This window comes from Hibiscus syriacus, unplaced genomic scaffold (genome assembly GCF_006381635.1).
Source record: "Hibiscus syriacus cultivar Baekdansim isolate YM2019G1 unplaced genomic scaffold, ASM638163v2 tig00000916_pilon, whole genome shotgun sequence".
In the NCBI taxonomy this organism is placed as follows: domain Eukaryota; kingdom Viridiplantae; phylum Streptophyta; class Magnoliopsida; order Malvales; family Malvaceae; genus Hibiscus; species Hibiscus syriacus.
The window spans coordinates 127,417-199,505 of record NW_024061833.1 but is presented as its reverse complement, the minus strand read 5'-3'; the positions used below and the strand labels follow the sequence as shown (position 1 = coordinate 199,505).

The window sequence follows — 72,089 nt, the reverse complement described above, 5'->3', positions numbered from 1 at the left end:
ACGAGGTGCATTGTATGTGGCTGCGTCATCTTATTGATTTTGATGAAGCAGGAAGATACAGTTGGGGCGCCGCAATTTTGGCATTTCTTTTTAGAGAAATGTGTCGTGCAACGAATTATAGTAAAATTGCTATCGGTGGATGTCTCATGCTTCTCCAATCATGGGCGTGGTTCCGCATGCCTTTCTTATACCTGATCGTTTATGAGCCATATGTATTCCCGTTATTATTAAGGTAATTTCAAAACTAAATTTTGATTTAAATATTTTTTAATTAAATAATTACATAATGTTTATATTATATTAAATAGATAATCGATGAGAAGAAATAATCATAGAGATATCTCTAGTGAACTAGAGGATATCCGTTTAATTATTGATGAAAAAGTTGGGTCTGAGGTACATCTTTAAATATGAAGAATTTAATTTTAAAAAACTTGATATAATTAGAATATTATATTGATAAGAATTATATATTTATGTTTCAATTTCAGCGGATACCTTATGCGAGCGATGAAATAAAGGCTTGCATCCCACCATACTTGAGTGAGCCATTAGATGTTTGGATGTCAGTTGTGCCTCTTATATGTTATGCTATTATTGAGTGGCATCCTATTGATTGTGTGCTCCATCAGTTTTGTTGTACGCAATATATTTCTGAAGCACCTATCAATTTAGACAATATGTATAACATAGAAAGACGAGGAAAACAAGAGGTCAACTGGGTGGTGAAGCATAGAGACTGGATTGCGATTTGGGAGAACTGATATCAACGTTTGCCCCATCGACAATTTTACGCTGAAACTGGTTAGATGGTTATAGACTGGATTCCTACTTTCGGAGGAAGTATGAGGGGTGAGAATTCATAGGCGCCGATATAGACATTCACCATCATGATATCATTGTCCCTGGACTCGTGGACGGAGAGCAGCCGCTACCGGTTCAACATCAATCGCACCACCAGATCATCACAACATCCATCATCTCCACCGATTATGAGCCCACAAGGGTACATGCCCAACCTACCAGTTCAGATGCCACCTCCGCAGGGGTATATGCCTAGCCCAACAATTCATATGCCACCATCGCAGGGTTATATTCCTAGCCCACAGGGGTACATACCCAGCCCGCAAAGTTACATTCCTAGCCCGTAAGGTTTTATGACACCCCATGAAGGTGCTCAAACGACTATGCTTAATGATCCAACATATGGTTTATATGCATATTATTTGGCTGGTGGTTCTCCTCCTCCACAAAAACCTCCACCTCCATATGGATCACAGACATTGATGTCAATATTTTCACAGTTTTCTCATTTTTCTTTGAGCGATGGGATAGTTAGTAATACTCCTCTAAGGTCATTATTTTATGCATGCCCTTCATCGTCATCCATGCCAAATGAACAAAATGTCGATGATGATGATGATAGTGAAGATGAGGAGAATGAAGTTATATGAAGAAATCCTCAGCAAAATAGACAATCACCGCCTTGTGGAACTCATTCGAGAAGATGACATCGTTGATCCAATGGAAGATAATATTATTAGTTGTATCTCAAATTTTTGTGTAATTTTGTAATGTTTTTTAAATGTTTAATGTTTGTTAAATGTTTTTAAAATTCAAATTCAACTTGAAATGTTTAGATTATGTAATGTTTTTTAAATGTTTAATGTTTGTTAAATGTTTTTAAAATGTAAATTTAAATTCAAGTTAATATTCCAATTAAAATTTAAAATTGTATTCGAAATTCAAAGTCAACTTCATATTCCAATTAAAGTTCACAATGAAAGTGACATTACAATTGAAACTTAAATTACATTGCTTTGTAAAAATTATTTCAAAAATATTTCTACAATAAGACTCAATTTTGAAATAGAATGAAGAGTAAATTTCACTTTTTAAATTTAAATAATAATTAATATATTCGAAAGAATAATTAATATGTTCGAATGACTGATTAATATTTGAATGACTAAATCGAATATAATCTTAAAATTTGTAGGGCAATTACAAACCTATTTTCTGACATCTGATTAATATTTGAATGACTAAATCGAATATAATCTTAAAATTTGTAGGGCAATTACAAACCTATTTTCTGACATCAAACATAATAGGTGTTGACGTGATAGTACCCCGCCGGGGGACATCACACATAATAGGGCAATTATAACCTATTCTATGAAAAAAAAAGTGCTTCCCACAAGAAGCGCTTTCACCACATTGTTGCGTCCCATCAAACATAATAGGTGTTGATGTGAATAGTGCCCGTCGGGGGACATCACACATAGTAGGGCAATTACAAACCTATTTTCTGACAAAAAGGAAAGACGAATCCCATAAGAAGCGCTTTCACGTGAATAGTACCCCATTTATGGACATTATTAAATGCAACATATTCTAAAATTTCAAAACACACAAATGCTCTCAACCTTTCAATCTCTCATACTCTAAAATTCTCAAACTCTCAAACCTATATTCTCTAAAAATGAGTCATCTTTCTGCTGTTGTTTACTATGATGGAGAAATTTGGGAATCTAAAGAGGGGGTTATTTTTGAATCAGATCATTATATCCCCTTAACCTTGAAGAGAAACATCACTCTTGAGGAATTAATCACAAAAATCTCATTAAAAATTCATGTTACAGGTATGAGAAGACTATCTCCACTTCAGTATAGATTTCCTACTGAACTTTTTCCAGTCACATATACATCATTTCAACTTTCGAACGATGATGATGTTACTATAATGGTTTATGCTTATATGAGAAGTTCACAATCTCTTATTGAAATATATGCCACTTTTATTGAGGTTCGTGCTTCTCGGGGTCTGTCATATTCCTCTCACTATGGCTTGGCGTATCAAGCTGATCAAGTTGACAGCCCGACTCAACTGATCTGTAATGATTTCACATAATTAATGGCAAATCCAAGGCCAGCTGACATGCCATCAAGTTCAATAGAAAGGCATTCATCAACAACTTCTTATGAGCTAAACCCAAGACATTCATCTGCCACCATTTTTGACTTGAAGATGGAAATGCCATCGACACAACAGTCTGTTCACAACCCATATGGTACAATGACTTTAAGTTCAATGGGAGGACCCTCATCTCCACCAAAAAAACCTCTTCGTGAACCAGGTGCAGATGGTCTGAAATGGGATTATTCGTTGAACCTGACTCACCACAATTTAACATACACTCTGATAATGATGCAGATGAAGTTCCCATAAATACAACACCAATCGAACTTCATGCACATATGTATGAGGCTGACCATGATGCAATGTACGAGACTGAATTTCTAGATCTCCCTAATGTTTGCATCTATGGATTTCACTCATCAGTCAATGATGGTGACTTATATATTGGAATGGAGTTCTCATCGAAAGATGAAATAATGATGGCAATTAAGAATTACAATATTCGTAATTTAGTTCACTACCCAGTTGATCGATCTACTACGGAGAAATATGTTTGCTACTGTGTCCAACGTGATAACGGATATAAGTGGATGGTTCGTGTATCAAAGAAGAAGAGGAATAACAACTTATAGGAACTAATAAGATACAACGGTCCTCATACGTGTTGTGCAATAGGTATCGACCAAGACCATCCCAACTTGGACTCGAACATTATTTGCCAAGCTATCATGCCCATTGTGAAGCAAAGCTCTCATATAGCTGTTGCAGTGTTGATTTCTACTATACAATCACAATATGGGTACACTGTATCCTACAAAAAAGCTTGGATGGCAAAATAGAATGTCATTGTCAAACTTCATGGCGAATGAGATTCCTCTTACAACAAGCTACCCAGTTGGTTTCAAGTTATGCAAAGGCTTAATCCCGGGATAATTGTTAAGTTTGAAACTCAACATCATTACGTGAAAGATCAAGTGGTTCGTGATCGATACCAATTCTACCGTGTTTTTTAGACTTACCCTCAATGTATTAATGCAGTGAAGTACTGTAAACCAGTTGTCCAAATTGATGATACTTTCTTGTATGGGAAATAAAAGTAAGTTTTATTATTGGTTGTGGTCCAAGATGGTAACCACAATATTCTTCTTGTTGTGTTTGCCCTCAATGAAGGAGAAGACACCGAGTCTTGGGTTTTTTCCTCAAAAATTTACGTTTACATGTTATCACAAGGGAACGCATATTCATTATTTCAGACCGAGGAGCCGAGATCAAAGAAGCAATGAACTCTTTGGGTCCAATGTGAAAACCTCCACATATTCAACATTGTTATTGTGTCTGCCATATTGCTACAAACTATTATGGAAAATACAAGAAGAATGATGAACGTCAGATAGTCGTACGCATGTGTATGTTACTTTTTTCTATTTTTTCCAATCATTTTCATAATACTTATTTATACTTCATATTAATTATTACATATTTCTTATGGCTTATGTTACGAACTCTTAGCTCAAAGGTTTGAGTCTATGTTACAAGAATTGTTTGGCAAAAATAAGAAGGGGTGCGAGTACATTATGGACATCAACAAAGAAATGTGGACAAATGCTTATGAAGGGGGGTATCACTGTGATCATATGACAACCAACTTGGCTGAAGCAATCAATTCAACCTTAAAGGGGATACGTCATTTAACAGTCACGACGTTGGTCAAAATGACTTATTTTCGTTTGGGTCAACTATTTACAAAGCTCGGGGGACAAACTATTACTTGATGCAGAACGGCCATATTTATCACCCAAGACTAATAGCTGATTTATAGAAAAAATGGTAGCATCAAATGGGATGGTGGTTACAAATATTTCTCGCACCCGTGAATTATTTCGTGTTACCAAAATGCCACGTCCTCTTCAAGCGATTTAAGCTAACTATTTCATAGTTAATCTGCAAGAGAGGTGGTGTGATTGTGGTTTCTTTCAAGCACTCAAATATCGATGCTCTCATGTCATAGCAGCTTACTCACATTCTCATTTGAACTACAAAAGTTATGTTGATCTTGTATACCAACTTTCACAAGTATTCAAGGTATATGAATTTGAGTTTCCCCTATAGGTAACGAAAAAGACCCAGATGAGATTCAAACTTAGCTTACAATTGTACCAGATCCGTTGCTATTGAGGGACTCAAGTCGTCCAAAATCCACTCGAATTCATTGTGATATGGATATTCGGGAGAGGTCAACAGAAAAAAAAGATGTGGGCATTGCATAAACATCGACCACAATAGGAAAAAATGTCCAGCTCTTTTATCATCACTTAACCGTTAACCCTTACTTATGTAATTGCATTTTCTATTTCAATGTATATTTTTGTTTCTAATATTTCAATGTAATTGCATTTTCTACAATTTCCTAATGTATGTGTATTTTCTACATAAATTTCCCACTTACCTCTTACTTCATGTGATTAACATATTCATTTTAATCGAACCTTACCCTAAACCACTTTAACCTATAAAATCCTTCACCACTTTCACCTTAACGAACTCTATACCACTTTAACCTAAAATCACTTAAACCTAAATAAAAAATTAAAAAAATACCTTCAACCATTCTTAAATCATAACCGAAACCATTTACCTAATAAATTATCAAATTCTAATAACCCTAAACCACTATCAACTTTAACCTTAAATCTAAACCTAAACCAAAACCCTAATTCAAAACCTTGTGAAAAACACATTCCCCTAAAAGATCTTTCGAAAGACGCGTCCCTTGAAATGCTCTTTCTACTGTGGCACCACATCAGCCGGAAGGTGTTCCCCTGAAACGCGCCTTCGCTCTACATCAACTGAATGGGTGCTAGTTTAGGAAATATTGGAAAAAGGATATTACATCGGGAATATTAGAAAAATAGGATGATTTTTAGGTAGAAAAGCCTACGTATGCACTCATTTCTTTAACTCATTATTTTTCTATCTTATTTAACATTGGAAGCAATCCCATCAGTCAAATTGTTTAGGTTTAGGGATGGTACATAACGTGATTTGTAAATTCATATACGAAGATATTTGATATTTTATGAATTTAAATATTATAAATTTGGATATTTTAATTATTGTTTAGCATTACGATGCACTAGTTTCGTTAAACAACATTCAATATCCGAATTCTGATATATATATATATATATATATAATTGCCTCCTTAATAAATTTTATAATATATTATCGATGAATCGGATACTAATAATTATGAAAAATAATTTATTTATTTATTAGGGGAGAAGTGAATATTGCAAATTATTTGATAATTTTCAGTGTGAATACAGTGAAGAATGAACCGAGGGGGAAGAGGCACCCCACCTGATTTTTTTTTTTATTGAAAAAGAAAGTAACTAATGTTTAGCTTACAATACGGTGATCCAAGAACATCTCTTTCTAAGGGAGGAATCAAAACATCTTGGGGTCATCAAACACGACAATGACATTCTTGAAAGGATTAGTAAATTTTAAATTATCATATATTTTAGATTTTTTTTAATATTTTTTATTGATAATTTAATCCCTTAAAATTTTATACGTTAATTCTCCTCTAAAATTATAAAAATATGTCACATTAAATACAAAATCTTACGTTCATCTCTAAATATAATAATTGTACCATGAAATTCAATCTTATCCAAATTAGCCTCATTGGGCTATTCTCATTTATTGATTAATACTTTACTAATATTCTACTATAAGCAAATGTCACCTACAATCCTGAGTTGGACTTTATTTCACAAATAAATCATTAGAAAATTTCTTTTTGAAATTGACAATTACTTGCCAAATTTTATCATATATATATATATATATATATTGAGAATTATTTCACATAAATTAAACACAAGTGTCGAAATGGTTTTTTTTTTGGAGGGGAAAAAGGGGTTCTCGTTTCAAAAATAATTCTTTGGTGACCGGTTAATGAAAAAATGTGATTCGAGGAGTCGCCACAAATATTTGATTAGGATGTGATTGGGCACCCAAAGATGTATTTTCCATTTTAATAAAATATTAATTTTAATTAAAACGACAAACTTGCGGTATGCGTCACCAAAATTTGAGTTCGAGAGTCGGTTACATGTGGGGAAGGATTATGTAACACCCCCAACCTGTATCCGACCCGAATCCGACTCCGAGTTGTCACATTGACTTTTCAAAGAATTTCCCTTACAAATTTGGTTAAAATTTAAATTCACAACTCAAGAAAATGAATATTTTATATTAAATAAAATATATTGGTTTTACAAAGCATATCATAGCTTATACAATTCAAATATTTAGACTACATGCCAACTACATTTCATATAACAAATACATAAAAGACTTTTCTGATCTGATATCCGGAAGGAAGAAGCTGACCTGTCTTGCTTTTCTTTGCTCCTTAATCTTCTCAGAACCTACGTGTGAAACACTCACACGCTAAGTCGATGACTTAGTGAGGAATAAAAAAACTTAAATATAACATCTAAATACTAATTCCTACTATGCACACTTCATGTAATCATATTAATTATACAATATTATGCATCAACATAAATACATACATATACATAATATCTCATTATCCTTATTATTATTCTTAACCAAACCATATACACATCATCATGTCACATTGACAACTGTCGTTTCGGATGTCAAAATAATTCCTTATTCTCAATCAATAAATTAAGGAAATACGTAGCAAAGAGAAGTAAGGGTCGATTCCACAGGGACTTAGAAAATTATAAATTTCTGTCTGAATTATTTATGCCAGGCGTGAAACAGTAAAAATGGGGGGATTTTAGTAAAAAGATAATAAAAGTGATTAAATAAAAGTAATTAAAGTAAAAATAAGAATATGAAGATTGTGGATAAATACGGTAAAAGTAGCCTCAAGCTTCGCTTTGATTCAATTTCCTTTAGATCATCGAATAAGATTTTCTCTTCGGGATTCACGTCGGTTACTTTGTCTACAAGGGCTATCATTGTGACTCTATCTTGTATACCGAATACCCAAGGCAATCTTTGATTCCGGCTTCGGTAGTTGATTCGAACAACATCTATTGTCGTAGATCAAATACCGTTTAAGTTCGTGGCGACCGACTCGGATTGTTGTTTCTATAACCGTCAATTCCGATCTCAATTCCCTCTTGGCGAAGCTATCTCGCCAAGTGTGTTCCCAGGAAGTCGAATTGCTTTCTATAAGCCGAATCTTCCTCCCACACGTTTAATCGCAACAACTTCTTGACCAAAGTCAATCTTCGATTTTGAAAACTGTTTTGATTTTGAAAAATAAGCGCAGAGATTGAGAGAGAGATTCCGAAGATATTAAGGGACCGTTTCAATTCTCCCGTTGGAATTGAATCATCGCGACAGCTCTCGGCTTATGAAAAGTTTAGCTAAGCATGACAAAAGTCATACTTAGCATAAAAATAAAACTTGAAAATAAAGAAAAATAAAAAGAACTTGAAAAAGGAAAAGAGAAAACTTTTATAAAAACTAGAGAGAAAAGAAGAATGTATTCTGAATGATGAGTTTAGGCTTACCCCAAGTGGGTATTTATAGCCTCTCAAAGCCTAAAGGATAAACAAAGAAAATAATAAAATAATACAAAAGATAATTGTTTTTAAATTTAAATTCAAACTTAAACTAGTCTCCTAATGCAACTCTGCTCGTCAATCTTCCAGAAGGCGTGCGGAAGAAGTCTTCTAGAAACCGCCGCTGACTGGACCTTCTAGAAACTGCCACGTCATACCGCGTCGTGCCCAGAGTCGTGCCCATGTCTCCAGCCGTGACCAAATAATAAAAAAATGCAGAATTCGCCCGTTTTGTCACAAATTCTGGAAAACAATGACCTGTACGAAAACAAGCACAACACGACCAAATCAACATCAATAAATCCACAAAACCGAAGAAATAACGAGCAAATATTAACTATTCTGAACACTCATCAAATTCCCCCTCACTTATCTCATGCTTGTTCTCAAGTATGATTAACCAAATCAGTCAAAAACTTCATTAAACGTTCTTTCTCAAGTTTCACATTTAGGGAAGCAAGGTAGAGACCACAATAACTATTCAAGTCAAGAAATCAATCAATTGAACATCACCAATTAGAACAAGTCAAGTGCAATTGTAATATCCATTCATTCATTAATTTCAATGCTCATAACTCAATACCTTACCGGGATTCACTCAAATCACTCCATGTGTTTGGGGTAAAGAAACGCTCAATGTCAGAATTTACACAGTATTACCATAAGTCGTTAAGTAAATCAAATCTCCACTACTAATAAGAACAAGATGCATAAATCAAAGGGTCTTTTATTGGTTGTAACGGGGCTTAGGTAAAGGTGGGGAAAAGGCTAAACATAAGGCTAAATGTTCAAGGCAAGGAACTAACAAATAATAATCTCAACTCCATCAAAACATTAAGCACAACAAGATAAAAAAAACAAAATATCAAACAACAAATTTCTTATCGAAATGCATTTTTCACAATTTTGTTGTTTTGTCTTGCATTTTTTTTCTTTTTTTGTGTTCTTTTTTTCTTTCGAACAGTCTCTCTTTTTTCGAACAGCTGCTTTTTGTTTTTTTTTTCATTCAACATTTTTTCGATGGAGAATACAATGGTAAAAATTATTCACTTGCCCTGAAAAAGGTAGAAAAGAGAGATAAAATAAAAAGGCTCGGGTTTATGAATATGGTGAAAACAAAGAAGCGGGAATAGGCTAAAAAAAGTTTAACTAAGGGAAAATATGCATGGGTAGGCTATTTAGTGGGGAAACATAATGGTTAATCCTAAGGTGCCCAAATCATTTTTAAGCATCATGTTCATGTGTAATCTCGACAGTATTTAACATGCAGGTTCTAGAATGCCAATGTCAAATTCGACACACTCAATCAAACAAAATGAGAGCGAAAATGATATGCTCGTAAAGGCTCAAATCTCACCAAATTGTTTTCATGCGTTGAGCTAATCACATTTCAACCAAAAAAAATCATGGAATATCACAAAAATACCAACTTATCACAATCCATGCTATCCATTATCAAGAATATCATAACCTAAATAATCATGTATTCCCAAGCAAGCATAGCATTCCAAAAAATTTCAACAAGACAAAGATAATTAATGAAATTTCCGACCAATTCAACCAACACATACTAGATTCAAAGCATAAAGATAAGCAAAATGAAATTCAATCCTACACTCTACTCCCCCTCACTTAAAGCTTTTTGCCTCAAAACAAAAAAAAAAATTAAAGTGCAAGAGAATGAACAGAGTACTCCCCGGATTTACTGTCGACCGGTCTCCTTAGAAGTGTGCTAACGTGCACCGTTACATGCTCCTAGGGGTAGAATTTGGCATTGTTCGGACGATAATCTCTCAATTCTTTGTTGTTTAAGTTTGAAATTCCTGCAAAATTAAATAAAATATGCTTAATCAGAAAAAAAAATAAAAGAAAAAATAAAAATAAAAATATAACGGAATTGAAAACAATGGGTTGCCTCCCATGAAGCGCTTTATTTAACGTCATTAGCTTGACGACCTGGTTCAGACTACAGGTTTCGTGACAAACACTTCCGCTTCATTCGCTTTCTCCAACTAATAAATTCCTTATGAGAAATTTGAAAATTCTCACAAAGATTTCTTCGGATATTTCCCAATTTTAAAAACTTGTCCAGAAGAATGGCCGTCAAAACATCTTTTTTACCAAAAAAATGATTTCTTCAAACGGCTCCTTTATGATTTCGACTTAATTTTTGGTGCCTGCAAAAAAGAAGGTAAATATTTAGTTTTTAAAGGAGTTGAGATCAAATTTGAATCAACAACTGAAATATTTTTCAAATCCCTTATGTCGTCTTTTTTATCATCTGATTCCTTGCATAAATCGTCAACAAAGTTAGATTCATCATCAACAAGTTCAAAAATGCCAACAAAATTAATACTATGAACGTTATCCGGATATCTCATTGCTTTATAGACATCAAATTTTAAGATCTCACCGTCGAACTCCATAGTAAGAATACCGCTTCGAACATCAATCTTTGCATTTTCCGTGCTCAGAAAAGGACGACCGAGGAGGATTTCAGAACCAATGTTGCTACGATCATTTTCCATATCAATCACATAAAAATCATTAGGGAAAATTAAGTTTTCTACCTCCACTAGAACATTTTCTATGAGTCATTCGGGATAAATTATTGATTTATCGGCTAGCTGAAGTGTAACTCTCGTCTCCTTCAAAGGCTTGGTGGAAATTAAATTATAGACGGAGAGAGGCATTACATTGATAGAGGCACCTAGATCGCACATAGCTCGCTTGATTTTAACCTCACCAATTTTACAAGGTATTGAAAACATACCTTGGTCTTTATACTTCGGTGGAAGCGGTCGTTGGAAAACTGCTGAGACATTCGCGCCTAAATCCACTTTCTCGACCCCGGTAAGCTTCCTTTTAGTCGTACAGAGATCCTTCAGAAACCGACAATACCTTGCAACTTTCCGGATAACTTCGAGGAGAGGTATGTTAACTTCTACCTTCCGAAGTACGTCTAATATTTCCTTTTCCTCAACTTTTTTATCCTTTTTAACTAACCTTGATGGAAAAGGCGGTGGCACATCGTAGAGAGATGGCGTCGGATCGTCCACTTGTTCTTCTTCATTCTTATTCTGGGATCATGCGTCATTGGTCTTCTTTTCTTTTTGGACTGCTTGGTCCGATGGGATAGGTGGCGCTACTACTGTACCACTCCGAAGGGTGATGGCGCTAACGTTTTCTATTGGATTCGGTTCAGTTTGTGATGGTAGCCTCCTTTGTGACTCTAATCTCCCCACGATTTGAGCCAGTTGGCTCAATTGCTTGTTCATCTCTTGGAAGTGGGTTTCAGTTCGAGTCTGGAATTTCTCCTGGGATAGTGTTAACCTCTCGACAATCAATTCTAATGATGACTTCTGTGGTTGTTGCGGTGGTGGAGGTCTCACTTGATAGCCTTGATTCGGTCTCGGGTTCTGCGCATAACTGAAGTTCGGATGGTCCCTCCATCCTGGGTTGTATGTATTACCATAAGGATTATAAGCTCTTTGGGGAGGTCCCGGGAAGTTTCCAACTACGTTGACTTGAGCTGTTGCATCGTCTTGAATCAATGGACAACCGTCATTTGGATGATCATGAAATGCACATATTCCACATACTCGGTTTTGTCCTGTCTTTCCTGCAACAAGAGAGTTTACGACTTCAGTTAACTTATCTATTTTACTTTCCAAGGAAGATGAACTTATCTCATGAACCCTTCGAGAAGGTTCATTATTTGCGCGGAACTGTTGGGAATTTGCAGCCATCGTCGATATTAAGTCTCTAGCCTTGGTAGGAGTCATATTCACCAAGGCTCCACCGCTAGCAGCATCGATCATCTTCATTTCCAGGGGAGATAATCCTTCATAGAAGTATTGAATGAGTGTTTGTTCGGTTAGCCCATATTGTGGGCAACTAGAACACAACTTCTTAAACCGCTCCCAGTAGTCGTAGAGCGACTCTCCATCAAGTTGCTTGATTCCAAGTATTCTCCTTCGTAGTTCACTTACTTTTGCCGCAGGGAAAAACCTGTCAAGAAAAAGACGAGTCATATTAGCCCATGTAGTAACAGAATTAGGAGAAAGATAAAATAACCACTCCTTAGCCGAGTCGACTAAGGAAAGAGGGAAAGCTCTAAGTTTTATTTGGTCCTCGGTTACTCCCTGTGGTGTCATGCTAGAGCAGACCATGTGAAATTCTTTGAGATATTTGTGTGGATCCTCGTTTGGCAATCCGCGAAATGTAGGGAGGAGATGAATAAGGCCAGTTTTCAACTGGTATGGAGTTTCGCCTTGGGGAAAATTAATGCACATAGGTCCTTGTTCAGTGGGTGCCGCGGCTAACTCCCGAATAGTAGGTTCGGCCATCGGATTTGTATTACCTGAATTTGATCTTTCTTCTGGATCTAATTGTTGTCTCCTTCTTTCCCGAAGTGTCTGTGCATGGAGTCTCCTAGCTTCAGCTTCGATCTCCGGGTTGTACTCCACTAATGTGCTCGGATTAGTCCTGGTCATAAATAAAAAACAAACAAAAAATTAGTAACTTTGGCGAAGTCCTCGACAACGACGCCAATTTGACAACTGTCGTTTTGGATGTCAAAATAATTCCTTATTCTCAATCAATAAATTAAGGAAATGCGTAGCAAGGAGAAGTAAGGGTCGATTCCATAGGGACTTAGAAAATTATAAATTTCTGTCTAAATTATTTATGCCAGGCGTGAAACAGTACAAATGGGGGGATTTTAGTAAAAGATAATAAAGTGATTAAATGAAAGTAGTTAAAGTAAAAATAAGAAGATGAAGATTGTGAATAAATACGGTAAAAGTAGCCTCAAGCTTCGCTTTGATTCAATTTCCTTTAGATCATCGAATAAGATTTTCTCTTCGGGATTCACGTCGGTTACTTTGTCTACAAGGGCTATCCTTGTGACTCTATCTTGTATACCGAATACCCAAGGCAATCTTTGATTCCGGCTTCGGTAGTTGATTCTAACAACATCTATTGTCGTAGATCAAATACCGTTTAAGTTCATGGCGACCGACTCGGATTGTTGTTTCTATAACCGTCAATTCCGATCTCAATTCCCTCTTGGCGAAGCTATCTCGCCAAGTGTGTTCCCAGGAAGTCAAATTGCTTTCTATAAGCCGAATCTTCCTCCCACACGTTTAATCGCAACAACTTCTTGACCAAAGTCAATCTTCGATTTTGAAAACTGTTTTGATTTTGAAAAATAAGCGCATAGATTGAGAGAGAGATTCCGAAGATGTTAAGGGACCGTTTTAATTCTCCCGTTGGAATTGAATCATCGCGACAGCTCTCGGCTTATGAAAAGTTTAGCTAAGCATGACAAAAGTCATACTTAGCATAAAAATAAAACTTGAAAATAAAGAAAAATAAAAAGAACTTGAAAAAGGAAAAGAGAAAACTTTTATAAAAACTAGAGATAAAAGAAGAATATATTCTGAATGATGAGTTTAGGCTTACCCCAAGTGGGTATTTATAGCCTCTCAAAGCCTAAAGGATAAACAAAGAAAATAATAAAATAATACAAAAGATAATTGTTTTTAAATTTAAATTTAAACTTAAACTAGTCTCCTAATGCAACTCTTCTCGTCAATCTTCCAGAAGGCGTGCGGAAGAAGTCTTCTAGAAACCGCCGCTGACTGGACCTTCTAGAAACTGCCACGTCATACCGCGTCGTGCCCATGTCTCCAGCCGTGACCAAATAATAAAAAAATGCAGAATTCGCCCGTTTTGTCACAAATTATGGAAAACAATGACCTGTACGAAAATAAGTACAACACGACCAAATCAACAGCAATAAATCCACAAAACCGAAGAAATAACGAGCAAATATTAACTATTCTGAACACTCATCACACATATATCACTCTACAAAGAAATAAACATATAATCATACCAAGTTTATTTATTTTATATTTTTATTAGCCCATGTACACATGTGATAACTAAAGATATGTGAGTACATTGAGGTTGTGCACATATGTTGTCACCACAGCTCGTATAAAGATCCACTGAGTGACATGTGAAATTTATCCCGAAGGACCTATGAATATGTCCCGAATGACCTATGTATATGTCCCGAAGGACCTATGAAACCTTCGACTCTTGGCATGCCAAATATACTTATAGCTCTCATATCACATAACATGGGCATTATTATTATTATCCTTCATATATGCATGTACTCATATCATTTCCCTTGTAATCACATATGTCTTCTTTTCTGTTCCATATCACATGTACGTGTAACCATCAATCTCATATCATATAACATTCTGGTATATTCTCATATCTCGTTGCCACATATTACATATCTCTTGTACTATATTCACATAATTCAATATCATTGGACTTATTTTACTTTCTTACGTTATAACATAGACATGTATTCATGTATACTCTTTCATATAATCTGTATAGCAATGTCATATACTCATCTCATACAATAATTGAACATAATTATATCTTAGATTCATTTCCATGCCTAAATCATATAACACCTAAGTATTCCTCATAAAGTTATACTACATGTTCATATAATCTCGTATTATCCTATAAGTAAATACTACTTATCTTGTATCACTTTTCCATTTACTCACATAATTATTTATACTAGTTCACATAGTTTATTACACTATCCTAAATTTATATAGATCATATAACCTATACCATAACATATAATTTATATTACTTATCTCATATTATTTATATACTAAGTTAATCTATTTATTTAGTTCAATTCCACGCGACTCTTATAATCTTCTCATCGAGCTTTATAGTTCTTTACTCTACGACTTCTATATCATAGTTTCCGTTAAATATATAAATCTTCCCTATATCGCTTATCTTATAGGTTTGTATCATTATTTATGTTAATGTCCCCTAATTTATAAACTATTCTCATAGAGTCTCGTAATTCATTATCATATAGTTTATAGTTTGTTCTCTTATGTCTTTTCATCGTCATATATTTACATGGCCCATTAATAATACACAGCTTAGATTACATTTTCATGTATTACATATATCTTGTCACATGACTTATCTCTTATAATCATATCATTATATACAAGAACATATCAAGATATATAATCATGCATACATATAAATCATGTCATTCACATACTTATAATCATAAATTCATGCATTGTAATATAGGAAATAGACTTATCACAAGTCTTATTTCCATTCATCATCATAAACTAACTAATATGCACTCATCTGACCTCACTAGTCAATAGCATTATCTTATCTTTTCTCGATGACTAATACTTGTCGACTTGTCCAGACTTTGCTCTCGATCGATATCTACATAATCATACATATTATATACACATCAACATTCCAATTATCATAATTTGATCCTTAAATTCTTAGTCCAAAAGAAAGGTTTAATTCCCTTTTCTACTTGGAGTAGTATCGGTACCCCTTGTAGGGTATCGATACTTCCCTAGTTTTGGTATCGATACCAAGCCTGGGTATCAATACCCATTTTGCATTCAGAATCTTTATTTCAAAACTGGTACCGATAATGATCTTATTGTATCGATACCCTTGGTATCGATACTACCTTCCCAGGTATCGATACCCCATGAACAATTTATAAATTTCTGCCTTATGGTATCAATACTCATTCATATGGTATCGATACCCTCACACAAATTTTGACCCTTTTCTATTGGAAGTATCGGTATTGGATGAATAGTACTGATACCCCATGCCCAGAATTCATCTTTTTAGCTTGAAAATTCACCCAAACTTACTTATATCTTATACTAGAACTTCCTTTAAGTCCTTTAAGCTCAACTACAGTTATTCTAACCAACTTAGATCACTTTATTTCATTCTAACATCCAATATCCCACATACACACTTGAATTTAATAATCAAGCCAATAAATTAACATGTTCTAAATTCGTTTCTAACACTTTGAATTTCTTATTTCAACTTATGACAAGTCAAATTAAACTTCAAAATCCATTTACTCCTTCTTTTTCAATAGTTCACTTAAAAACTTCTTTTACATAATCTCTCATAACTTGTTCATCTTTGAGTTTTAAGCCACTTAAAACTTTTCTTAAGTTTTTCTTATCACTCTAAGAATCAGAAGAAACCTTAAAATTAAAGAAACAATCAAATTGAATCCAACTCACCTTACCATAGAAGCCACGGGAGTAAGAAGATAAATAAGCTTTCAGAGTTTTCTTTTTTCCCCTCTTAACTCCACGTGTTTATGTCTTTATATAAAAGAAAATAAAAATCTTCCTTATGAAATGGCCATTATACTTTCTCATCTTTCCAACTTTGCTAATTAATCTAACATCAAAATTCTCTAATTAAGTCCCTAAACTTTTAACTTGTTTCGAAATTGAGCACAAAGTTTTCAAAATTTACATTTTAGTCACTAGCTCTGCTTTGGGATATTACTGATTAGCACCCCTACAACGCCAAAGAATGGTATCTAGTCGATTAATTAATTGTCTTTGCAATAAAATTTACAAGTTCAAGTTTAATTTGATTTAAAATCCCCCAAAATATTGTTCTTTGAATTTTCAGATGAAACATGATAATATTTAATTATTTCCTATCGAGAAGAATCGATCTCTCATACCTCGAAGCAATCGATTCTTACTCCAATCGAAATAAAGAAATATTCAAATTCCATTCTAAATTTCACCATTAATTCAAAATAACAACACCCAAAATAATAATTTTAAGGGTGAAAACGATAATATCTAATTATTTCCAATCGAGAATAAATTACCTTTTATGCATTAAAACAATCATTTATTACTCCAATTGAAATAAATAGATATTACTATTTCGTCTTAAAATTACATAACAATTCGAATGAAAACGATAATATCTAATGATTTCCAATCGAGAATAAATGACCTTTCATACCTTAAAGCAATCATTTATCACTCAAACTGAAATGAAAAGATAATACTATTCTCAATATCGATTTGAATGTTATTATTTTGAAAATCTATCAGAAAACACATGAAAAAATAAAACAAATAAAAAAGCATGACAAACAAGGAATTAATTATTTACTTTATCGATATTTAATGAGAATAAGGATGCTCAATTATTTAAATATCTCGAGACGATACCTTAGATTCGATCTAACAGTCTTTTCTCGATGAATTTATTTAAAAGAACATTGTCTCTTTCTTAATTCCCAAATTTAAAAAATGAAATCAATTTAATTCGTGTCACTAAATGGGATAGACTTTCGTTTTAAAATTATCGAAAGTAACTTTCTTATACGTTAAGACAGCCACTTTACGACAATATTAAAATGATCGAATATTACCCTTAGTCAATTTATTTTGATTCGAGTCAACTGATGCTTATGAGGGTATCATGCGAGATTGATTAGGACTAAAATGAAATAATATGCAAACAATATGCAAAAATAAAAATAATAAAAATAAAAGTAAGGCTAAAACATAAATAATCAAACTATCATGCCAAAAGTAGAACACAATAAAGTATACAAAGGACTAAAACAAACATTTACAATATTAAGTACTAAAATAAAAATAAATAAAACATGGGGCTAAATTAAAATAGATTAAAATTGTATGGGCAAATTAAAATAAATAAAAAACATATGTTCAGGTTCGAAAATACAAACATGTAAAAAATACAGGGGTTATATAGAAAATATTCCTAAAAATAAATACCAGGCATAAAAAGGGTTAATTATAGAAAGCAGTCCATACAGGTGACTAACATGCAAAAACGTGCTAAAAGTAGGGGGACTAAATTGCGATTAGACCAAAAATTGTAAAGCACGAATAAAAATGGGAAAATAACAAAAACGGTCCTTGTCAGTGACCCTTCTGTAAAAACACGGTAAAACTCAGGGGGACCTATGTGCAATTTCCCCCGAAATTTACCCTATATATACAACTTTAATATTTTATTTTTTCATTTCAACTCGGTTTTAAAAAAATTATTTTTTTCTCTCTCAAAGGCTTCGGCCGACCCACTGTCGGTCTCCCTAAACTACCACAGGTCACCGTCCGACTGTCGCACTGGTCGCCGCACACGGTGGTCGAAATCCCCAAACTCTCTCAAAACCACCTAAACGCTCGGATCTAGACCCCTAAGCCTAGATCTAGGGTTAAAACTCCTTAAAAATGACCCTAACCGAACCTAAAGCAACCCCAACCGTTTCGCGTCCAACCTCCTCACGAGATCCAGCCGCCGCGAAGATAAAACCGACCACCTCCAGTTCGAACTCCCCCCAGGTAAACTATTCTACCTTACTCATTGGTTCTTTTTAACACATGCAAAATAGTATTATTTTTCCTTTTGTTTTGAACTTCAAAAAATTAAAAAAAAATACCTTGAAACGTGTTTATTATTTTTCTCTCTACTGAAAAACTGACCCTTTTACATTTCTCGTTCGGGTTTTTATAACCTGAATTTACATTTTTTTCTTGTCTTTTGCTACGAAATGATTACAAAGAAAATATTACGTGTAGATTTCGGTTTATGGTTGCTTGCTGACTTGTTATGGGCTTTTTAACATTTGTAGGACTTTCGATTGGCGGTAGTGGTTGGGGAGTGGTCTAAACGACGGTGGTTGATGAGGGTTCTAAAAACCCTAAATGATCACTAATTTGGATCGTTAATTCGGGTCCAGATCCTACAGATATGAAGAAGCGGCGCTAGAGCTGAGAGAAAAAACCCTAGCGGGCCTTGTGGGCTTGTTTGGGCTGAACCCGAAATGGGTTGCTGTTGGGCTCCTGGTCTGATGGGTTGAGACTTGTTGTATCTGGATCAGGCAGTTTGCTTGTAATTGAGCCCGATTTTGGGCTGTTGTAAAGTCTGAAAAATAAAATAAAATAAAATTTAATTAATTAATTAATTAATAATAATAATAATAATAATAATATCGAATGGGACGAAAAATGAGTGTTGACAACAAGCTTTATATTTTTATAAGATTCACTTGTCATATTTGATATCTGTATGTTGAAATCAGGAAAAAAAGGGACAACCTTGAATTTAAATTTTTATGGGGTTAAAGTATAATTTTATCATTGTATTGACTTTAAACTTAATTTTTTTGAAGGAATAAATTAAATAAATTTAATTTTAGAGGGCAAAATACAATTTTACTATTAGCCCTTGGTTTCATATGTGTGAAAGCAAATTATTTTTTTAAAGGATTTTGTATGGTATTAATTGAAACACATACAAAATGGGACAAGACATGGACCTTGTTAAAAAAATTTCTCTACACCTAAATGGAGGAAAAACGAGTGCACCATAAATTGTCGAAAGAAAAGCTCTCTAAACAAAGGCCTAATAAAACAACCAACAACGGTAAAAACAATCAAACAACCCAAGGCTGGCTACCGATCACACAACTAAAAACATGCTGCAAAGAAAAGGAAGACACTCTGGTCATGGCAAGAACAACAATAAAGAGACCCCATCATGCCATTACCACCATGGGTAACTATCTCATTAGAAAACTAGACGCAAAGAACCAACAATGGCAACAACTCAACTAAAATAACAGCCACCAGAATGCAAACTCAGAAACGATCAACAAAATCCACAACTAAACATCATATCAATAAAAGCTCATAATCACTTCAATACCAGAAAATCCTAAACACCAACCAAACCAGTCTCCACCCCGCAACACTTAGTTCCCTCTCCAAAACGACAACATAAGCATGGGTGTACACTGATTGTCAAGATTGTTCATGAAACTCTAACCATAATATCTTTAGAACAACGAACAAAATCAGCAATATGAGAAAAGGATAGTGGCCATTTACATCTACCCAAAAATCAATCCTTAAGAGAGCAAAATCAAGATTTTGGTTCAAACACCACTTTTTTTCGTTAAAAATGGTTTTATTACGACAAAGCCAAATAGTCCAAGTAAAACCAAAAAACGCCATATTCCACATTGGTTTAACCGATCGACGAAAAACGAGACTGCTTCACACAAGCAAAAATGATTTCATATTACTTGGCATAACAAGATTGATACTCCACGTCGAACTCCATTTTTGCCAAACTAAAAGCAAATTATTTTAATTAAGAAGTTATAAAGTTGAGGAAATAAACATGATTTAATTTTTATTTTTTCACTAAACGATGACCCTTTATTATTAAATGAAAGTATGCTTTCGTTCGTTGAGTTAAGAGCATAATTAAACAACTAGTTGTATTTAATAACCATGGTTATCCATAATCCACTTCATGCATTATGAGTTTATATAGTAAAATAAAGCAGCCATAAAAGCAGCTATAATTTGAGCCACAAATCAATCTTTTATTTTTATTATTATTAGTTTTCTAAGGATTGTCCATAGACACTCTTTAAATGTGTCATATTTAGTGATATACTCGTCCGATATAAGTTTAGAGATGTACATAAAATTTTATGTTAGGAATAAATTTATAAAATTTTAAGAATATATAAAATTATAAAATTTTAGAAGAACATGAATTTTTAATTAAAAAATCTAAAAATAATCTAAAATATATATGAATTTAAAAATTTTAAGCCGATAGAGATGGTCAGTCTCCTCAATCCAACCCTATATAAATTACCAATCACTGCATTTGGTACAATGATTACCATTAAAATAACATATAAGTTAATCTTTGTATGATAACGTTATTAAAAACAAAGAATTCCAACTCGCATTGTCTCCGGTCACCGTTCATAAAATGCTACTTGCATCATCTTTAAAACTCAATTTTAGTAGGAATATCAAATATGTTGTTCTTTTTTGAGGTCACCATTCATCGTAGGAATCATATATGCTGTTCTTTTTTGTTTAATTCATTATGACGAATAAGTGCTATTTGCATCATTTTTAAAACTTATTTTTTAAATAGTTTGAGTAATCACAAGATAATATATGCTTATATTCTTTTTTAGTCATTAACAGTACACACAATGCAAATGCAGCTGCTTGAAATCAAAACCTTTAAAGAAAACAACACTCCCTCTAATAACTGAGATCGCTATACGAGTTCATCTTCAAAACTCAATTTATTCCTCGACAAAATCTTCTACATATAAATTTTGTCGAGTCAATTTAAATTGAATTTGAACCTTGATTGTTAGAGTTCGAGTTCGAGTTCAACCCGTTTTTTGGACTTAATATCTTTACCCTAATTCTTTCAAGTATCAAATAAATGTGTAGGCTTAAACTGATGACTTGATCCTTAAACAGATCTACCCACAAGTTATAACTATATAAAAAATTATCATAAGTTTTATTTAAACGGAAAAAATAATTTTAATGATCAATTTTTACAACTTTTATTATTTTGTCTTTATTTTTTTAGTTAAATTTAATTATATATATATATGTTAAATTATTCTTTTTTAATTGATGTGTTTCACAGAATAATCCTAAAACAATTTTTTAAGAAGTTTTTAAAGTTTATTGGCTAATTCTTTAATTGGATGTGATCTTTTACCAGTGAGCAAAGGAAAATTAAGTAAAAGCAAAACAAACATGGGTTTCTAATGTGTACCATTATCCTAAAAAATATATGATTAATACAATATTTTTTATGCTAAGCTCTATCCTTTTGTCTTGGATCTTTCCAGCAAGATTCTCGAGCAATTTTTTTTTGTTATTTTTTTTGGTTTTTCTATTTTTGAAGTTATTTAATAGCTTTTTTTAATACAAGAAGATGGTGTCCTTCAATGTCATCCGAGGTGGATTATTGAGTTTTAATTAATTTTAATATCACAACCTTCGACCTATAACTAATAATAAATTATTAACACTTTATTTCTTCATTCAACTTGCCATTAAGTGACAAGGCATACTTATCTTCATGAAGTCATCATTTTCTTAAAATTGATTAAAATTTTGTTTTATGATAATATTAGTGTATTGAATTCAGTAGTATCGATGGAAGAATATTGGTTTGAAAAATTCTTTAAAAATAAGTTGAGAGCAACAACGTTGAGAGTTGGTACCACCTACTTAGCTGTAAAGATGAGTGTGTATATATATTATGTTGAAGTTTATAAGTACAATTAAAAAAATTAAAAATATAATTATAATTAATATAATTCGATGAATTAAAATTAGACTTGAATTCACACATAAAATTTACATATAATTATATTTGAACTCAAAACTTAAATTTTTTTTTAATTTTTTTGTTATTCAAGAATAAAATTATAATCATACGTGTACTTAAGTGTTGGCATACATATGCAACATATGCTTAAGTGATAATGTGGTATTAACGTGATATATGTCACGTTGATTTAAAAAAGCATGACAATGACACGTTAATATTTAAATACATGTGATAATATCGTGTTAACCAGAGACACGTTATAAGTGGGAGGAGTAATAATCTCAACTGTGATGATTTTTTTATTTAATTATTTTTTAAGATTATTTATTTCAGAACTAAGTAACTTATTTCCCTCACGTTTCAATCTTAACTTCGTCTATAATGTCAACACTTAAGCACATGTAAATATATCATATCAACGACAAGCGTGCCATAGATAAATATATGATTTTTCAAGTCCTTAAAAGTGTGCCTAGATAAAATTATACAAATAATTTAAATAATACAAATCACAAGTTAATTGAAACTTTGATTAGTATGGGTTGATTACAATGTAATATTTGTTCGAAATACTTTCAATTATTAAATAATAAATACTAATATATTTTTGCAGACGTTGTACTTAAATCTGAGACCTCTGAAAATAATAATTATCCCTTAACTATTGAGGTCGTTTAATCCGTACATAAATTAATTGAAATGTAAACTATACTATATTTGAGAGTACAAAATTTATGAAATTATATAAATGTATTTAATATGCATTAATAGGAATTAATTTGTTTTTCAGGTATTCTGTGAACAAAGTGAAGATGGCCAAGTGTACGTGTTAGAATATTTTCTCTGTCCCCTCATCTTTGTAATGATATTTATGGAGATTTTCCTTTTCATATAACTTCAGACCACATAAAAAACGTGGTGCCTGGTATGGAATGAAAAATATGATCCTAGTAAGATTTGATGTTTAACCCTAAGCATTCCTTAATTGGGTGAGTTTTTACCATTCATATTCGATAAATTCATATAAAAAATTATAAAGATTTATTATAAGGACCATCTTCTTAATCTAGTTTACTCAATTCACAATATTAATATTCAAACTATGAATATTTAAGAAATTTTGTAAATATACAAATTTCATTGCTAAACTTTTTATCATTCCTATTTTGGCCAATAAAATTTAAAAATATTCAATTTACTCATTAAACTTTCGATTTGCTCATGTTTTTGATCACTTGGGTGTTAAATCATAAATGAAAGGGTGATATAGCGGTCACATGTGTTGTTGTAGACTGTTTTTTTATTAACATAAAATCCATGTATCATACATTTTTTTTTAAGTTTATCTTCTTCCTCCAAAGATGAAAGTTTTAATTTCATCCCTATGTCATGCTGACACTACAATTATCGTTCTTCTGCAGCTTCTCCGACCACTCAACATATCAACGAACTCGCCTCATTGTCTCCTACCACTCTATTAATTTAGATTTTACCTAAATCACTTTAAAACTCAACCCTAAACTCAAAACTTGTAAAATCTCAAACCACTCTGGTTCATAATATTCACCATCCAATCAACGTGGAATCAAGATATACATTTAGCTTCCTCCTTCTCCACCTCCCCACTGTTGGAGTTTGGAATAAGATTCTTCATCATCGAGAAATTAAATGGAATTTGAAACTATCACACACACACAAAAATGGTTATGGGACCATTTCATAAATTTTAAAAGAAAAAAAATACAATCACAATGTGGTTAAGCATTTGACAGTGGAGTGACCAAAATAAGATTAAATCGAAAGTTCAATAAGTAAATTGATATTTTTAAAATTTTAGTGACTAAAATAAAAATAAAAAGAAAATTGAGTAGTGAAATATTTAATTTAGACTTAAGAGATTTAACATCCCATCCAATTAAATTAACTTATAAAAAAACTTATAATTGATTAATTAAATAATTTTCTCCCAACCTTTCAGTGATGTACTGGACAAGTAGGTTATGGATAATAAGCATATAACGTTTCTTAAAAAAAAAAAAACTCAGTTCAATTAATAATATAATTTTAACTTTTAACAATATTTTTCAGCAGACAAAACTGAATAGCCCTTCGTAAAAAAAAAAAAAAGAAAAAAGAATCGTTAGTAAACATAATACTCTCCTAACCGGAGCCATTCGCTATTCGAATATCCAAGTGAAATAATGCTTTATCCCATCCAAGAAGACGTGGCATGTGGTCTGGTCCTACTAAAGGAGGAAAAGGCTAGATATTCCCAGAAGGGCCTAAACTTTTAGGGGAGGATCTAACCTTTAAGAAATAGTTGAATAAGGGTCTATAACGTTTTTGTATCTGTTCAAATAAGGGCATAAGCTTCCAAAAGACTTGCATAAGTGCCCAACATTTTCAAATCTGTTCAAATAAATGTCTAATATTTTGAGAATAGTTTCAAATTAGAGCTCTCATTTGATCATACTAAAAGACATTAAATCCTAATTTGAATAAACTCTAAAATATTAAATCATATTTGATATTTTTAGAAAATATTATGGCCTTATTTAAATATATTAGAAAACGTCGTGTTTTTACTTGAACATTTTAAAAGGTTAAATCCTTATTTAAAACCTATATTTAGGCGAACGAAAACAACTGCAATTAGTCCCCGCCATTAGGATTAAGATAACCCAAATATCAAATTTCCAGCTCTAATCATGATTTAAAAAGCGATCAGTTTCAACAATCAAAAGAAAAACTTTAAGCTAATATTGGAATTTTTTTTTCAAAGCATATCCATACTGCTTCCCCTGTCTTCAATTTCGTATCATTATTCGTTTGGTCTGACTAAGCAACCATTAATCACTCGACACGTAAGCCTTGATCCCACCATTTCCACGGCCGCGGCGATTCGTTCGTCCACGTGGGTCGGTAGGACCCAACACACTTTTGTTATAACTTTTGTTTTTGTTTGAAGGTAGCTTTTGCTATAAATTTGGTCCCCGTTTCGGGGAACCCAAAATAATTCTTCAAAATACTAAAGCAACGAATACTTTCCGGTGGCGGGAGAAATGGAAAAGGTCCCCATGGCACGCCAGAATTCCGATGAAATCGACGAGTTCCTCGACGGAGCGGCGAGTTTTGCCGATTTGATGTTTGGGTTCATGGACGGAAGCAATGATTCCGACGAACAAAATTCGTTGGACTTTGTCGGCGGTGACGATGAGGACGAAGCCCAGATTGAACAGAGGAGGATTTTCTGGGAAACCCAAGAACAGCTTCTTCAGGTAAACGTTTTCCAATAATTGAAATTAAACACACAAAAAAAAACATAGACTTGGAGAATTTAAAGATCAGGTGATTAACAATTTTTTTGTCGTAAATGTTGATTTAGGCAACGTTATTCCGAACTACTTCTCTAGAATCAAGAATTCGCCGAGCTACGAAAGAAGCATTGAGGGAACTAGACACGGTAGGAGTGCAATGCAGTTGTCGGAGACCGGTGGCCGGATATTGCCGGAAATGTATGCAAAGGGAACTCTCGGTTCGTCTCCAAAGCTTAGGTTTCAATTGTTACATATGCAAGTCCAAGTGGAAGAGCTCCCCTGAAATTCCACCCGGGGAGCACACGTATCTAGAAGTGCTGGACCAATCGAATCCCAGAAAAGGTGATGTAAGAGTTGTGATCGAGTTGAATTTTCGAGCTGAATTCGAAATGGCGAGGGCCAACGACGATTACAACAAGTTAATCGCTATGTTATCGGAACTGTTCGTCGGCAAAACAGAGAGGCTGAAAGCAGTGATCAAGATATTATGTGTGGCCGCCAAGAAATGCATGAAAGAGAAGATGATGCACTTGGCTCCATGGAGGAAGCACAAGTACATGCAAGCCAAGTGGCTTGGAACATACGAAAGAACAACGCCGGCACCGTTGCTGGTCGGGATACTCGACCGGCCACAAAAGCCGAAGGCTTCGATGTTAACCTTTGATCTGCGGAAGAATTTGCCTGCCATGCATTACACTGCTGTTGAAGTTGTGCGGTGAATGAAAACGAGAAACATAATAATTATGTTGAAGCAAATTAAAGAATAAAATTTGAATTTAAGTTTTGATCATCTCTTAAGTTGTGAGTAATTACACTATTATATTCTACTATTAAGGCTTTTCTAAATGAGATGTTAATTATGATTAGAGGATGGAGAGAAGAATATGGTTTGTTTTTAGCATTAGTTGTCTGTTGTATAATATTAATGGCATAATGTCAAATAATACCCCTATCATTGGGTTAAATAGATATTTTGGCTATTTTTTAAGAACATTTTGACTACTAATATTTTATTTTAGAGTAAAAGATCTCTAACGTTTGATCAAATAGTCAAATTGACTTCTATTTTTTTTTGGAGTATTTTAGCTCCCATTGTTTCATTTTAGGATAAAAAGGTTTGTGTTGACAGTTTGTTAACTAACGATTTATATCCACAGAAAAGTCTTTTTATTCCAAAATTAAACACTGGGAAAAATGCTCTAAAAAAAGAGTAGAGGCTAAAGTGAATATTCTTAATTAAGTAAAGAGATATTACAATTTAAAGGTAAATATCGAGATCTAAACTCACCCAAGATGAGGTAATATGAATATCTTTAACCACTTCATCAATTAGTGGTTTTGGCTAAAGTGTCTATTTTAATATTTTAATATGATTATGTTGTTTTTTAGGGTGGAATTTGATATTATAAGTTATGAAATCGAATTAGGTTAAAATGATAATATATAGGATGATTCTTCTACGCTCGACGAGCAACGATGAGTACCACTAACGACAAATACTATTAATATAATTTATAAAAATTTAAATTTTAAAGGACTCAATGTATAATTATAAATTAGTTAAAAATTTAAAGATAAATTATTTAAAATAAAGGGTAAACTATACCACCAATGACCACCTAACTATTACTCCTTTTCGTTTTGACCAATATTTTTGAAATTTTGTCAATCAGGTCACTCAACTATTTAAATGCATTCAATTAAGCCACTTGCGTTAATATTTAACGGAGAAGATGATGCGACAGTTAAAATATTTAGTATAATTACACATTTGATTATTGTTACTTATATATTCTATCAATTTGGTTATAATTTTAATAAATTAAAATAAACTTTACCCTCAAATCAAACGGTATCATGTATAATGTTTTTTCCATATCTGCATTGTGGATTTTGACTATTTTAGAATATTTTTCATAAATTTTGATAAAATAGTTAATCAGGTGATGAATTTTTTATTCAGTTTTCCGTCTCGACAATGTAATAATATACTTAACAGATTTTTTTTTTTTACAAAGGACGGATGAAGGAAAGTGATTATGTTCAGAGCATGGTGGTAATACTGTAATAGATAAGAATTTTTCATAAACTTGTTTGTGTGTCTCTATTCTTGATTGTGCATCTTTGCTGGGTGTGTTTGGTTATTGATTATTTTGAGATTCTTATAGGACTGGTTGATTTTTTTTCCTACACTGATTAACGGATCTATGTTAGTAATAAGATTATCTATTGCTGTGCAAAACAAAAGCCTGGTCGAAAGAAAAAAATAACACCATTCAAATGAAAAAATATTAAATGAAATTGTTAGTTTATCATGGCAAGATTAGATTAACGTACTCATAAAACAAGCATTCTGCAGATCTGTGTGCCATCTTGTCTGTTTATCGTGACTCTTCATCAATCCACAAATTATTACTTTTGTTTATTATTCTTATCATCATAACTTAAATATCCATGCCGACCACATTGTGAAGGAGTCGCGACATATGACTTTAATACCATTATCCTAAACGCATGTGGGTGGAAAAGAAGATAATTGGAGGTTACCTGCAAGTCCATATCACTAGTCCGAACACATTTTATTTTCCAGTCAGGGCTATGTTAGACTGTTAAGTAGTTGATGTTAGTTGGCAATTAGTTAAGAATTTGTTAGATTTGTTAGGGTGTTAATATTAGGTTATAAATACCCAATCATTGTAATGTGTTGAATATCATTGTATGCCATTTTCTACAGTTAGTGAAAAAAACTTAATACTCTCTGTTTGTTTTCCATTGTCTATTTCCTTTCTCCTTTCCATTTCATATTGCAGTTTAGCAATGCCGGTCTTTGTGCCGGAGCATCAACATTCCATCATGGTATCACTCGCTAAAAGATCCTGGCGTCGTTTTCTCTTCCGCCGTTGCGCCGACGATTGAATTCCTTTACTCTCACGCCGTTGCTACTGCAGAGTTTGTAGATTTTTCGGATCTCCAGTTTTGTTGTCGTTGTTCTGTTGCTTCTGCTACGGTGCATGTGGTTTATTTTTGTCGTCATCAACTCATCATAGTTACTGGGAATCTTCTCAATTCATCTTCTATTTCTATTCTTGGTATGAAAGAAATTGATTCGTAGGTTGTAGTCATTCCTGGAACCTTAGTGTGCTTTAACATTGGATTCAGTTTTTCATTTACTTTGGTGATTCGTTTCCTACGTTTGGAGTTGTATCAGTAGTTGCTGGTGTTGATAGAGTGTTCTGAGTTCCGATTTCGTTAGGTTTACTGGTGTTGATAATCTGTTCGACCAAATGTTTCAATGATGTTGTTGGTATCTGATTTGTTTCAGTAGAACGGATACACGCTCCGCCCCTCCTTGTTTTTCATATATTTTCAAGCAATTTTTTTGTTTCCATTCCTTTTAGAGTTTCCTTCTGGATATTGAATCTTTAAGAAGAAGAAAAATGAGAGAATGCATCTCAGTTCACATCGGCCAGGCCGGTATTCAAGTCGGAAATGCTTGCTGGGAACTTTACTGCCTCGAGGATGGAATTCGGCCTGATGGCCAAATGCCAAGCGATAAGACTGTTGGTGGAGGAGATGACGTTTTCAACACCTTTTTCAGCAAAACTGGTGCTGGGAAGTATGTCCCTCGCGCTATATTTGTGGATCTGGAACCGACTGTTATTGATGAAGTGAGGACTGGAACCTACCACCAACTCTTCAACCATGAGCAACTCATCAGTGGCAAAGAAGATGCTGCCAACAATTTCGCTCGTGGTCATTATACAATTGGCAAAGAAATTGTTGATGCCTGCTTGGATCGCATCCGAAAGCTTGCTGATAATTGCACTGGCCTCCAAGGCTTCTTGGTTTTCAATGCTATTGGTGGTGGTACTGGCTCTGGACTTGGATCTCTTCTCTTGGAGCGTCTCTCTGTTGACTATGGAAAGAAGTAGAAGCTTGGGTTCACCGTCTATCCTTCACCTCAGGTTATCTTATTTCTTACAGCCTCATTGAGGTTTGATGGAGCCCTGAATCAGCAGCAGTACATAGCGTATGCTTCTAATTGCAGTCAATAGGATTGATCACAATGGACTACATGGAGCAGGGTCACTCTTGGAAGCTAATGGTATGGTAAATTGTTTGAGTTTTTTGAATAGTTTGTTTACAGTTAGAGTTTGCCGGGAGTTCAATTTCTTCCTGCCTTTGGAAACAAATTTTGTTGTACTAGTTTCTTGTGGATGTGTTGCACGCTGTTGCATTGCTGGTTATTTTGGATTGTGCATCGTCATGATTTGTTGCTTCTATCTCAAAGTGTCATGGGACTTGAAAACTTCACAACCAAGTGTCCATGAAAAAATAAATGTCAAGGAACCTTGTATAAGAGGATGAAGAAGAAAGAAATGAAGGTGAATAAGAAGAACGAAAGGAAGCATCTGCACTTTCGATTCAAGTCGAACGGAAGGAAGCATCGGCACTTTCGATTCAAGTCGAACGGAAGGAGGCATCACACTTTCGATTCAAGTGTTCATCTTTACGTCAAGAAGGTCGAAGAAGTTGGGGGAATGTTAGACTATTAAGTAGTTGATGTTAGTTAGCAATTTATTAAGAATTTGTTAGATTTGTTAGGGTGTTAATATTAGGTTATAAATACCCAATCATTGTAATGTGTTGAATATCATTGTAAGCCATTTTCTACAGTTAGTGAAAAAAACTTAATACTCTGTTTGTTTTTCCATTGTCTATTTCCTTTCTCCTTTCCATTTCATATTGCAGTTTAGCAATGTTGGCCTTTGTGCCAGAGCATCAACATTCCATCAGGCTATGGGTATATAAAGAAGAGCTATCTGCGTTGTGTTTAATCTGTACCACATCAGATCTAGACAACTGTCCTTGAGAACTACTTGAACTTGAAGATGGTGAGAGCTCCCTTTTATGATAAAAAAGGATTAAAGAAAGGGGAATGGAGTCCTGAAGAAGATTTGAGGGTTAAGTTTATTTTAATTTATTAAAATTAAGACTAAATTGATAGAATATATAAATAACAGTGATTAAATGTGTAATTATACCAAATATTTTAATTGACACATCATCTTCTCCGTTAAATATTAACGACAAGTGACTTAATTGAATGCATTTAAATAGTTGAGTGAATTGATTGACAAAATTTCAAAAATATTGATCAAAATGAGACGAAATAATAGTTAGGTGGTCACTAGTATAGTTTACCTTTTGTTTTAAATATAAATTTTTTACTAATTTATAATTATACATTAATTCTTTTAAAATTTAAATTTTTATAAATTAAATTAATGATGCTCGTCATTAGTGATGCTTATAGCTTTTCGTCGAGCGTTAGTAAAATTTTCCTAATATTAAAGTTAGATTCATAGTAGTCATAAACATGTCTCGCCCTGATTGCCATCATTTATTATATATCACGGTGCATTAAATATTCATTCATTTACAAGTTTACTTTTAATGATATAAATATAAACAATATATAAATGATTAAATGTGTCAAAATCTACCTAAAAATATATAATAAGGAGGTGCATATGCTGGGGCATTGACTTTCTTTCAAATGGCATAGTAACACTTTTGGACCCTTTGAGTTGTCAATAATTCAAATTAACCCTTAATAAATTTTTGAACTCTTAACCCTAAACTCTTATGCTTTTATTTTTTTGACCCCAAAATAGGATTCTCAAGTATATTAACCGTTTCTTGTTCACCTTTTCAACATGTTGCACTGTATTTATAAAATAGAGTTTGAATCTTGTATTTATAATTATTTACGATATTATCAGGATTTGCCAACTAATTTTTTTTTTATATAACATTAAAGTGCAAAGTCATGCTAATGATAGCAAGCCTCCTTTATGGGGTAAAAAGCATATGGAAAGTCTCTTCGTTATTATTATTATCAGTATAGTTCATATCAGCTCACATATGTTGTTAAACTATGCCACAATTTTCAGTTCAAGTCTTTTTTTTATCTTTTAAACACGACTTGGTGTCTGTTTCATCGAATTTGTTTTCGTATTCCACAAATCTAGCTTAAAAGATTTAAACCAGCGATTCTTTCGCCCATTTAACAATTACCGTTACCGACGACCATGCTTGGAAGACGTAGACCGTGCTTAGATTTCTTGGTGTTGTCTGGTCCAGTGGCAGGGACGAGAAAGTTGAACGAGAAAGAACACTTGGTATTTGAGAGAAAACACTCTTTAATTATTCTCAACCAAAAACCAAGAAAGTAGAACCAACAAAACACATGGTCTTGGAACTAAACAAATTTAACACTCAAAGCTAAAGTAATTTTTTTCGTCACCAACTTTTTCATATTCAATCCCTAATTTACTGGAACTATCAATGGCAGTATGCCCTTCCAAAATTATTCGAATTTGGGAACCTAAATCTTTCATTAAGGCAGCACCGGTATATCACCTTCCACCGCTATATGATGATAATATTAACCTCCACCGCCAGATCCATATTTCTTGCCAAGGAAGATGACTTGCAGCTTGTCATAGCCAGCAAGCACACCAGCACCTGCGACTGCACGGAGAATATTTGCACCAGCACCCTTGAACAGTGATTTTGTACCTTCATTCTTGATGATTTGGGAGAACGCATCCAACGAGCTCTTGTATTTGACTGCTTCTCCCGAGGTCATCATCATTCTTCTACGGACCGTATCAATTGGATAAGACGCCAGTCCCGCACCTATCGTGATACCCCAACCCAGTAAGAAACTTGCCAAGAAACTATCCTGTAAATATCAAAAGCACACAGAATCAAGTATGTTTCAGCTGTTAAACTCCAGGTTGTGTTACTGTTTAAGCAAATGGTTGTGAGGGTCAGGAAACAGATACATACCTGCAATCCACCAACCAAAACAACGGGCTTCAGAGAATCGTACATACCAAAGTAGAGCCCACGATAGACAATAATACCAACACATGAGATATTGAATCCCCGGTAAAGACCAGCAATACCATCAGATTGGATGGTCTTCTTGTAGACGTCAACTAAACCATTAAACTGCCTCTGACCACCCTTTTTAGCAGCCTTATTATCATTAGCCAAACGTGTACGAGCATAATCCAGGGAGTAAACAAAAAGAAGGGATGAAGCACCAGCAGCACCACCAGATGCCAAGTTCCCGGCAAACCATTTCCAGTAGCCATCTTTGTCCTTCTTGAAGTTGAACATCCTCTTGAAATAATCCTTGAAGGCAAAGTTCAGAGCCTGACACATATAACTGGGTTAATGCTTTAAGCCAAAAAACATAAAATGAGGAAAAGAGAACAAAACGAAAGATAACTTTGTCCTTTGACCAAACTGAAGTAGTAAATACTACACCAAACATATAATCGGATAGCCAAGGGATATTAACAGACAAATTTGGTTAGTAAACAAATCAAAAATGCAAATCCATTTTAAAAAAGGATGGCTGAAAAGTAATAGAATGCACTTAAAAATAAAGGATGTGAAAAGCAACCTGGGTGGGGAAGTATCTAAGAACATTAGCAGTGTTGCCTCTCCAGAGAGCAAGGACACCTTCATCTTTCATAGTCCTGGCAAAGCAGTCAGCAATTCCCTTATATGGTTCAGACAACCGCCCGGATTTGATCATTTCATCCTGGTTTTGGATTAGAAGTTTAACCCGTTCGATTGGAGCAGCTGCTGTCTTGGAAACAGCTGCAGAAACTCCTCCCATGAGGAAATCCACCATAAAACCGGAAAAACCTTTCTCGGCCGGAGCTTGTACAAATATGGGAGAAACAGGGGACAAATATGCCAACCCGGTGGATTGACGTGATTGCTGTAAAGCAACATGAATTCCTCCATTGACATACGCACCGGTCACGTTATAATTACTGGCAGGCAAGTTAGGAGAAAGCCTGGAAATTAAATAGGACTGGCCATGCACTTTTTGAAACACTGATGGACGCTTAGATCCATCTGCCATGCTTACAACTCAAGATAGTGACCTGTAATTAAACAGAATTAGGGGGTAGAAAAGAAAAAAAAAACATTGACAACAATTTTGAGACTAATGGGATGAAAAGAAGGGGAAACCCAGAATTACATCAACAGTTCAACTCTGGATCATGCTAATTTTGAAAGTAGAATTTAAGATTTTCCACATATTCAAAATCATCCCCACACATTTCCATTTACCAAATATGAACTTGGTAGAATACGTAACAGATCTGCATTGAACAAGTATTAAACTAACAATCTAATCATCTTTTCTTCAAACTAAAGCACAGGCATACATAATTATCAATACACGGTAAAATTCAGTTCTTTTGGCAGCTACTGATGAAACGATGAAAAGAACAACAAAACAGAACTAAATTGAACTCGATTGCAAACCAAATTAACAAATTAAAACAGCAAACTAATTTTGAGTGACCTCTTCACTCAATTCCTAAGCAACCAAACAACAGAGAAGAAAGATCCAAGTGAGAAAGTAACCTGAGAGGTCGACGAGGAAGCTATTTGACCACTTCTTCCTTAATGCAAGGAGAAATGAAAGAGGCGAGCCGATTTATATGTCGGAATATAGGATTAGGGTTTTGCTTCTTCAATGTAATGACGGATTTAACCTCGCGTCGAGCTTTGAATTGTGCTTGTGCCACCATTGGCACTGAGGCATTGAACAGTGGTCTGTACTGCACAAAAATGAGACTATGAGTATACTATTCACTCATATCTCATTCAAAAAATAAGAAGAAAGTCGAAAAATTTAAATGTCGAAAACAAAATTTAGTAGTTACTAAACATTTAAATAGTACACATTAAATTTCAAAAAACTTCATGAATTTCTCATTTTATAAATTGTCTTGCATGTTGGAAACATGTATGCCGAATGTTTTAAGCAATCAAATTAAAATTGATGTTCCGTGTGTTGTAATAATGGTTTATGTACTTAAATGCACAAAAATGAAAATATGAGATTATACAGGGAATTAATATGGGCTTAAACTATTTTTTTTTAAATTGTGTCTTTTTTAAAATCTCTAAATTACTTAGAGTCATAATAAGCTTTTTAAACTATTATATGTTTACATAAACTATTTTTTTTTGTCAAAATAAGTATTTAAACTATGTTATTTTTGTTTTAATTACCTAAAATATGTTTGGATCAAAATATGTACCTAATTTTGTATGACATATCAACGTCTCATTGGTCAAAATAATTTTTTTATAACTGAAAAACTTGACAGAACTTAGAGTGATTTAGGCCAATTTGAAAATGCTTCTTGCAACAGAAAAGTGATTTTCACTCATAAGCATTGATAAACACTAAAAAATTGATTTAAAATTATGATTAAAAAATTGATTTTAATCTAACATCAAAATCTCAAATTTCTAGCTTTTGTTATGGAAAAAACATTTTTGCGTGAAAATATATTTTTATCGTCAAATACTATATTTTCAATTTACAACATAATGTTTAAAATGGACATTTTATATTTTTAAAATTATTTTTTAGAGACAATCTCAAACAGTTGAATTCTAAACTTATTTCTCGAAAACAATTATAAAATTATTTTTTAAAGCACTTTTCAAAATTTATATCAAATTGACCCATATATAATAGTTTAAGGACTTAAAGAAAATAATAGCATAATTTAAGTTTTTTTTTTTTACTTTAAGCCTTACATATGTATGTTTGGAGTAAGTTTAAGTTATTTTTATGCCCATTTATGAGTGTTTTTTTTAAAAGAAATGAGTATTGATACTCATTCATACGATATCGATATTATATTTACTCAAATATAAATAAAAATGTTTTAGGAAGAGTATCAGTCAGTACTCATCCATACAGGGACAATTCTTGACATCTTAAAACTTAAAGGTATTTTCGTAATTTTACCCTATCAGAGTATTATCATAATTTCCCATCCAAGTACCTTTTCAATATCAATACTATATTTATATTAGTGTAAATAAAAGGATTTAGAGTATCAATATTTATTCATGTCATTAATATTGCATTTACTCTGGTATGAAATGAGTTAATTTGAAAATTTCAATATATCATTTTGGCATTGATATTCACTATGAATATTATTACTCCCGGTAGAATATCAGTATGTTACAGGGAGTAAAGATAATCTATATTACTAGAAATTCAAAAACAACTTCAATTACACATGAATTCTTATGTAATGATTCTACAAGCTCTACGAATTGAAATGATTAAAATATACATAAAACTCATAAATCTGAATATGAAAATCCTAATTAGTTTTCAATTATGTGGTAAGCTATTGTTAATCATCCTTTACTAACGCGTGATTATTCTATTAATCTTAGTAAAAATGATAATAATGAATGACCCAATAATAATATCTAGACATCTCATGATGAGCTGATGTCTTTACACGTTATACTCACTGGGCCTTCACAATTGTATAATTTAACTAACTTGACCTTAACAAGAGAAAACGATCGACTTCTTAAAATAAAATGTAAGAGTAATAATTCTTCAACTCCAATTGCACCTCTTCAAAATATATTTTGATCACTGAACTTTAAATTTTTTTAATTTCTTCACTAAACTTAATACATTAGTTTTTTTTGTTACCCTGCCGTTAAATAGTTAACAATGTTAAAACGACGTCGTTTTGTATATATATAAAACCCATTTATAATGCCTTATGTGAGAAAACAATTGAGTGACCAAAAAAACCCAACATAACAAGTTTAGTGAGGAAACTAAAAATCTAAAGTACAATGAGTGAAATAGGAGAGAGAGTAAAGTTTAGTTACCAAATTTGTAATTTACCCATATATTTATTATGTATTTGATGAATTAACTTAATTAATTACAAATATATCAATTTATTTCTTCATATAATGTTTTACTAACATGTTCATAATTTATAGCTACATCTTTTAATAATATTGCATTTAAAGTTTAAATTTAAATTCTATAATCAAGAATTTATTGTGTTTATCATTATACATAATTCTATAATAAACCTGCAAATTCATAAACGTTACAACTTACCCAATAATAAGATAACTCGAAATAAGACTCAATTAGCTTCAGATTTAATACATATAATATTGATTAAATACTACTTAACCCTAAGTTTGAATAATTTCCATAATTATTAAAATAAAAAGTGAAAAATAAAACCAAAATGACGAAAATGGCCATTTGAGAAGTGAGAAAGATGGAGACACAGGAAGCCGCCCACCGAACCAACATGTGCTCATTTAACAGATGATGAATCTGATCCCTTCTTAATTAATTAATTCATCCATTTATTAAAATATAAACATTATTATAGAGAACAAAAATAGAAAAAGTAGAGTAAAAAGAAAATGGGTAAAGTACATTAGAGGTCTCTAAAATATGCTTAAATAATTTTTTATCACTATATTTTAAAGAATTACAAAAAATCATTAAAACTATCAAATTATTATAAAATAATCATCATATTATTTGCTCGATCACAAAATTTGATGAATTTAATGATTATTTTACAATAATTTTAAAAAATAATGACTATTTTTAATAATTTAATAAAACTTAATGATAAATTTATAATAATTTAATAAATTTAATAGTTATCTTATAACATTACTATAATGTTTTATAATAATTTAATAGATTTAATAATTAATTTATAAATTTTGAGTGATTAAAAATAGTATTTGAGCATAGTTTAAGGACCTTTAGCGTAGTTTATTCAAAGAAGGAAAAGAAATAAACCTCTCCCCATTCAGGAAAAAAGGAAAAAGAAGTGAGCAATCTCTGGGCCATCGTCCTCCCTCTTCGGCTGGGTGTCTCTGTCTCTGTTATAACAGAAAAATAATAAAGGAGTCTCACAATCGACGAACCAAAACGCATCAATGCCAGCCCAGAAGCGGTCATTGCCGGAGAACCTCGACGATGAAGAGTCCAGCCTCCATCACCAAAGCCACACCAAGCAATCTCGGAACGAAGATGGCCAACACGAAGCTGAAGGCGACACGACCCAAGTGGAAGAACAACAGACCGATCCGGAGCAAGAGCAACAAAACCAGAAACAAGACCCCGATGACCAGAACAACCAAGCTCAACAACTCCAAGCCGACGACGAAGATGAAGAAGACGACGATGGTGAAGAAGAAGACGAAGATGGTGACGTTCTTTTCTCTTTTTAACACTCGTGTCTCTCGTATGTAGCTCGATTCATAGGTGTAAACACATGTTTGAAGTTGATTTCGATTCTTGGGCTCTTTTTTTTTTCTGTTGTTCTCAGATTCTGATGGGAGTCAATCTTCTACTTCTCAAGAGAAACCCGAGTATTGCTTTCCCTCTCCTTATCTGTCAATCATTTATGTTATTTTCGTTAGTGATTCTGAAAAATCAATTTTAGCTTCATAATTTAGCTTCCGCTCTGCTTTTATGAGTCGTGTTTGCTGCGATTTTACTTCTTTAAGACGAGCATTCTTCTTTCTTCTGGATGTTTAGCTGCTGGAGAGAAAGGAAATTGAGTTTTATTTGTTGGGTTTTGTGCTATTCGTTATAAGACATTGCGTTTTGTGATATGTTAAACTCATCGGTTAATCGATATGCATTTTGCATGTCAACGATCTGTGTCCTGTGTATGCTCGTAACCACTTAAGGCTGGAAAATTGTGAAATTTGTTCATATTGTGTTCTTTATCTGTCCCGAGTCCTTGTTTGTTAAGGACAACACCTTGCATACTCGTTACCAACTTGTAAAATACTAGCTTGAAAACACGTCCTACTGTATTCTTTCACTGTTCAAAATGTGCATGATTTATATTATATAAATGCATTTTAGTTTGATTCTGGGTTCTTTTTCATCCCCACCTTACGTTTTTATGAATCCCATTATGCATCTGGGTTCAACTCTAGACATTCTAATAAAACTTTAACGAGTCAGTACCACTAGGCTAGCTTTGTTAAGCTTTCAATCAAAGAGTCTATGTATTGAGACTAGGGAGGTGCCTCTGCCTAGGCTTTTGAACTTTTCTTTCTTCAAAGAGTTTGATCTTTGGAAAATACAATTTGGAGCTGACGGGTCTGTGAACAAGAATGAAAGTAAGAGCCGAGACAGTCTGATGAGGTTTAAAAAGTGCAGCTTTTCATTGACTATTCTAGTATTGGGAGGAAATAATGGTTGGGAAATGGGAACTAACAATCACGGCGTCTATTATTGTGGAAGACAATGTAGTCTCATTAATAAACCATAAAATTTGGGTCGTTCTTTTAATATAGGACGTGAGGATTCTCATGTTGAGTTGGCTTGGGCTTCGTTCTATTTCTCTTACTCCGCGCACGCACACACGCACGTATATATTATTAGATTTGCTAAAAATAACAACTTAATTCTTTTTTCCTCATAGTCGTTCTTGGTATATGATAGCAAAGTATTAGTTGACACCTTCTGTTGTGATTTCCTTGCCTGTCATGGCATATTTAGCCATATGATTGCTTGAAAAGATTTAGATTACCCTTTAAAGTTAGTAGTCTCTTCAAAATCATCTCATCCTAAGTCAAATATTTACATTGATGACGGCAACAGATCTATCTTTCTACAATATGCTTGCTGGGATCATCATGCATATGGTTTATAATGTAGCTTTAATCTATAAAGGACATTTTTATGTTCAAATTCCAGATTTGTCTTTGTAGAGCTTCCAGAAATTCGTAAAGATGTTCAATGTCCAATTTGTTTAGGTAATATTTCAATTTGCTACTATTTTATACTTTGCTCCAACAATTTCTGTTGAACGTCTGTGATTAGGAGTTTAGACGTGTGAATCAGTGGTTGTAATATATTTTTAAGCACAACTCCTGTTTGTTTACATACTCTGAGGAGGTCAAAACCATCACCTTTTTTTTCAAGTTTGAGTCCCATTTGCGTATATCTTTATTATTAGCATATATTGTTGATTATTTTCTTTGGAAACATAAATCATTACAAGAAGAAAATCAAGTGTCATGTTTTTACTGTTTAGTGCACATATTGTGCTGTTAATTGATAAAGTATGACTTATTTTTTTACCTGGCATTTAAGTAGAATATAATGGTTTCTTCCTTAAATGTTTTAAGATTATGTAGGAAATTCCCAATTGCAGTTTTAGCCTTATTGTCCGAAGGTGATATCTTCTTTAGTTGGTTTTTGTTTAAATCAAATATTGTCTCCCTCTTTCTAGTTTGTGATGAAGTTATGATGAGGTTTGTCTGATAGAAAACGAATTGTCAGCACAAAAGAGCTGTTAATATGTATGTTTTATAATTGAGTATAAAGTTTAATTTTAAATAGCCGACTTTCTAAGCATGATTCATTTAGTTTGATTTGGTAGATGATACCATTCCCGTTTCTTAGAATATCTTTCCTGGATACTCCATTTGGTGCAACGTTCATTTTAGTTTGTCCTGACAATTGCTTGAGTTGGAAAGTTATTTTCACCTGGTGCTTAATGGTGTTAGAAGATTTAGTATAAATTCATAAGTTCAATAAAAACTTATGAGTGCACTAGGACCCATAAATATTATAGAAAACCAAGGGGAGTTTGTATATCTGGATGCCCCTTGAAAGATCTAAAGTTGAGAAGAGAGGAAAAGGATAATCAAAGATTGGTTGATCTTGCAATAGCTGAATATTCAGACCATTCTCATTTGATTAGTAGAAAGGGGTTTTGATGTTATGTAAATCTGAATTTTACTACTGTTTTTAATGAATTGGGAGGAAGGTATCTTTTAAAAAAGGCAGATAAGTTAAGATCATTTGAGCATGTGTTTGTAGAACACTTATCAATTAGGGGGCTCTGCACGACATGTAAATTCTAGCTGGGATGGACATATTTAGATGTAATATGTCCATAACACAGAATTTAGTTAAAATTATAAAAATGTATTATCATTTTCTCCGAAGGAAAAACCATGAAAGAGTAATAGTATAGTATTTGTATTCACACATTCAATGGAATATGCTGCTTTTACTTTTTCATGGGGACACGTACTGTGTAAAAAGCATTTGCTATGTTTGATTGCATCAGGGTAATGCCATGCTTGTTAGTCTTTTAATCTTTCTTGCATTGCTGGTCTGCGGTCAGCATTAATGCTGCTGGTTTATTGCTTGAGTTCTTTTTTATAGTGCATTGCATTTTGTCAGATATTGTTCGCATTTAATATTTTTTGTGTACAGGAATCATAAAGAAAACAAGAACTGTAATGGAATGCCTACACCGTTTTTGCAGAGAATGCATTGACAAATCAATGCGACTGGGGTATGTTATAAGTGGATTTACTACAAACTTGCCTCTGGGTTAATTTTGTAAATGTCTGGAAATTCTTAATTCTGATTGTAGGAACAATGAGTGTCCTGCTTGTCGTACGCATTGTGCTAGTCGACGTTCTTTAAGAGATGATCCAAAATATGATGCCTTAATTGCAGCTCTATATCCAGATATTGATAAGTATGAAAAAGAGGTATAAGTTCTTTCCTTTCTCATTTTTTTTTTAATTCATGGTGGTATTATAAAATTTCTTACATCATAATCTGCCTAATCAAAGCTGGTTTTCTGCATTTGGCCTCAGGAATTGGCTTTTCATGAAGAGGAACGGACTCACATTAAGCAGGTCATATATATATATAACTATTTTTTGTTACTGCATGCGTTTATTTCTCTGCTCTACTTGCTCATTGTTAAGGTCAACATCTTATTTTCTAGATTGGCAGATATTTGTGAATTGTGGTGATTTATGTTCATTTGCCTAGCTAAAAACATGCAGCCTGACACTTTTCATGGTTACATGTATCAGCTGCATTCATTCAATTGTATTAGGTGCATATTGAAGTGCCATTTCTGTAATTTGTCTTTGGGATAATATCATGAATGGCTCCCGTGACTACCTATATTGTGGTATATATATTTACTGTTTCATGTGTCAGTCTAGTTTTGGAACTTGATACCGTTAAACGTTGTGGCTGTAATAAAGTAATATGATGACATTTTATATTTTTTGTATGCATGTTTATAGATATTTAAATTAATGCCCTCTGTGTATTTTAATATGATATGGCATGGTGAATTGGTGACTTGGTAATAGAACATGCGACTTGAATATGGAGAGTGTCAGAGAGAGAGAGAGAGAGTTCTCGAAATGCAATGGAGGAGATTCTTGGTCTGCGTTTGTTGATAATCTAAGCAGGAGAGTGCGTCGTAGTGATTTATGGGTTCGTTTTAGTCATTATGGAAAAGTCAGTAGGGTGTTCATTCCATTTATCAACAATAGACCGAAATATAAGGTCAGTACGTTTGCTTTTGTTCGCTTCGCAAGCAAGGAGGATATGTGTTATGCGGTGGAAAAGATGAACAACGTCTTGATTAATGGAAGGAGGATTTCTGTGACAGTAGCGAAATATGAGAAACTTTCTGGGGCGAGGAGGCAGAAAGAAGGGAGAGTTGAGGGCTCAAATAGTGATGACTTAGGAGGGGTTAAGGTTGGAAGATTGCCTTACTCTTCTGATGGGGCAAGGAAGACCAAGTTGTTGAATAGGTTCTGTGATGGAAGGACCTATAAAGATACAGTGATTGGGGTGAGCAAAATTTCTGTGGATGTTCAAAAGGGTAGACAGAGAAATAAGGAGGAGCTGGGAAATTCTTTGGATGTCTTTATTCCGGTGGAGGAAAAGGCCTGGTTGAATTCATCTCTTACTGGTATTGTTAAATCCGTTATGTCCTCACTACCTACGTATTTTTTGTCTATGTTCAAGATTCCAGCTTCTATCCTCAAGACTCTCAATTCTATTATGTCTAATTTTTTATGGGGAGGGGGCAATGGTATTAAGAAGATACACTGGGTTAAATGGGATGATGTCTGCAAATCAAAGACTGAGGGAGGCTTGGGAGTTCGGAATCTGATTTCTATGAACAGAGCATTGCTAGGGAAATGGTCTTGGAGGTTTGCAAATGAGAGAAATTCTGTTTGGAGGAATTTTATTTGTAGCAAATACAACATTGACTCTTCTAGATTATTGTTTGACAGCAAGATTCCTTCTCAATCCTCCTGGTTGTGGAGATCAGTGGTTAATAACCATTTCAAACAAGACTCATTTGGTTGTAAGTTCCGTAGTTTGTGCAAGTTTTATGTCGGAAATGGTAAGCATGTTCGATTTTGGCAAGATAGCTGGGCTGCTGATTTTCCGTTTCAGATTCTATTTCCTAGACTGTTTTCACTGTCAACTAATAAATTCGGTAAACTTTGTGAGTCTGGGGAATTTCTTTCTTCGGGCTGGATTTGGGATGTTAAAGTTCGAAGAAATTTAAACGATTGGGAGCTTGAACAATGGTGCAATTTGGTGAGCATCATTTCTTCCTTCTCTCTATCTATTGATTCTAGCGATGGATTGATCTGGAAAGGCAGTGGGGATGGGGTTTATACAGTCGGTTCTTGTGTTAAGAGTTGTGCTTCAATTTCAGAAGAGTCTCATTTCTGGAACAAGATTGTTTGGAGAGGATTGGTTCCCCCTAGAGTTGAAACATTAGTTTGGCAAATTGTGCTTCAAAAAATTGCAGTTAAATCCGAATTGGTTAAAAGAGGAGTTCAAGGTATTGAGGATGGCTTATGCCCTCTTTGTAAAATGGTTGAAGAATCTTCTTCGCATCTATTCTTCTCCTGTTCGGTTGCGTGGTCTTTGTGGAATAAATTTCTAAATTTTTGGAGATTTAGTTCTGTGTTTTCTGCAGAAGCAAAAAATTTTCTTCTTGCTTGGGATGAGTTGAAATCTAATTCGGTAATTTGGACTTTCATTCCTGGGGCTGTTATTTGGACAATCTGGAAATTCAGGAATTACATAGTTTTTGAAGGGGGAAGCTCGATCAGACTGAATTATTCTTCTTAACAAGAGTTAGGCTGGCCTCTTGGTATTTAGCAAAGAATAAGGATGTTTCTATTCCTAAGGACTCCTTAATTTCTGATCCTTCTATAGGGGATTCTTACTCGTCCTACAATTTCTTGAAGTCTTCCATAATCCCTTGGTTACCTCCCCCTACGGGTTTCATCAAGTTGAATGTGGATGCTGCAATTAGTTGTGATTGGGAAAAATCAGGTCTGGGTGGTCTTATGAGGGATCATTCTGGTGCAATCCTTGGTTCTTTTCAGGAACCGGATGGTTCTGGACCTCCAACATTGAAGGAACTTAAAGCTATCCAAAGGGGTATCTCTTTCTTTACCTCTGTCCTAGGGAGGGTTAAAGATAGGTTGATCATAGAGAGTGATAGCAGAGTTGCAGTAGACTGGATCAATAAGGTTGTCTCATGTCCAGATGTTTATGGTTTCATTGTTAGAGATATTGTTGAGTGTCTTAAAACTGTCGGGGGGGTTGTTAGATGGATTGCAAGGACAGCTAATATGGATGCCGATGCTCTAGCAAAGGCTGGTATAGGTTGATTATTATGTTGTTGACTTCTATAGTTCGGTTTTAAGGCTCAAGAATTGTTGTAAGGGTTCTACTTGGATTTTTCTTTCCAAGGTTGTAATTCTTATTTTCTTCAATGAAATTATAAGGTACTCTTTTCCTCCTTCCGATGATTAAGAAGCTTCTTTACAAGCTCCATTAATCAAGAAGGAGGCTTTTAAAGAGACCTTCAAATCTTATAAAAAAAAAAAAAGTGGAGTTTTTTCAGAAAGCTCTAAGGAATGATGGCATCAATTCAAAGGTGGTAAAGTGGGGTTTTGCAAAGAATGCCTGTTTGGTTGTTTTCCAAACGATGGAGGAGAGAAGGGTGGCGATGGAAGAAAAATGGGAAGCTTTGTCCTTTTGGTTTGAAAGTTTGGAACCTGTTTTGGATGAGGGAGGCATTCCCTTACCTTATTGTATGATTTCAATGGTAGGAGTTCCATTAAATTGCTGGTCGGTTCCATTCTTTACTAGTTTGGCATCCAAATGGGGCAAGTTGGTAAAGATTCAAGATGAAATTGTCCATAGAGTGGACTGCAGAGTGGCGCAGATGCTTCTCAGGGTGACCAGACCGTTTGATATTCCTGAACAATTTTTCGTTAATACGTATGAGAGGAAATTCTTGATTAAAATTAAGGTCGAATGTGTTGAAGAATTTTTTCCTGTGTTATCAGAAAAGGTTGAAGATGATGTTTCAGAGGTTCCATGGGAGGGGAGTTCCTCGGACTGGAGTAGAGGGGATGCTCAGGTGCAACAGGAAAAGCACATGGGTTCTTTGGAGGTGTCAGATTCCCATAATAGGGTTGAGGAATGGGTTCAAGGTTCACAACAAGACAAAAATACAGAAACCGAGGGAGGTTTGAATTTATTCTTAAATTCAAATATTTCTGCTTCGGTTGAAAAAAATTCTGATATCGAGGGAGGTTTGAATTTTTGCTTAAAGTCAAATAAATCTGCTTCGGTTGAGTTGTGTAAGCGTGCCAAAGCTGCAGGAGCTGCTTCCAAACAGCAGGACAATTTAAAAAGTTCTTTTGAAGAGAGAGAAGATGGGAAGCACATGGGGGTTGTTTCAGTTGGTAATGATTTAGTGGTCTGGGATAGTGGGCTTTAAAATGGTAGGGCAACTTATGAGTTGGCCGGAGTGGATCAACAGAGTGGTAGTATAGACGGTGGGGGCCATATTCCCACAGAAGATAATATTGAGGAGCAGTCTCGGGCTTCTGTTCAGTGTGGGCTGGGTTTGGGTACTCAGAAAAAATTAATGGAAAGAGAGGGGCTGGAAGCAAAGTAAGAAGAGGCTCATGTAAACGTGTTTATGCGAGGTCTAGGAGGGGGGGAGTAAAGAGTTGCGTAGATATCAGATCAGATTATAATCATTCAAGGGAGTCTGTTGGAGTAGAGGAGGCTCTTGAGTGCTGGAATGTTAGTAAAATGTTGGGGGTCGAATTTAGAGGGGGTAAACAAATTTTTATGGATAGATCAGTTTCACTAGTAAAAGAGAAGGAAAGAAATGGGTGTAATTAAGGGGTGTTGGGATGGTAGGTTATCCAATAAGATATAGATGTCAAATTGGAAAATTTTGTCTTGGAATATTAGAGGTCTAGGGAAGAGGGTTAAAGCTAGAGCGGTTAGGAGGTGTGTGGAAGAGAATAAGCCTGCAATTTTATTTATCCAAGAATCAAAATTGGAGGTAGTAAGTCCTTCATTATTGAGAAAAATGGGAGGAAATTTTCTGACTGGTTCGGCAGTATCTTCAGCTGAAGGTTCAGCTGGAGGATTAATTACCATGTGGAATGAACAAGACTGTGTTGTTAAGGAAGAGGTTATTCACAGCAGATTCTTGGCAGTTAGAGGAATTATTGAAGGGCTTCCTGGGTCTTGTTGGTTTATAAATGTGTATGGGCCGAGTTTGGAGTCTGAGAAAGAGATGTTCTTTGGGGAGTTGCGTTCTTTTCTGGATAACGTAGACTGCCCAGTGTGTCTTGGAGGGGATTTTAACGCTATTCTGTTAAGGGAGGAGAAGGTTGGTGGTGAAGTTAATTTGGCTTCAATGAATGTCTTTAGACACTTTGTGAGCAGTGCTAATTTGGTTGATCTTCCTTTGTCCGGAGGAAGATTTACATGGTGCAATAACAGAGATATTCCAACCTATGTGAGATTGGATCGATTTCTTTTGGATCAAGGATTTTTGTCTTCCTTTCCTTTGTTAACACAATCCCTTCATCCAAGGTCTATTTCAGATCATAATTTGATTTTGCTGGAAAATAGGGGTCGGAATTGGGGTCCTAAACCTTTCAAGTTGTTCAACTATGTCATGGAAGAAGAAGGTTTTGGTCAAATGATGGAGGTTGAATTACTAAAGTTGTGTAATTTAGACAGGAAATTTCCAATTTCCAGTGTGCTTAAAGGGGTGGAGAAAGCTGTGAAGAATTGGACTAGCAAGGGGTATTTACAAATTCCAGGAAGAATTAGTACTTTGGAAAAAGAAATTCAGAGATTAGAGATTGATTTGCAGCAAGGTTTTTCTGTGGTGTCTTTGAAGCAACTAGTAGAGGCTAAAAAAGAATTGTGGGACCTTTATAAAATTGAAGAGTCCATCTGGTTTCAAAAATCGAGAGTGAAGTGGAGTTTGGAAGGGTACAAGAATACAAGGTTTTTTCACCAATGTGCTGGAGGTAGAGGCAGGAGGAATTGCATAAAGTCTTTAAAAGTGGGGTATGAAGTCATCTCAGATCCTAGAAATATAAAAGCAGCAGTGGTGGACTACTATAAGGAATTGTTCATGCAGAAAAATACACTAGAGGTCGAAGAGTTGGATTTGGAATTTCTAAAACTTTCAAGTGAGCAAAGTATGGCTCTTGAAAAACCATTTTCTGAAGAGGAAATATGGGATGTAATTGCCAATTGGGACAGCAACAAAGCGCCTGGTCCTGACGGGCTAAATTTAGGGTTTTTCAAGAAATTCTGGCCTAATTTGAAACAATTAATGCTGCTGTTTTTTAAGGATTTTTTCGAGGGAAAGGAATGGGATGAGGAGATTAATCATTCTTTCATTTCTCTTATTCCAAAAAAGGTGAATCCGGAGGGATTAGAGGATTTTAGACCTATTAGTCTTGTGGGGGGATTTTACAAGATTCTATCAAAGGTTTTAGCAAAAAGGTTGAGCCAATGCATAAATGATGTTATAAGTCCGTCACAATTTGCCTTTATCCCGGGGAGGCAAATTATGGATTGCTTTTTTATTGCAAATGAAGGCATTGACTTTTGGAGGAAGAAAGGATTGTAGGGAGTTGTCTTTAAGGTGGATTTTAAGAGAGCTTATGATTCGGTGGATTGGGAGATTTTGATTAAACTAATGAGCAAAATGGGGTTTGGATCTAGATGGTGCTCTTGGGTTTATAAATGTGTGTCAACGGCCTCCATTTCGGTTCTAGTAAACGGGAATCCAACGGAGAAAATTAAACCCTTGAGAGGTTTAAGGCAGGGCTGTTCATTATCTCCGTTGTTGTTTAATTTGGGAGGGGAGTTGTTACACTTGCTGTTGACAAAAGCAGTGGATAGGGGGCTGTTTTTGGGTTTTGAGCTTGGTTCTCATGATCAATCATTTAAGTTAACTCATTTACAATTCGCGGATGATCTGATTATTTTCAGCAAGGCAACAATTCGTGATTTGTTGAATGTTAGAAGGGTTTTGCTGATTTTTGAATTATTGGTGGGGTTGAAATTAAACTTAACAAAGAGCAGAATTTTTGGAGTTAATGTGGAGGAGGAGGTTTTAGAAGCTTGGGCAAACGAAATTGGATGTTCTAAGGGTTCTTTTCTATCGGAGTACCTTGCGTTGCCGCTGGGTGCCAAGAGGAACTCGTCTGCTCTATGGGAGCCTGTTGTGCAGAAATTTTACAAGGCTTTAGCCGGCTGGAAGGCTAAATCATTATCGTTGCCTGGAAGGGTTGTTTTAGTGAAATCTGTTCTGTGCTCTCTCCCCATATACTTTTTATCTATTTTTCGGATTCCAATATGCGTTTTCAACAAGCTAAATTCGATTATGGCAGCTTTTTTATGGGGAAACTCGGCAGGCAATAATAACATTCACTGGTTGAATTGGAAGTTGGTATGTAAACCAAAGAAATTGGGAGGCTTAGGGATTCCGAATTTGATGCTTTTGAACAGGGCTTTATTGGGGAAATGGGTTTGGAAATTCGCATCGGAGAAGAAATCATGGTGGAAGGAAGTTTTGTGTAGTGTGAATAAGTTGGATTCGAACTCTATGATGATTGGGAACAATTGTTCAGCTAGAGCTTCTTGGATATGAAGAGGTGTGGTTAATAATTTCTTTTCTTCTGATGATTTTGGGGATTGTTTAAGGAATAATATGTGTTTAAGAGCTGGAAATGGGGAATTTGTGGAGTTTTGGAATGACATATGGCTGGGTGGGGTTTCTTTGAAGGAGATGTTTCCAAGACTTTTTGCTTTATCGAATAATAAAAGAGGCAAGGTGGCTGAATTCAGGATGCACGGTAATTCCGGTTGGGTTTGGGATATTCAAATGAGAAGGAATTTGGTGGATTGGGAGGTGGAGTTGTGGTTGCAACTTATTTCCTTGTTGAACAGCTCAAATTTTTCTTTAATGGAGGAAGATTGTTGGATTTGGCTTGGCAATGGAGAGGGCTGCTTTTCAGCTAAATCATGCATCTCAAAATTTTATGATCAGCAGGGCAATAAAGGAGAAGAGAGTAGTTGGGATAGGCATGTATGGGCAGGGATTGCTCCTCCACGTGTAGAAGCTTTTGTTTGGCAAGTTGCTCACCAAAGAGTAACTGTTAAGAAGGAGCTGTTGAAGAGGTGTCACTGGGATTGATCATCCTTTATGTCCATTGTGTGGGAAGTGCGAGTAGTCAATTCCTCATCTGTTTTTGCATTGTGAGGTGGTATGGTTTCTGTGGTCTAGATTTTTAAGGGATTGGAACGTTTCTTATGTGGTTCCTAAGAAGATGATTGATTTTTTAATCTCCTGGGATGATTTAGTTCCAAGACCAAATATTTGGAAATTCATCCCAAGGGCGGTGCTGTGGTCGGTTTGGAAATGTAGAAACGAGATTGTTTTCCAGAAAAAAAGGTTGATTCTGCTATGCTGTTTTTTTTCTAAGTACAGAACTGCTTCTTGGTTTCGGGTGAGATTTAATGATGTGTTAGTTCCTTTTGATTCCCTAGTGGGGGCACTAAATCTGGCAGATTCGTATGGTAGTCAGAAAAAAGTTTGTTCTCCTCCTTCTAGGTGGGTACCTCCTCCAGAAGGTTTCCTCAAACCCAATGTTGATGGGGCAATGGCTATGGGATGGGAAAAAGGTGGTATAGGAGGTTTGATTAGGAATGACAGGGGTTTGGTTCTTGGTTCATTCTCTGAAAAAATTGAAGGTGGTCCTCCTATTCTTGCAGAGCTGATGGCGATCAAAAGAGGTTTGACTATCATCGAAGAAGCATGATATCTTCCTAGTCAGAGGATTATTTTGGAAACGGATTCAACCACAGCTCTGAAGTGGATTAAAAATCCTGTTCTATGTACCCCTTTATTTCAGACATTGGTTAGAGGTGTAGCAAATACTGTGCAAGGACAGGGCATCATTTCAAGACATATTACGAGAGCTGCAAATTGGGAAGCGGATGAATTAGCAAAGGCTGGTATTGGATAATTGAGTGGAATTATGTTGAGGTTCTTATGTCAGAGTGTAGAGTCAGATTTTACGTTCTGGTTTTATGGCTGCAGTATGCTTTATGTTTTTAAATCTTATGTCAAGCAGTCTAAAACTAGGAGTTGGTTGTACGTTATGATTCAAAGTAATGAATTCAGAGGTGCTCTAGTCCTCCTTCCTATGTCCTTCATGTTTCTGATATAAACATGTAGGACATGAAGGGGGTCTCTAATGAGGCCTTTCTTTTATCAAAAAAAAAAATCTCTGATTTACAATGTTAAGTTCAAGTAAAACTTTGAGACAGTAAAGGCAGTACAATGGTAATGAACTTTTTAAAGTAAAACTATCACAGTGAAAGAAAATGTATGTCACAGTGCCATTTATAACATTATTCCTTTTGTCTTGTTGACTTTGGTGCAATGAATAACCAAAATGGAAGAACTGTATTTCTCATGTCATAGATGTGAGGTAAAAAAAACTTGTCCTAAACGTTGACCTGGCTAGAAGGGACATATTGCTCGGTACCCTTTTGTTCCCTATCCAGTTCTCTGTCCTAAGAATATCGTTAGGCTATGTTGTAAGTACAAGACATTGACACATTTTTTTGTTCTTACCAATGGTGGTTTCTATATTTTGTACAGATTCAAGCATCAATTGCTCAAATTTTTCAGAGACAATCAGAAGCACTTGTTAAGCGGCATAGTCTTGGTAAAGAGAGCAGAACAAGTGGCTTTATGAATAGATCACAACGCCATCATCGGAGTAGTCATCCTCGTAGACGAAGGAACTCTCGAGGAGTTGAGCATCAAGGATCTGAAGACAATGAAGATGAAAATGATGATAATGGAGGCAAAGATTCATCTTTCGCAGACGACCACTGTACTGAAGTGAGGCAGAGAAGGCGCAAAAGATGGACTGGAATCCGGATGGCCCTGCCTTCATCAGTGGTAAATTCAGATGGTGGATATGTTGAAAATGATACAGAAGTGTCTAGAGACAGAAGAGGACTTTCTCTTGGGCTTGTCTGGAACCTGGATATGCTTGTTTGGGGGAGAGGAGGTGTTCGGAGTCACATTCGACATGGAAATATGGCCAGTGGCAGTAGTAAGAGTTCACATGCTCGCTTAAACAGATTGGTAGAATATCTTAGGAGCTTGGAGGAAAATGATGATGAGGTACAATAGGATGATACTAGTATTATATGGTTTCTAATCCGGTCTATCACTGATATTAAGCTCCATTATTAACATAACTTTCTAGTGGTTCTTATCTAATTTACAGGTTCCACTTGAATAATACCTTAGGATTCCTCTCCCACCTCACAGCCCCCTTTTTCTTTTGTTTTTTCCCTTTTATTCCCCATTTTGTATTCAGGTCCTCATTTTTGTGTAAGTAAAGCCTATTCTTTGCATGCAGTTGGATGTTCATCTCAAGCTTATTTCGGTGGATGAACACAGTACATCAAGTTTGCAGCAACCGTACCTTTGTTGTCGGCCCAGTCTGTCAGTTAAGCAGCTATACGAAGTGAGATCTCTTTCCCACCAGCTTAAACATAGAATGTCTCTTTCTAAAGCTGAAGTTGGATTCTAGGAAAAAGACGAATTTGATGAGCCTTGACATTTGGTTGAACGGGTATAATACATAGGGGCTTTAACTGATACTATAATGTTTTGGGGTTGACCTCAAATTCTGATGCATGAACTCATTGATTTTCGATTTTCTTTATATCCTATGCAGGATGAATTCTTCATGTGGTTCTGCTCTTTCTAGCATTCCCCCCCTATAAAATCGACGTTTACATCTTTTGTGGTCAAAGGGGGTGTGGTTGGGTTTGTCCCCACCAAGGGTTGAAGCCTTTCTTTGGCAGTTAGCCCATCAGAAATTGGTAGTAAAAGTGGAGTTGGTTAACAGAGGAATGTCCTTGGGAGAAGATATCCTTTGCCCATTTCGTAAGAAGAATGAGGAATCAGTGCAGCATTTGTTTATCACGTGTAATGTAGTTTGGGAATTATGAAATAAGGTAATAAGTTTTTGGGATTTATATGTAGTTTTACCTAAGGACCCTCCTTTACTTATCTCGTGGGAGAATTTGAGGGTGTATTCATTGATTTGGAAGTTTATTCCGGGAGTCATTTTTTGGTCTATTTGGAAAGCAAGGAATCAAATTGTGTTTGAAGGATTATCTCTTGATAGGATTTCTCTGTTTTTCATTGTAAGCTTTAGGCTATCTAAGTGGTTTAAAGCCAAGTATCCTAAAATTCTTATACAGGAGGATTTGCTCATTGGGGATCCTTCACTTGTAGATGGAATTTTGGTTTCTGAATTAAAGGATTGCTCTGTGATTTGCTGGTTACCCCCCTGTTGATTTTTTGAAGATGAACGTCGATGGAGCTGTAAGGTTAAGTGACTCGGTTGGTGGTATTGGAGGTATCCTTAGGGATTGGAATAGTTGCACTCTGTTGACTTTTTCAGAGAATATCGGTCAAGGTTCCCCACCGGTTGCCGAGTTAAAGACTATTAAAAGAGGCATTGAAATCTTTTTGGTATCACGATGGTTTTATGTCACTAGGCTGATTGTTGAGGGTGATTGTAAGTCAGCAGTTGAGTGGGTTCACTTTCCGGCATTGGCACCTGTTTTCTTATTACCTCTAGTTAAAGAAATTCTATCACTCTTCTCTGAAACAAAGTACATTAAACTAAAAAGAAAATCAAGCCTTTGAATTATTTCGTACATTAAAGTAAAAGTTTGAAAACAACACTTCTATTAACACTTCAGAAACAATCAAAGAATCTCATGAATACCATCAAAAGTCAATTGTTCAGATTCATAAACTAAAAAAAAAAATTGGTTCAATCTTAGACATTCCATGCTATGATATCTGTCTCGGACACTATGTGAGTGAGTACCAGAAAGCTACATAAGCTTGTTACTATTGGGTTTAAAGGATCATTTATTTCGATAGTGCATGGTATAAACCTATGATTTTACTGAAATTTCAAACAACCGTGTTAGTTTTACTTTTATCGAGAAATGAATTTTACCGGTAAAAGGAAAAATGGGAAAGAATGTGATATAAATTCATGCATTCTTAAATTTCGTAACAGACTGTAAAAATACAATTGTTCTAAAACATTAAAACCGTTAAATTCGAGCTTGTCTACTTTGAGGAAATTGGATGACAATTTTCTTTAAGAAAAGTTGTAACATTCCAATTTCCGAGACCCAAAAAATTATCTAAAATTGATAACTAAAAAATTCATTGAGAATTTGAAATTCACTTATTTTAATAGTTTATTTACAATTTTTATTAAAAAAATGATTTAATAACTATTAATGAGAAACTAAAATGAATTAAATGAAAATCATAAAGATTTTAAAGGAACATTTCAAAATGTAAATAATGCATTTAGGTCATATATATTTCTATACCTTAATTGTCCTTGCAGTTCCTGGAATAGCTGGAAGACAACCTGGACTGCGAAAAAGAGTTCCTGACCCCCAATGACCTTGTCGAAGGGTTTGGTGAATCCTAAAGAAGACGTTCATAAACCGGACTTGTGCTCTTTCGTGGAGTAATTGACAAGGCAGAAACTTCTTTCTCAATCAATCTCGGTTGCGGCTCAATATTGCCTAAACTTAGAATCGGCCCTCCCGTTCATTCGGCTTGCTGAAGTGTGTTGATTTTACTCGGTCTGTATGTGTACCGGAAGTATTTCAGGGCTATAACCGGACCCATTCCGGCTGCAATGATGAGCTGTTTACAAAGAGAAACAACTCAGGGAGGAAGTAACTGAACAGGAGGAGAAAGAAAAAGGAAATACAAGGCAGAAAGTGGAACTTACAAGCATAGTTATCCAATAAGATGGTTGTCGACATAATCGTGAATGTCCCTGAAGCAGGAAATGTGCTGAAAATCCAATTGATTACATAGAAAGCAACAAAATTCCCCCATATGGCAAGAAGTTGCAATATTGTGAAGGAACTGCAAGCACCAATAAGTCAGGGTATTTGAATCTATTAAAAGTTGTAGGGGAAGGTTTGGTAAAACCATTTTAAATTTTTTGATTAGGAGTTAAAAAAATATAACTCCAATAATTCAAAAATTTTAATAATTAGTAGATTAGTTTTCGAGTCGAGTCCCTCAATTCTATATGAAAAAAATATGAAGCAATATATATGTATATTGTATATAGTTATAGAAAATCATTTAAATTGGAATCAAACAGTACCATAAAATTATAAATATTTACAATTAAATTTAAACATAGATTCGGATTCGACTTGAAAAAATTCAAACAAAGTTTAAGTTATAAAATAGGAATCGTCAACTCCAAAATTTTTGACTCGACTCAAAAAAATTTCAAATAAAGTCTAAGTTATAAAATAAGACTCGTTAACTCGACTAACTCAAAATTATTTAACTTGATTCAGCTCGATTGAATACTCACCCATACTTAACAGCACTAATGGAGGCAACACTATTTTGCACTGTTTCTTAAGCAAGGATAAAATTATATTGCATGCGGTTTCTCTAATCCTCCATAAGTGGCCAAAAAGACCTTGTGGGAAGATAAATAAGGGAAAGAAAACAGAAATGTAACATATTTACTGCATTCTAATTTAAATGGAAGCATACTTTGTCTCCAATGCCACAACGAAAGCCTGCAGCCATATACATCTCGAGAGTGCTACCACAGAAAGTTCTTCCATTTCACTTTTCTCGTAGGCATACGCATGTATGGTGATCACAAACACAACAATTGCCTGCAAATACCCACAAAATTCATTGACCATTACATGTTTTCATGTTTGCTTCCATTACCTCACGTGCAATATCGATAAGGAACATCACTCACGTGGAACAGAGATCGACCAAACCATCCAGAAAATGTACTTGGATTCAGAAGCCTGTGACAGAAACAATCCCATAACAGTGGGATGACCATTAACCAGCAGTCTACGTAGTTGTATGCTAAAAGGATACAACTAATTGTCCAGTTCCATATCCTAAGCTGGTTACAGTGGGGCGGGGGGAAAGGTGGAGAAATAGTAAACCTTCCCGTCTGGCAGTAAAATAAAATTTGTGGATGCTGCATAACTGTTACTTCACTTAGATCTTTGTCAAGGACACTGACCAGAACAGGAACACTAGTGCAGAAAACATTAGAAGCCATCAAGCTGACAGAATTGAAAAGACTAGTTCCAGAAATTCCTGAAATAAAAGAGAAACTGTTGTGTTCTGGTGTCAGCAGGAAAGAAATGATAAGCAAGTCTAAGTGGGAATAAAGTAAAAAGCAACAAAGAAAGGAACGTCGTACTAGGAACTCACATAATTTGGATGAAACATATAACTAGTGGTTTATAGAAGGAATACTGGGACAGAAATGCTGTGCGATTGTAGGAATAACGACCGTGAACAAGTATCAATCTTTTGAGAAACCTGAACTCTGCAACCAAGAAAGGTATTTAGGAAAAGAAAACCGATAAAAGGTAATCACTTTACAAGGAAAATAAAGAAAAGAAAAGAACACCTAAAATGCCACTCCTAAGCACTTTTTTATACAAAGTAGGACACTTCAAAACCGCTAAATAGTATATTATCACCAAGAAGTAGTTCTATAAGATCCATGATCTATCTTATCTTAAAAAATGTTATATTTTGCCTACGGGTCATAACAACAAATCTTCCTTTATATTCATTATATAATCACAACTAATTGCCTGAATAGAATACAGGTTGAGAATTTTCAAGATTAGTCTAGATTCATTACAACTTCCATCATAATTTACTAATAGGCAAAAAGAAGATAAGTACTACGCAATTAATCCTGAAGCTTTTTAAATATTTAAAGGTTACTTACTTCCAATACTATAATCAGATGCCCTTGCAGTCTGCAGCCCTTCTCTTCCACTAATGCCAACACCGATATCAGCTTGTTGTATCATTCTCACATCATTTCCACCATCCCCAATAGCCAATGTTCTATAATCACATGATTTCAAGAGTTCGACAAGCTGCCAAAAGTATCATTTCATTTACATGCATCAGTCATCATTTCCATAAAAAAAAGGCAATAACTAATAAATATAATCTTTATAAACACCGTTAATGAGCCACAACTAAAATATCCGGCAATTTAAGTAAGGATAAGATTAACTCAAGAAAAAAGCGAAATAGAGCCTAATACTGTAAAAATTTCAATGAGATTAAGACTATAAGAGAATACAGAACTACAGACTTGATTATGTACTTCTAACATCACAAGGGAGTTCAGAGCATAAACATTAGAAGCTGGTCTAGCTAAAATATATTAGGGCAATGATAATTCTCACTTCATAATGAGAGGTGAAGCACTAAAAAAACAAAACTACCAAAATGATGTATTAAGACGAATTTCATTGTCCTCCTTTTCTTCCTCTTTTTTCCAAAATTTACATTTATGTTAGTATTTGGAACTCCCAAGTATGTATCACGCCAAGCCATGCCAGTGTTTACTCAATATTTCTTCTAAGAAGCAAGAATATCAAAAGGTATAATTTCCCGTTGCTTCTTCATAGTAGTACCAGCAAATCCATTCTGCATAGAAAGAGATCCAACAGTTCTTTCCTATTCTCCTCTCCATTTTGAGCAGAAAGGTATTTATTATCCATACATAAAATGTTGGAAAAAGGCACATCCAGCTATAGTGAAAATATCATTGTAAAGATTTGACGAGCATAATATTTATTCTGCCCTCATTAATAGTCCTGTATGTTCTTATCAGTAGATGCAGCAAAACACAAGCAATCTGTGATGTATACCTTTTCATCTTCACTAATTAGCTTGTACATCAGTTATAAAGCCATGAATGGTACTGGATGAAAGAAATGTGAAGGTAAAGATCAAATTGCTGACTATTATGGGTCAGAGATGCATCCTCTTCAAATTTGAATTATATAACGTATTCTGGTTTGATAATTTTAGGAATTTTATTTATATATTTCTACTAGGATCCTGTAAAAAGTGGAAACACTTAATGTATCAATCAATTTATAATTTTAGACATTAACTTCTTATTTCAGAATATCCTAGCACAATTGTGGAGGTTAACATGACCCATAAGGAAAAATTGATAGAAATAGAAATTTAAAAAGTGAGCACGATGAATATGACTATGAGTGAGAACAGACAGTTTTGTAGTTGTAACTTAATTTCTATATAAAAACCCAAAATATGTTTAAAATTAATAACAAAATCAAAACCTGTGCTTTTTGGGATGGTGTAACACGACAGCATATAGCAGTCCTTGACAAAATAGCTAATTCTGTAAAGGCTTTCCTATAATGCTTAAGTGCAATTTCAAGAGCCCATCCATCAACAACAAATGCCACATCCTTCAATGAATTGGAAAAGTGAAAAAGGTAAACCTTTTGAGTTAAACATAGACAGATAAAAACTTACCAAATCGTTCATCCAAAGAGTATAATAAAATACATTTCAAAAAAAGAAAAAGAGTATAATAAAATAATTAAACCCTAAAGAAGCAATAGAAAGGAATAAAGGTTCCTTACAGGGTTGTTTAGGGTACCAATCGTTACAACTTACTATTATTGTAATGTAGCATGAATTTCAGTTAAATACTAAACCAAGAATGTGAGAAAATAAAATATCATTATCATCAGACTAGTAACTATACATAAGTCAACAATCCCCAGTTTACTTTTTTCATAGAAAATATATATTTAGTTTTTGGTTTATGCATATGTGAGTGAATAAATGAATTTTGTGAGCCTCGAACATATTGTCTGATTCTAGTGACAATAACTTTTGTAGCCCTTCAACAATTTAGTGTGTATAGCAGAAGCGCTGAGCTTTGTCTTATGATGATCTGATTAAGTTAACAAGGACCTTATGTTTTCTAAACGCAGTGGTTTTTTTTGGAGTATCTGTATGTCAGGTGGCTCTCTATTTTTTTTCCCAGAATCACAATTCAGTTTATAACCAGAAAATTTCCCCTTAATCAAGTCAACAATTTACTCTTAAAAAAATTAAAATAGTACAATTAACTGCATTTTTGAGATTGCTAACACACAAGAATAGCAGCCAGAAAGAAAAATAACATGAGAACAGAGAGCCTTTCACATAAATTTACAAAGATGGAGCAACTATTTTTACCTTTGGTTCTGAAGATGTTATCCTCATTGTAAGCAAAACTCTCCCTAAACTTCTACAAACTTCGTTTTGAGCTTTTCCATCAATTAGAAGAAGCTGACCATTTGGCTCTGATAGAAAATTCGGAAGGTAGCACAAAGAGGAAACATTATAAATGTGTAATGAACACTGATGAGAATTCAAACTTTGACATATTCTATTCATTGATTAAAGCAATTGAATTTCTTGTGGCACCGATATAATCAACACTGAAGGCGAAAGACCAATTCCACCAGACAAATCACCTAAAAATGCATAATGACCCCTTATAACAAACCAAAACCTAAATTATTGCCCCCACCAATTCCATTAGCTTTTTCATTAATATGGCTTGAAACACCAAAAATTATAATCAAGGATAACAAAATTTTTAAGCATTTTTAGTAACATAAAAGGAAAAGCCATGCAGTATATATAGTCTGCAACAATTTCAGATGTTAAAATTTTGAAGATAAGGATAAACTCAATTTTTTTATGCTTTTTTAAGTTTTCCCCAAACGCAATTTCTATTTTTAATCTTAATTAGAACAAGTATTTGTAGATATGTGGAGAAATTCAAGGATGAAAACTTGAATAAATGTAGTTGTCCAATCCATCCAAGCAACAAATCATACAAGTAGCATAGTTTCAAACATTTAGGAAACAAGAAAAGTAGTCCTTCTCATTGACCTAGATATTTGAAACAAAAACATAAACAGCAAGACGTTTTATTGATGCAAAGAATTGAAATTTATGTAAATGTGTTTAACCTACCCGGGGAAATAAAATTGCATGAAAGTGCAATCTGTATGGCAGTATTCTGCTTGTCTCCAGTCAGCATCCAAAAATTAATTCCTGCTTTCCTGATTTTCTCAATTGTTTCAGGTACACCATCCTAAAATAATTAAAAATAAAACAAAAGGACAAATGTTAACATCCAAAATATATTCCATGGAATTAACGTATATTTGACTTAAATATAGATGAAAAAAGTTTTGTACACAAAAATTGGATTTAATAGCTCAACTTCACCTGTAGACGATTCTCTATCGCGGTAACTCCAAGAACCTCAAAATCATGTTCCAATCTTTGGCAAACCTCAGCAATCCTCCACTGCAGAATGTTGTGACCAGAGAAACTGAGTCATCCATCATAAAAACTCGACCAAAAGTGTGCAAAAAGGTAAACATAAAGAAACAAACGGAAAACAAAAAAAGATCATTGGATAGTACTTCACCTCTCTATCAACTAATGTGCTATTAGCCTCTTTGAACATCAAAGACCACTCTTGATACTCATTTGCTGTCAGTTCACAACAAGCTTAGCATAAAGTATGAAGCCCCAATTGAGCATTGAAGATACTAATTTTTTACCCATTTTATTTATTTATTTATTATTATTATTATTATAATAATAATTATTATTATTATTATATTATTATTATTATTAAAAAATAATTACAGGCCCAATGAAAACTGGACCGGTCCAGTTACAAACAACTAGTTGGCCCAAACTAGATGGAAACCCTAAAATATTTAGGGTTTCAGTTAGGGTTTTCTAACCCTAGCCCCGTGCGCCAGCCGCCTCAATCTCAGCCGTTGGATCTGAGAGATCCAACGGCCCACACTCATCCAGCACAAACCCTAGGGTGATGATACCCTAGGGCTACGCGGCCGCCGCAGCTACTCCCACCATCTCCACCGCTGCCACGTCTCGTCGAAAGCTTCCAGAAGAGCCACTCCAGCCGCACACATGTCGCCCCAACGGTGAGTCACCACTGGAAGTCCGGTGACTCACCAGACTCCACTCTTTTACACGGTCCGATAGCCACACCGGTGATGGCTATAAAGCCATTGACAATCTGCAAAGAAAAAAAAAAGAAGGCAACCACGACAACCAACAGAGAGAGAAAAAGAAAAAAAAAACAAGGAAAAAACGAGCAAACCAACAACCACAAACACCAAAATAAGCAAGGAGAAGACGGAGAGATACTTACTGAGGAAGCTGCAACATCACGGGAGCCTTCACACATCATCGGAAACCTTCGAAAACCGAAGGTATTTTCGTAGATTTGCTCCGATCGGGAATGTTTTAAGGGAAACGGTCATCGGAACCATCAATAGGATGATCCGATCTATATTTAGGTGTAAAAATTTTTTCCGGCCACCGGATGCGGTGACCGGCGGCGGGGTTAACGCCGGCAAATGGCTGCCGGCCGTTGCTTCTATCTGTTTTAGAGAGAAGCGAGAGAGTTTTTAAAACTCTCTCAAAGAAGAGAGAGAGAGTGAAGAGGAGAAATGAGAGCTGGCCCTTCGGGCCAGTCGATTATGGGACTTAAATAGCCCTCCCCAAACGACACCGTTTTGGGGAGGGGTCTGTATGTAATTAACTAAAAGTTAAACCCTTTCCGTAGCCATCCTAATTTGTAATCCTTACATTTTAGTCACTAAATCAATTTATAATCCTTTTAATTCGGTTCTTTAACTTTAATTTTATTTATTTTAGTCCTTTATATTAAAATAATATATTTAGGATAAATATCATATTTAGTCCTTTAATTTTAATAATTGATATTTTAAACCCCGAACAATATATTTCAATTTATTTTAATTTGATATATGAATTTTATATAATTTTATTTTAGTCACCAAATTAATAAATAAGGAGAATAACATGTTTAATCCCTGTAATTTTAAATAATTAATTACGATTTAGGTATTTAATTTTATTAGATTATAATTTAGTTACTAATTTTAAATATTTTCATTTATTATAAAATTTTACTGCTTTTAAATATATAGTTCTAATTTTATTTTTATTATTGTTTATTTATGTTTTATTTTACTTGTTTATATTAAAATATTTTTTATTATTATATAGTCATATAAATATATATAATAAATAATAATTTATATTAAATATTAATTTGATTTTACATAAATTATGTTTTTATCATATTTTAATATTTATTTATTTTTCAATATCAAAGAAAAGGGCAGTCTTAATACAACTGGATGTCCTATTCTGGTATTTTAAAATTAAATATTATGATAAAAAATTATAATTTAATTTTATTATTATAATATTTATTAATATCGAAGAAAAGAGTTGTCTTAAGGCACCTAGAAGTCATTTTCTGATATTTCTAAATAAGTAAATATCTTATTTATGTTTGATATATTTTCTTAAAAATATTTGAATTAAATAGGATTATAAATTAAATATATTTTGAAATTTTAATAATAGAGACAATTTATAATTAAAAAGTACCAATTTTGGGCGTTGTAGGGGTGCTAATCCTTCCCTAAACGTAACCGACCACGAATCCCTTTTATTATTAAAAAGAATGAATTTTTGGTTAAAACGCAGATCAATTTATCTTTTAATCGATGTTTTCTTAAAATCTCTTTTAAAAGATGATTTTTAGGTATTCGACCTACCTGACCCAAAAGGCCGATGGCGACTCCCAAAATATTTTAAAAAAAAATAAAAATCATTAATTTATTAACATCACTTTTCCCGCCAAGTAAAAATTCGTGCCCGGGCGAAAACCGGTTACGCCAGCTTGGCGACTCCACTGGGAACCTGGTCAAACTTTTAAAATCAATTATAAATTGTCTCTATTAATTATAAATTAAAATTCATATATTTAATTTATAATTCTTTCTTTTCAAATTTTTATATACTTATTATTTTTATAATATTTATATTTATATTTCATTTTACTTACAAGTATTTTATTTCATTATTTATTTTTTCTGTCAGAGGTTTGAACATTTCTCCTCAAACACAACACTTGCATTGCATAACATAAAGCTCTATAATTGAGTTTGTCCCTTTTAAGTGAGAGTGAAAGCGACGTCTTCGTGAGAATTTATTCTCTGTGTCAGACCTAGCAAGTAACTTTCGGGGTTCATATGCTCTATGTCTTCGTGTGAATTTATTCTCTGTGTCAGGCATAGAGAAGTGTATCCCCTCGAATTGAACTCGATCCACTTTAGTCTTTGATGGACTAGGATTGAGGGTTAACAGCCCAAGGGGGCACTAACAAGGACAATTCAGGTACCTTTATTCATAGATCTGAAACCCTGCATATAATAAACCCTAGAAACTCTTTCGATTTGAAGCCATGCCAAAATTTTGTCCAAAATAGGTGTACACACAGGAGAAATGAATTCTAACTTTCCGTTTAATTTATTAATTTTTTTACTGATTAAATTGCATGTGAATTTTAAATTATTTAAAGTATGAAGAAAGCATGTTTAAATAAAGATATTTAGGTAGACATTATTATTAAATTATTTTTTATGTAAACTAATTCATTTCTTTTTGTGTGTTTTTTATTTCTTTTGTTTGCATAGCATCATACAGGATAAAAGGCATTGATCCTCGTGTTAATTGTCTTATTGGAAAACCTTCATCCATGGATAAAAAGTGTTCAAATCAAATAGTTCTAAACTCAGAAGTAAGACAGTGGGATGAGGACTTATAAAGACAAGGAGGAGACAGTCTGCAAGATGACTATGTATCTGACTTGGCCAGTTATGCTCCAGTTTCGCTAAAAAGAAATGATATGCAAGATTTGCGAAGCATTTGGGAAAGTTGGGACTCAAACAAAAAGTTGCAGTTTTATCAGACTTACGGAGATATCCCATATTTACTCTATGTTGAAGTTGATGAGGACTTACTTCGAGCCCTAATTCAATTCTGGAATCCAGGGTACAATTGCTTCACTATCAATAAAGAGGACTTGGTCCCTACTATTTAAGAGTACACAACTTTGCTACATATAGAAGGGGCTTTGGAGAATCGAATTTATTCAAAGTCAATTAAAACTCAACCCTTTCGAGTTAAATTAGCAAAGATTGCTGGAGTACGAGAAGAATGGGTGGCATCCCGTACAAAACAAAAGGGCGAAAGCGAAGGCATTGCTTGGACCAACATTAAAGAACTTATTCAGAGTCATCCAGACACTAAAGTACGATTTGATCTCTTTGCTCTGGGTATGTATGGTATGGTCATCTTCCCAAAAGTATTGGGATATATTGAAGCTGCAGTAGTAGATTTGTTTGAGCAGCTACCAAAAAAGATTAATCCTGCATCTGCAATTCTAGCAGAGACTTTCAGATCATTAAACGCTTGTAGAAAGCTAGGAGGTGGAAGATTCTCAGGGTGTACCCAATTGTTATATGTCTGGATCTGTAGCCATTTCTGGAGGACAGAAAAGGTTTCATACCGACGCTTTAATACGGACTACTCACCATTGAAAGAATTTCTGGAGCAAGAATGGCCGAAAGAAATTAAGAAAGATATGTGGATTAATGCCTTTCGAAATCTGCAAAGCAATGATATTGTTTGGCGAGCCCCGTGGCAAATCCAAAGGGAATTCTTTTACAAATGTGGTGATTACAACTGGATAATGCTGCTCGGATTGTGGGGAGGAATTGGATATGCACCACTTCTGGTCATAAGACAGTATGAAGGTCGTCAATTTGTACCTGTCACTGCTGGATTACATTCATCTGAGTTCGCATTCCACAGCAAAAATTATAAAAGAAATATCATGGAAGCCTTTACAGCTTGGAAAACAACTTTTTGTATCCGAGCTAAAGCAGCAAAAGAAATGCTAACTCCTGATTATGAGGAATGGAGATCTGTCAGGAAAAATGAAAATATTCCTCTACCAGACCAAAATGAGGATATCTCTATGGAAGATCGCATTAAGGTGGTTCCATCATAGATTGAAATCCTGAGAGTTGAGTTTGAAGCAGAAAGAGAAGATTGGTCAAGAGAATTAGAGCAAATGAGACGAGATAAAGCTATGTTGAGTGTTGACATTGACTTTCATTCATCACAATGTGCAATGTTGAGAGAAAACAAAGAAAATGTTGATGGTGAATTCAGAGCATTAAAGAAAAATTACCAGGAGTTATATAAATCCCGGAAAGCATCAGGACCAAGCCGATCAACAGTACAGATGATCAGAGAATTAAACATCGAGAAAAGTCGAGTTGAAGATCTGAAAGGAAAGAATAGCCGTCTACTCAAAAGCCTTGAGAAAGGAAAGCAAAAAATGGAAGATATTGAGGTTGACAGAAGAGAATGAATTATAAAACACAAAGCTGAACACCGCGAGATCATGAATGAAATACAAAGAGAAAGGGATCGAGCCAAAGATTTAGAAGAGATGAAGAATGACATCTTTGATAAATTTGAGGATGAGAAAAATATCATGTTCAAGGGATTTGAATCTGAAATGAACCATCTAATTGCCGAACTTAAAGTCAGGGGCCAAAGGATTGAAGAGTTCAATGTTGAAAAAGAAAAATGGGAGCTGGAAAGAAAGAATTTCAACACCAAACTTGAGGTAGAGCAAGAAGTGGCTAGCAATTGGATGCAAAGATGCAGAAACAAGAATGTTCAAATCCAGAAGCTTAATCAAAGAATGCAAGAAGCACGAATAAAACTTGAAGAGGATCTGGATCAGTCTAGAAACAAAAACTCAGAATTTAATGCTTACATTTTGCAACTTGAAGAGTCGTTATTTCAAGAAAAGGTTCATCTAGGACCTAGTGATCTCAAAGAAAGTAATGAGGAAAGTGCCTCACTGCGAAGACGCATTAGAGATCTTGAAAAAACTCTGCACAATTATCAAGTCATAATCACTGAGTTAGAGCAAACTCTCGAAGGAACAAATGAACAATGGCAAAAATCAACTGATTTTTATGTATAAAGAAATGAAGAAAGAAGTAATATGGTATTCGAGGCCATGGTACAAATGAGTGAAGTTGCTAGATATGTTGGGGAACTAGCTGTTGAAGCAAAAATAATCGAGCATCACGTTGATCCAGTTTCTAAATTCGGAAAGAAGGTGTCATGGTTAATGAAAGAAATTATAGAGCTTAATAGGAAAGCTACGCCTTATCTTTAGTTATGAACTATTATAAAGAAACTTTTGTATGCCGATGAAAGTTGTTCTATGACAGTTAACTTTTTGGGATCAATACCTTTTGCATACATGCATTCTGCATACATTCATTATTCATTGCATTATTTTCTTTATGTATAATTTTTATTATTAAGATAATATTCATTAAATAAAATTTGAAAAAATAATATCAAAAGAATTTTCAATCGCAGTTATTCTGGCCAAAAGAGAAATACAACATCACTACGGTACTAGACAAGCTACTAAGAGAATTATGGAGGATAAAATACAACCTATTGAGGAACATCATAATAAAGAACAAGCAGAAATGAGAATGAAGCTAGAGAAAATTGAAGCCAGTATTGCAAACTCACAAGACAACATGATGTAGAAAATAAAAGACATGTTTAAAAGGCATGCTATCATTGGAAAAATGCATGAAAATCCTGTATCTTTCGACCAAGAACCTATGTATCCTCTAGGTTTCCCACCAGAACCAATTTATCACTCTGGTACTACACCTATACAAATCAATGCCCGCACATCAGCATTTCAAGAAGCCAAACCACATGAAAATCGACAAGTGGATCCTGCATCTTCAAGCAAAAATCCACTTATATCAGATGAGAAAATAGGGGATTTTAATACTGAGCATCTAATCCCAGATTTGAATGAGATGAATGAGAAGGAAAAAGTAAATGAAGAATTGACCAGACAGATCAGGAGCTTAGAAGAACGAATGAAATCCGTGGAAATAACTGAATCATTCTATGGATTTGACGCTAGTGAGTTGAGTTTGGTTCCAGACCTAATCCTCCCCATCAAGTTCAAAGTTCCCGAATTTGATAGATATGACGGTACCACATGCCCTTCATCCCACATTACTATGTTTTGTCGCAGAATGGCGGGATATGTGAAAGACGAGAAATTGTTAATTCACTGCTTTCAAGATAGTTTGACAGGACCAGCCTTAAAATGGTATACTCAATTGACCAAAGCCAACATTAGATCTTGGAAAGATCTGGCTAAAGCATTCCTAGAGCAGTACCGCCACGTAACAGACATGGTCCCTGATAGATGGACTCTCTAAAATTTAGAGAAAAAGAATAACGAAACGTTCAGACAGTATGCTCAGAGATGGCATGACACAGCAGCCCAAGTTCAACCACCCCTGTCAGAAAAAGAAGCCACAGTAATATTTGTCCATACATTGAAAGCTCCTTATTTAAATCATCTAATGGGGAATGCAACCAGAAATTTTGCAGATTTGGTCATTTCTGGAGAACTCATTGAAAATGTCTTGAAAAGTGGCAAAATTGAAGGGTCTAGTTCCAAAAGACCTATGTACCGGAAAAAAGAGAATGAAGTCAACAATGCAAACTCTTACAACAAAGATTCATCGAAAAGTGTTACAATAACCAAGCCAAGGGTCAAGAAAGAGGAAACAAACACTAATCGAGCAGAGTCCAGAGGATCTCGAAAGGAAAATGAAAGGTTGTCTTTTACACCTTTACCAGTACCCTATGCTGAGATCTATGATTCGCTGTCAAAAGCAGATGTCATACGGCCCTATCCTTTGGTTCCCATACAACCACCATTCCCTCTATGGTATGATGTAAAGGCACACTGTGTTTACCATGAAGGAATTACGGGTCAATCTATTGAAAACTGTTAGGCATTTAAAAGGGTGGTTCAAAATTTGATCAACACTGGAAAGTTGGAATTCAATTCACCATCTACATCAAATCATCCGCTGCCAAATCATGGAGATAAAAACGTGAATGCAATTCAGAAAGAGAACAGAAAGAAAGAAAAAACTGACATTTCTGAAATTAAATCTCCTTTTGTTTGGATATTTCAACAACTCTATTTAGCCGGTATAATTCCACAACAATTCAGGCCAAAACATAATGAAGGCAAGAATTATTGTGAATATCATCAAGAGAAGGGGCATGAAATTCAACTATGTCCTGAGTTTAGGGATTTGGTGCAAAAATTGATGAATAACAGAGAGATAGAATTCTTTGAAGAAGAACCAGAAAATAAAGAAGAGGATGTTTGCTCATCAGATGATTTTAAACCTAATCAAAGAACAATTGATCCTGTGATTATTAATGTGAAATCATCTACAGTGATTCCTGCACCAACAAAGATGAAAGTAGTTATCACAACTCCTTTACCATTTCCATACAAGGATACACGCAGGGTACCATGGAATTATACTACCAATGTTTCAATGGTAGGAGGTTTTGTTTCTCTGGAAAAAACAGAAGAGAAAATACAGAGTCTGGATTCGACATCTAAAGCAGTGAGTGAAGTCGGATTTTTTACAAGAAGTGGGAGATGTTACTCTCCCGAAACATCTAATGCATCCGAACAGATGAAAGCAAAAGAAAAAGCCATGGTAATACCCCAAAAGGTATTTGATGATGAATCCCCTCTAGCATTCAATGAGCCTGTAACAGAAAAACAAGCGTAAGAATTTTTGAAATTCTTGAAACATAGTGAGTATAGTGTGGTTGAACAACTACATAAACAACAAGCGTGAATTTCTATTCTTGATCTATTGATGAATTCAGAAGCACACAGAAATGCTTTGATGAGAATGCTTAATCAAACCTTTATCCCTGAAGATATATCCCTCAATAAACTTGACAGAATTGTGGGACATATAGCCGCTGACAATTACATAACGTTCACGGATGATGAAATACCTGAAGGCGGAATGGGGTCAGTAAAAGCTTTGAATATTACCACACATTGTCATGGTCATGTTTTGCCAGGAGTATTGATTGACAATGGATCCGCTCTTAACTTGATGCCTCTAGTCACACTTCAAAGAATGACTGTGGATAAATCACACATGAAAAGTTATCAGAATGTAGTGCGAGCTTTTGATGGCACTCAAAAAGAGGTGTTTGGTAAAATGGAAATACCGTTGTTAATCGGACCAGTCGTGTACAATATTGACTTTGTGGTGATGGACATCCACCCTACATATAATTGTTTATTAGGGAGGCCATGGATTCATTCTGCAGGAGCCGTTCCTTCTTCATTACATCAGAAATTGAAATTCGTTGTTGATGGACAACTAATATGCGTAGGAGCTGAAGAAGAAATCATTGCGTCTATAACAAGTGATGTTCCACATATTGAAACCAATGATGATGCTCTTGAATGCTCTTTCCGAGCTCTTGAATTTGTCAATACAACCTTTATTGCAGAAGGAAGCAAAATTCCATATCCCAGATTGTCTGATTGCACCAAGATGACGGTACGACAGACTTTAGGCATCGGAGCTAAAATTGGGAAAGGTTTAGGAAAGAATCTTCAAGGGAGTTCAGTTCCTGTAAGTATGAAAATGAAGAAAGATCGTTTTGGGCTTGGATTTAAGCCCAATTTTTAGCAAAAGAACAAAGAGATGAAAAGAAGGTGTGAAGACAGAAAGACAAGGTTGAAAGGAGAAGAAATCCTTTGGGAACACATGTTTTTCCCACAGTTGAAGACCACATTCAGATCAGGGGGAACAATTAATGTAGAACAACAGCTTGTTGAGGCCTTTAAAGAAGAAAAGTTGACGAAAGATCAAAGCATAGTTGAAGAAGCTATGAATGAATTATTTATCAACATGATCATGAATGACAACAAGACTGGCAAATACTTGGATAGGATTCGCCCATGTTTTCCTGGAGAAACACTCAACAATTGGACCGTTGAAGACCTTCCTGTAGTTTTTAATATTAACACAGAGTAATATTCAGAACTAATCTTTATGTTTAGCCCAAAAGTATGAAAACTTTTTGTTATCTTGTAAAGGAAATTATGTTAAGTTCACCTAATATTAAATATAAGAAATTTTCTTTAAAATTTTCAGATGGCAATCATTCTTTACATTTTCTTACATTTTTACATTTATTTATTTCATAAATTTACTATATTCTTTCGAAAATATGTCCGACTTAAATTTGCAGGTGTCACAATTTTAATAGCATGTTTATTCCTAAATTTAATCGAGAGATAAATTTAGAGCAGCCCATATGTCTGGAGGAAATCAAAGAGTGTGAGGATGAACTGGAATGTGATGTTCCTACTGAATTATTAAGACTGATAGAAAAAGAAGATAAACAAATTTTACCTCACAAAGAAGAGATTGAGACTGTGAATCTGGGAACAGATGAAGAAATGAAAGAGGTGAAAATTGGTACTACTCTGACAATCTAGATAAAACAAAAATTGATAAATCTCCTTCAAGAATTCAAAGATATCTTCGCCTGGTCTTATCAAGATATGCCTGGTTTGAGTACAGATATAGTGATGAACAAGCTTCCAATCAATCCAGAATATAAACCGGTCCAACAAAAGCTCAGGCGAATGAGGCCAGAAATGTTGTTACAGATTAAAGAGGAAGTGATGAAACAGATTAATGCAGGTTTCCTACAGGCAGCCAAATATCCAGAATGGGTAGCCAACATTGTTCCAGTACCAAAGAAAAATGGGAAAGTTCGAATGTGTGTGGATTACAGAGATCTCAACAAAGCTAGTCCGAAAGATAGTTTTCCATTACCCCACATAGACACCTTAGTGGACAATACTGCAGGACACGCATGGTTTTCATTCATGGATGGCTTTTCAGGATATAATCAGATAAAAATGAATCCTGAAGACATGGAAAAAAACAACATTTGTAACCATGTGGGCACATTCTGCTATAAAGTAATGCCATTTGGATTGAAAAATGTAGGGGCAACGTATCAAAGAGCCATGGTAACTTTGTTTCATGACTTGATGCACAAAGAGATTGAAGTATATGTAGATGACATGATTGCTTAATACCGAACCGAAGAAGAACATATTCAAAATTTGAGAAAGCTTTTCCAGAGATTGAGGAAGTATCAATTAAAGCTCAACCCCACTAAATGCACTTTTGGGGTAACTTCCGGGAAGCTTTTAGGATTTGTGGTCAACAAAAAAGGAATCGAGATTGATCCAGATAAAGTAAAAGCAATTCAAGATCTTCCACCACCCAATACAAAAAAAGAAGTTCGAGGCTTTTTGGGAAGATTAAATTATATATCTCGGTTCATTTCTCAATTAACTGACAAATGTGATCCAGTGTTCAAATTACTTCGAAAGAACAATCCTGAAGTCTGGAATGATGAATGTCAAGAAACTTTGGATATTATTAAGAAATATTTATCCAATGCCCCCATTTTAGTATCACCAATGCCTGATAGACCGCTAATTCTCTACTTGACAGTCTTTGAAAATTCGATGGGATGTGTACTGGGACAGCATGATGAATCTGGAAGAAAAGAAAAAGCCATTTATTATCTGAGCAAAAAATTTACTAATTGTGAAATTCGATATCCACCAATACAAAAATTATGTTGTGCCTTGGTGTTGGCTACTCGAAGACTCAGATAATACATGTTATATCATATTACTTGGTTGATATCCAAACTTGATCCTTTGAAATTCTTAATGGAATCGCCAGCTTTGACAGGCAGAATGGCTAGATGGCAGATGTTATTATCCAAGTTTGATATTATATATGTCAACCAAAAAGCGATAAAAGGAAGTATCATAGCTGATTTTCTGGCCAGTCGTGTATCGAATGATTATCAGCCTTTGAGTTTCAATTTTCCACATGAAGATTTGTTGTGCATATCCATGAATGAAGAAGTCGGAACAAATGATGCATCTTGGAAGCTTTACTTTGATGGAGCATCCAATGCCCTGGGACGAGGAATCGGGGCAGTGTTAATTTCTCCAGAAAATATTTATTATCCCTTTACAAGTAGACTAGAGTTATTTTGCACCAATAACATGGCGGAATATAAAGCTTGTGTCATGGGATTGAAAGCAGCTATAGAAAGAAAAATCAAATGTCTCAAGATATATGGAGATTCATCGTTAGTGGTGTATCAATTACGAGGTGAATGGGAAACAAAAGATCCCAAATTGTTGGAATACCTAAATTTTACCCTCGAATTAGTGAAAGAATTTGAGAGAGTCACCTTCAATTATCTCCCTCGAGAAGAAAATCAAATGGGAGATGCTTTGGCTACATTAGCTGCTATGTTTCAGGCAACTAAGAAAGTTGATATGATGCCAATCAAAATGCAAGTATATGAAATTCCTGCACATTGTTATAGTGTGGAAGAAGAGGTAGATGGTAAACCATGGTATCATGATATCCTGCAATATATCAAAGATCAAAGTTATCCACAAAATACATCTGAAATTGATAAAAGAACCTTGAGAAGAATGGTTGCTGGATATTTTCTTGATGGCGAGACTATGTATAGAAGAAGCAATGATCAAATGCTATTGAGATGTTTAAATACCAGCGAAGCCAGAAGCATCATTGAGGAAATACATAGTGGAATATGTGGAACACATGCAAATGGTCTTTCTATGGCTAGAAAAATAATGAGATATGGATATTATTGGGCTACCATGCACACAGATTGCATTGATTATGCAAGGAAATGTCATAAATGCCAGATATATGCAGACAAGATTCGTGTACCCCCATCTCCTTTACATGTAATGACAGCACCCTGACCATTTTCTATGTGGGGAATAGACGTCATTGGGGCAATCACACCAAAAGCATCGAATGGACATTGCTTCATCCTTGTGGCAATTGATTATTTTACCAAGTGGGTTGAAGCTGCTTCATATGCCAATATTAAGAGGTTCACAGTCTGCAAATTCATAAAGAAAGAGATAATTTACCGGTATGGCCTACCAGAAAGGATCATTACAGATAATGCTCTGAACCTGAACAACAAAATGATGACCAAACTTTGTGCACAGTTTAAGATCAAACATGCAAACTCAGTGGCATATCGTCCAAAGATGAATGGGGCAGTTGAAGCAGTAAATAAGAACATTAAGAGA

At 34.5% G+C, this 72,089-nt stretch overlaps 4 protein-coding genes across 7 annotated transcripts; 2 read left to right on the top strand and 2 right to left on the bottom strand.

Annotated features, from left to right (window-relative positions):
* Nucleotides 1-22,423: 22,423 nt before the first annotated feature.
* On the bottom strand, nt 22,424-34,556 carry LOC120117311 (ADP,ATP carrier protein 3, mitochondrial-like). Of its 2 annotated transcripts, XM_039137611.1 has the most exons (5): nt 34,428-34,556; nt 33,445-33,937; nt 32,820-33,191; nt 32,420-32,712; nt 22,424-22,444 (listed from the first exon to the last, which is right to left on the bottom strand). In XM_039137611.1, the coding sequence occupies exons 2-5, from the start codon at nt 33,913-33,915 to the stop codon at nt 22,441-22,443; spliced, it is 1,140 nt and encodes a 379-aa protein (XP_038993542.1). In that variant the 5' UTR covers nt 33,916-33,937; nt 34,428-34,556; the 3' UTR covers nt 22,424-22,440. The 2 variants fall into 2 exon arrangements, with proteins under 2 accessions (XP_038993542.1, XP_038993535.1); XM_039137604.1 differs by lacking the exon at nt 22,424-22,444 and having other exon boundaries at nt 32,259-32,712.
* On the top strand, nt 25,682-26,709 carry LOC120117326. The gene is made up of 2 exons (XM_039137619.1): nt 25,682-25,922; nt 26,030-26,709. The coding sequence occupies exons 1-2, from the start codon at nt 25,707-25,709 to the stop codon at nt 26,678-26,680; spliced, it is 867 nt and encodes a 288-aa protein (XP_038993550.1). The 5' UTR covers nt 25,682-25,706; the 3' UTR covers nt 26,681-26,709.
* A 3,148-nt stretch (nt 34,557-37,704) lies between the features above and the next one.
* On the top strand, nt 37,705-52,207 carry LOC120117289 (putative E3 ubiquitin-protein ligase RING1a). 3 transcript variants are annotated; one of them, XM_039137588.1, is made up of 9 exons: nt 37,705-38,094; nt 38,216-38,258; nt 39,604-39,662; nt 41,137-41,218; nt 41,300-41,420; nt 41,529-41,570; nt 50,726-51,259; nt 51,501-51,608; nt 51,822-52,207. In XM_039137588.1, exons 1-9 carry the CDS (start codon nt 37,824-37,826, stop codon nt 51,852-51,854), a joined length of 1,293 nt encoding a protein of 430 aa, XP_038993519.1. In that variant the 5' UTR covers nt 37,705-37,823; the 3' UTR covers nt 51,855-52,207. The 3 variants fall into 3 exon arrangements, with proteins under 3 accessions (XP_038993519.1, XP_038993513.1, XP_038993526.1); XM_039137582.1 differs by lacking the exon at nt 51,822-52,207 and having other exon boundaries at nt 51,501-51,689; XM_039137595.1 differs by lacking the exons at nt 39,604-39,662; nt 51,822-52,207 and having other exon boundaries at nt 37,734-38,094; nt 51,501-51,700.
* Nucleotides 52,208-53,726: 1,519 nt separating this feature from the next.
* On the bottom strand, nt 53,727-60,287 carry LOC120116733 (phospholipid-transporting ATPase 2-like). Its single transcript, XM_039137144.1, has 14 exons — nt 60,215-60,287; nt 60,053-60,097; nt 59,493-59,575; nt 59,288-59,368; nt 59,030-59,150; nt 58,241-58,347; nt 57,328-57,459; nt 55,947-56,100; nt 55,415-55,532; nt 55,141-55,314; nt 54,942-54,993; nt 54,722-54,849; nt 53,928-54,067; nt 53,727-53,839 (listed from the first exon to the last, which is right to left on the bottom strand). The coding sequence occupies exons 1-14, from the start codon at nt 60,285-60,287 to the stop codon at nt 53,769-53,771; spliced, it is 1,479 nt and encodes a 492-aa protein (XP_038993075.1). The 3' UTR covers nt 53,727-53,768.
* Nucleotides 60,288-72,089: the final 11,802 nt, after the last annotated feature.

Excerpts from the sequence above, each read along its gene's own strand:
- LOC120117289 (XM_039137582.1), top strand. The coding sequence starts at position 37,824 with ATGCCAGCCCAGAAGCGGTCATTGCCGGAGAACCTCGACGATGAAGAG. Across the intron at positions 39,663-41,136 it reads TCAATGTCCAATTTGTTTAG|GAATCATAAAGAAAACAAGA; the intron begins GTAATATTTCAA and ends TTTTGTGTACAG. Across the intron at positions 41,571-50,725 it reads AACGGACTCACATTAAGCAG|ATTCAAGCATCAATTGCTCA; the intron begins GTCATATATATA and ends TATTTTGTACAG.
- LOC120117311 (XM_039137604.1), bottom strand. The coding sequence starts at position 33,915 with ATGGCAGATGGATCTAAGCGTCCATCAGTGTTTCAAAAAGTGCATGGC. Across the intron at positions 33,192-33,444 it reads TTAGATACTTCCCCACCCAG|GCTCTGAACTTTGCCTTCAA; the intron begins GTTGCTTTTCAC and ends TATATGTGTCAG. Across the intron at positions 32,713-32,819 it reads TTTTGGTTGGTGGATTGCAG|GATAGTTTCTTGGCAAGTTT; the intron begins GTATGTATCTGT and ends TGATATTTACAG.
- LOC120117326 (XM_039137619.1), top strand. The coding sequence starts at position 25,707 with ATGGAAAAGGTCCCCATGGCACGCCAGAATTCCGATGAAATCGACGAG. Across the intron at positions 25,923-26,029 it reads CCCAAGAACAGCTTCTTCAG|GCAACGTTATTCCGAACTAC; the intron begins GTAAACGTTTTC and ends ATGTTGATTTAG.
- LOC120116733 (XM_039137144.1), bottom strand. The coding sequence starts at position 60,287 with ATGTGTGAAGGCTCCCGTGATGTTGCAGCTTCCTCAGTAAGTATCTCT. Across the intron at positions 58,348-59,029 it reads ATGCAATTTTATTTCCCCGG|AGCCAAATGGTCAGCTTCTT; the intron begins GTAGGTTAAACA and ends ATTTTCTATCAG. Across the intron at positions 54,850-54,941 it reads TTGGTCGATCTCTGTTCCAC|GCAATTGTTGTGTTTGTGAT; the intron begins GTGAGTGATGTT and ends GGGTATTTGCAG.